Here is a 67,721-nt window from a genome sequence, read left to right on the forward strand (position 1 = left end):
CACTGGCCGGCCTGAAGGTGGACGATTTCTCTCATGGTGTCGGGAGGTTGGGTTGAACAGGTTGGTTGAGGCTTGAAGGTAAGACTGAAATGCTTGATGATTAACTGTCGTATTCCTCTCTTTTTATACGATTTTAGAGTCAAACTTCACATAGTAACAGTCAAGATCCGCTTCGAAATATAGTCCTAAATATGCCATTACGAATTGATTAACTCCAAGTGCTTTTCTGCGGAGCGATATTTCCATGGAGAAGATTATGGTCAAATGCGGACGAGTTATGACCTGCTATAACCATGTACCTTAAATGTGACGTATGTATAGATGGGAACAATACATCGCTGCGCCGTAAAACCCCACTCAAATTAATAATCTATAAGTTGGGAGATTACGCTAAGCTGTTTACCACACTCAGTGCGCTAAACGGCGCGAAACACCATTGTGACTCCCTGGACTTGAGTGTTTCTCACCGTGTTAATCTGTTTGTTTACTTTGTTAATAACAAAGTTTAGTTCGTCTATTGCAATCACGCTTTAATCTGTTGTGGATCGACGTGTCAAAGTATAGGAGTAGAAATCTCATGTGCGGGCCTGTATTTTCATGGGAACCCTCAATCAATGTCAAAAACAGCAAAGTTGATTACCTGTTTATACCACTTCTGCACGACTATGGCTCCAAAAACACATTGACCATGGCACGAAAGGATTTGATGCACAAATATTTCTGCTGACAGTGTCACACCAATCTTTCAAAATATCTACGCGTATTTTACAAGTTCACTGTGAAATTTTTCAGAAATCTATTTTAATTTGCTACCACACCATTCTATGACCTCTTTTAATGTTATATGCCCTAATCACCGTTAAGAAACGAAGGATCATATCAACATTAAAAATATATATTTTGAATTTTGTATACTGTGTAAATATGATATTATTTATGTAACCATGCACATAAAGTGTAGGTGCTCAGGGCAGAAAAATAAAGCCAACACGAGAGTTGTTATACACACACAAAAAAAAAAATTAAAAAACGTGGAAATTAACCGGTGAGTACTTATTATTACAGGTTGTTTGAAAACTGATTTACATCCATTCCACAATGATTCATAAGTGCAATATTCTTGAGTGCGGTGTAATTCCCCTATTAAATAGATCAATAAATCAGTAAATTGATTTATTTATTTCACGGGTGTTTTACGCCGTACTCAAGAATATTTCACTTATACGACGGCGGCCAGAAATATAGTGGGAGAAAACATAACTCAGTAAATAAATTAACTAATAGACGGATTTTTTCTGCACACCAGATAATTCCAAATTAATACGCTTTTTATCTAATCGCGCATAAATTAGTAATTTCAATAGATATTACACATGTATTTATATGAGAGAATTACTTTAGTATGGGTAATTTTTTTCAATAAAATTTGCAACAATGGCTTTGCAGTTCTCAGTTATGTGAAATTTTTACTGTTCTTTGTTGTTTTTTATTTCTCAGTTATGTGACTTATCTTCGGGTTTTATTTTCTCCCCTCTGGAATATAAAGCTAACATTTACACGCAGCTTCCGTTATTTTTCCAGTGTTAATGGACATCCTTGATTTTGTCTGTCTATCATCCGGGAAATATTTCATTCATTAAAATAAGGGATATACAGTGTACTTTATGTCGGAGGAAAGATGTTCAGCGGAGCGTAAAAACGCACATGTATTTAATCATTTTTTATCAACTAAAAACACATTGATTACCAGAGTGGATCACTTAATACTGTCTTTACAATGAAGTAACACTGTTCAATTCAGTTAATAAAAAAATTTGTAGATAACGGAAATTTGTTCAAGTAAAAACCATCGCCACAGGATATCGCTCCTTGACCGTGAGGCAATGTGTTCGAATCCAGCAGTCGCTCGGTTGTTAAATGACTAGTGTCCAAATTTAGCTAATGGTTCTAATTTAAAACATTATAATCGGTATATTACCGGGAGGGTTTCTAAGGAACGTAATAATGAGTTTAAATATACCTAAACAATAAATTTACCGCCCAGCCGATCTGCAGCTGGCCACAGCTGAGGTCATATATGACCAACCCAAGTGCAGCTGGCCTAAATAACCTGGGAATTCCATCAAAACGATATCCTTTTCGACATAGAAGCAAACATATTGCTGTTTCAATATTGAACCTATACTGGACGACATTCCGATTTATGACACTGACATCTCTGACCAGACTTTAGATTCTGAGATTTCAGACGTTGAATTTGATCTTTGTCAACTTGAAGGCATTTCCTTGTACACTGGCAATACAGACTGGTCAGCTATAGTTATATTGTATATTTCATGTGTTCATCTTAGAATGTAGTATTTATTGACTGTTCTTTCCCTCTGATCGCTTCACAGTAAATATCATTCTATTCCCCGAGGAATACTAAATTCATACCAAAATGCGAAGACAATGTTGTTATTGGCATTCCTAATAACCCATGCGGTCGCTGTGAGTTCGAGTCCAGCTCATGTTGGCTTCCTCTCCGGCCCTAAGTGGGAAGGTCTGACAGCACCCTCCGCATGGTCGTGGGTTTCCTACCGGGCTCTGCCCGGTTTCATCCCACCATAATACTGGCAGCCGTCGTATAAGTAAAATATTCTTGAGAACGGCGTGAAACACCAATCAAATAAATAGCCTATGCCTATATAGTCGTGTTCAATAAAAAAAGTGGACGTCGTCGTCAGAGGACATATATTTGCTATCTATCAGTTTTAAGTTCAGTGAAGCTTGAGGTTTCAGTCGACTGCGGCGCCCATAGTCTTTTGATTTCAGCCAGCTCTTGTAACGTTCCAGTGCATAATGGATAAATCAGATACGGGTGTTTTTTTTAGTGAGAACCTTCAGTAAGGTGTTGATCTTAGAGCATGTTTTTTTCACCCATTAAAAGGGCGCTTACAAATGTAGAGGCTTTTATGGTAAGTTCACTTTAGGATTAATGCGGAGAATAAGATGCAGATGCCGGCACAGTATTTATGTATATGTTATATATGTCGAATTAGATAAAATCTGATAAATGCTTACATCCAGGCTTATTCTTAATATTTTTATTTTTAAACGTATCAAATGAGTATTCCCGGAAGACGATTGTAGTCTAGTCGGTGACCAATGAGGTTGCGTGTTTAAATCCTGACGTAAAAAAACAGATTGCAATCAAATCCTGCTGGTTTCTGTTGCATAACATGTCTTGAGGTTCACATGACATCTCATGGCTCTGTTCAGCACAGTTTCCTCCATCAGTGAAACTGATCGCCATGGCTAATGGCGAATATAGTTCATTACCGATATATCATAGAAAATACAACAGCAAATTGTTTGCTTCATACTTACGGGGCAACGTAATGCGTAATGCATGTAGCACAATAAATAGAAATAACAAGTTAAGAGAAATCGTCAGTATATGACTAAAGTAATGCTGACATTGTGGTGTTACCCGAAGCAAGCAAACTAACAACATACATGTTTTATATAAGAGCTAGTCAATCACTCCTCCATCTGTTTTATACCAAACGTTGTTAATTTCATCAGGATCAAAACCGGATCAGAAAACAATTTAACGGAGTGGATTTCGCGAGATATGATTTCAGTTAGGATGTTTAGCTAATTATGTTTGGTTTCATCAATTTGCTATGATAGGAACGTTATTAACTCAGTTATGTTCTAACAGCAGCTGATCTGCCTGTGATGAATGAAGTCACAGGTTAGAATCCAGATGTAGCTTTTTGTCAGGAGGTTTATTATTTTCCTAACAAGTAACGTGCAACAACGAACATAAATCAATTAATCTTTGAAAAAAATATTAATTAGAGGCCGAGCGCTCAAAAGTTTTCTACAAGCTGACTCCGGCTTATACTCTAATACGAATCTTATTCCAGTTCATTATTCCATGTGCAGATTTAATCTGAAATCGGGCTTAATAGCTAATACACTTTTTAACAACTAGGCCCAGAACACTCGCAGATAGCTCGCTGATTATAAAACGTCATTTTAATTGAAATTTGCAAGCTGTGGGACCTAGCCAATGTCAGCAGATAAAGTTTTGGGTTATTCTATTGAGTAAAAAGTTATTCATTTTTTAAAAGAAGCCATCTACTTATTTCTGGGTTATTTACATTTTTTAACGCTACCATTACATGAAGCGTTTCCTTATTTCGTTAAATAAACTTCGGCGGATGGAATGATCAAACCGAGTCGGTGTCTCTTTGTTCATTGGAAATTCAGGTTGGTCCAAAACGTGACAAAGGTCAGTGCATTGACCGTTCCTTTTTCCTGTTTGGAGGACAACTTGGATAGATTAGGTATTCAAGTTATGAAGAACCGATTGATCGAATAATCAGCCCAATGACAATTTCCTTATTTGTCACAGGAAATTAGAGACAGCATGTCCTTGTGAAGAAACGAAATAATTGCTACCAAGCGTCATTCAGGACATCCGATGTAGAGGGTGGCAAGCAGTAAGAGACTCCATTAGTCTCGTGATTCAAGACTTTTTTCTTGAAGTAAATAGTTTCCTTAAAATCACCTCGTGACGGGGTATGAGATAGTATATAAGCAAGTGATGTTGTCTGGGAACTGTCAAAAGTACAGAAGTGTCAAGAGCTGAACATCATGAAGTCTCTCATTCCTACTGCAGTCGTCCTCTCCTTGATATGTGTGGTTACCGTTTTTGGTAAGTTTTCATAAAAAATATGGCTTATTTGTTCGTTTGTTTGTTTGATTGTCTCCTTGTAGCAGACCGCGTCCAGTCTTAGCATACATATACACCTGGCTTCAACCATGCAAAAAACACAAACCAAGACTTACATACTTGTGACACCGGAGGGAAGCCCTTGACCTCACGTTCAGCGTTAAGTGGCAAAAGTCTTAATTGTCAGTCTTAATTAACACTGATGCAATCAGGCGTGTGCGTTGCTATTATTTATGCATTTACACGAACAGTCAATGACGTTGTTTTCAAATTCATGATTATACCAACACAGCATTTTCAGTAATTCTAGACCAATACCGATATCTAACAAATTGCTGTCATGTCTTATGGTGCTGTGTAATAGCTGAAACACAAAGCATGTTACTGTCAATGATAATTACGTACCAGAGGAAAGGATTTGTTGTCAAACCGATTAAATGAAAGATAGGCCGAATTCTAAAAGAGATGATAATTGGCTCACACTTCACATTTCGGTGTGGTATTGCTTGTCTCATTTTTGTGAAAGGCACTGCAACTAAGGCACCAATGGGCCTCCGATTTGAATTTACTGTTTTGTTGATTTTTTTTGGTATGTTTCACTTATATTAAAGAAGGCGATGAGGTTTACAGGTATGGAAGACTGGAGTACCCGATATAAAACACCGCCCAATTAAAAACCTGATTTGGAGCCAAGGCTCCAGAGCTGTATTGAAAACCTTTAGCACAAATGAAGATTATGTGTGCAGAAGTTTACGTCGGCATAACTTCACATCCAAACAAAGTGCGAATCAAAGAACGGTGAAAACCGAGTTATTTTATTAAACCTTTCAATCCAAAGCCCAGCGGGATACTTAATTCTGTTTTGAAACCTTCTGGTGTAAGTCCTTGATAAGTCAGGGAAAGACAACCAATTATGGTTGTGTCGAACGTTTTTACGCATAAAACAAAGATGATGTTGATCGGCCATGATCAGCCTGCCTATGATCTTGACTTTATCATTAGCTGTGTGAGGTGCTCATTTTTACAAAACAAAAATGTCTTTATGATATGAATGATAGGTCACTGATTTCATTTTAGGTCGCGGCTATGTGGACTACAGAGGGCATCGAGTCTCTGACTCTCAAGTCAGACAGAAGCTACAGCAAATAGCCAATTTGTACGGGAAGCGCGTCTGGTTGACGAGTGGCGACCGCAGAGGAACAGGAAGATCTCACGTGAGTTTATATAGGAGTTATTTCCCTTGGCAAATGTTGCGACTGTGGGCAAATCAAGGGTACTTGAGCGACATTTCTAACTATTTATGTATTAAATTTAACTTAAAATTTGTAATAAATATTTTCCCTGACTCTTCGCACAGAGCCATACCATAATACCACCTGAGACTTGCACTTTACAACGTATCAAAAATCATCCATAAGTAATGTTATCCATAAGTAATGCCTCTGTCAATCTGTATCAAAAATCAACCTGACACGACCACTATTTTTTAGCTATTTGTTGTTATAATTGGAGTAATATCATTTTGTCACCTTATCAACCTCCTCGGGAGGTGGGTAGTATCACTGGGCAAAGCGTTTTTAGTTCATCCGCCAGCGGTCCACGTTAAGCTGAGACATTTTTTTGTTTCTCAGCATTACAAGGGAAGGGCTGCTGATTTCTGGATAGACGGGGAAACATCCGGTGTAAACATCCTCAACCGAATCCGACGGAGCGGGATCATGCCGAGGAACTATCAAGTCATCTATCACGGGAGAAACACGTGCACACAAGGCTTTCACATGCATATTGGTCGCTATAACTACAGCCGTGCCACCTGTTGGGTGTTCGAAGGTACCAACAGCAGGAATAGATGTGTCTACAATTGTATGTGAGCGATAAAGCACTCAGTAAAATCAAATTACATCAAGATTTCTTTTGAAATGTATACCATGTCGTGAAACAGGCTTAACTGAAATTATTTCTGAAGTGTTTCCGGATATTAAAGCGGTGTATATTCCCCTGATTAAATATACATTCTCTTAATTTGAAAATCAGTATTCTGTACGTCTAATTTCTATTATTTTGTTCTCGTGTCACATAAACATTAAACAGTTCACAGGTTTGACTGACTGGAGTCATATACTTATGCTTAGATTTTGGAGTAATACACTTTTGCTCCGATTTTGGGGTCATATACTTACGCACAGATTTTGGGGTCATACACTTACGCACAGATTTTGCTTTACTTTATACTGCAAACTATACAGTAAAGAAAACTATAAACACTACACATAAAATCATATCATATATATACATATACATTATACGTATATATGTATTACCATGTATTTGTTTTCTTGATTGAAGTTTAACTCCCTACTCTGCAATAATTTTTCACTTAGACGACGGCCCGGTATACATGCAGCAGGGTGTCTTACGAACTGCATTCACTCGTTGGTAATGTGTGATCGTAGCTTCTAGCTCTCTGCGTTTCACTTTGTGAGTTCAATTCATACTATGTAAATGTGGTATATGACAAATTTACTCCAAAAACTGCATGGATAATTAGTGGTGCCTTAAAATGTTGTACTGGTTTTCACAGAAACTTTGTGATTGATGTGGTCTCCAGCATATTGTTCCCGGATTGTCACATATAAATTATCGTACCTTCCAGATAACGTCACCTCATTGAATTCATCTGCAGTTACAACAGTTTTAATATATCACCCGAATGTACCCCATTCTGCTTGGGTCGTCTACATGCAGGTTGGTGAAATGTATACAAGAATATGTCATGACTATAATGTTCTGAAGAAGATTCAAACTACACACAAAAATCAATGTGTCAGTTTTAACAGAGAATCTGTTCTCTGAGTGATGCTAGAATGCATTCTGTTATTACAACATAATGTTCTGTCGTATTCAACATAATAACTGTGTTGGTGTAATGGAATCTTTAGGTTGAAATAATAGAATATGTGTGTTGTATTTAACAGAACAATCTGTTAAATCAGACAACAGTTTGAGTATTTGCTCCATAACACGATAAAGTATGCGTTCTGCCCGTCACACCCATAATATTCGACTGATCTCTTTTGTGGGAGAGCTGTGTGGCCTTGCTGGTTCCGATGGTTAAAGCGCTGGGTGGACGCAACGATCAGTCTCATAAATTCCACCAGTCGAATACCATTAATATTGGAATGGGTTCGGAGATTAGAAATTAAAGTGATGTTACAGCAAAATTCACCACAAAATAGTCCTAATGGGATTTTGTTCTGTGAAATATTTAAGCATAGTAAGCATCATTTACTCGGAGAAATGACAGGATAATCAAACACTGACAAAGAGTCACCTGACTTGTTTTCAAACTAAGTACATGCCTATGAGTGCAGGTGACCCTGTTCCAGTTGGCTAAACTAGAACACGGAAATACTGCCCGTGCGAACTCTCAAGGAAATTACCTGGACTTATGCGAAATGAAAACACAAAGGCTCATTAAGAGATAATGTTACGACCCAAACTGCCTGTATTATAAAGAGATGGCTTGTTCGAAATACACGACAGTTTAGCCGCACAAAAAAGTAACCAAAACCAGCAGATTTTATTTTACAACAATTTATTAGCTTAACAAGAACAGATAATAAGACTTATACAAATACTAAAGTACTTAAATTTAACAAGAAAGGATAGCAGTATCTATACAAATACAAAAGTACTTACGGTGTCAAGTCCAAACGGACCACACATGCATAAATGCTCAGAGGCAAATTCACAAGAGGGAAAATCCACAGTATAACTGAGTGTATGACGAAATATACACAAAATTCCACAGACAGGGTCCGTGTACTAATAGGCACAGTGTATACAAGAGCACAAATTAAACATACAAGTTCAGACTGAACAAGTGCTCGGTGGAGATAGGATATAACAAAGCCAGAGGCTATAGAGACACCAAAATTCAGCACAAATGGCCTACTAAAGTAATACACAGCAAAAGCATCCAAGCTCTAAATAATTCTCCGTTCTCCGTTCTCTGTTCTCCCCGCTTGACCTGCTTTCATAGGTCTTATATAGCCTGGTGGAATTGTCTACAATAAGAAAATTCCTGAACACTTGATGTAAACAAACAGGCACCGAACTGCGTGCATTCTGGAACACTCTAAGGCAGAGGCAGACAGCAGGCGCCGAACTCAGCGTATGTAAACAATGGCAAGCTAAATTTAGAAACTGACGGCAGTCGTGCACATAACACATCCACCCTTCAAGAAAAAAAAAAGTTTTCCTAACTTTTTTTTTACTTACAATATATGTTAAACAATATATGTTAAACAATAATATATACAACATTGTAAAACCACATGTAATTAAACATTTATACACAACTTATACACGAGACAAGCAATCTGCAATAACATTATCTTTTCCCTTTACATGTTTGATTTCAAGATTGTATTCCTGCAACAATAAACTCCACCGTAACAATCTCTGATTCTTTCCATTAACTCTCTGTAGAAACACAAGTGGATTGTGATCAGTATTTACAATCACAGGTTGTCTCGAAGCTGTTACATAAACTTCAAAATGTTGCAGAGCTAAAATAACAGACATTCTTTTTCAACAGTTGAATAATTCCTCTGAAACTTGTTAAGTTTACGGGAAGAGAAACAAACTGGATGATCAACACCAAGATTGTCCTCCTGAAGCAAAACAGCACCTACAGCAACATCGTGAAAATTGATACCAGTTCTTGATGGTACATCCGGAAATAAATGTGAAAACTCAAAAACAAGTTCAGACAGTTGCTGTTGCAGAATGGGTTCCAGATGTTGCAGTTTAGAATCAAGTTGTTTTAAGACATTTGAATTCTGAAGCTTTGAAGAATTGAGCTTAGAATCAACCAACTGTTCGCCAATATCATCTGTATTACAGCAACTCTGGTCAATGTCAGCAATGAAAGTTAATTTACAAACACAGAAGTGCTAATGGGAGAAGGGTTCAACTAATGGGCGCTGTTGTTTGCGTTTAAATCTAATTTGTTCACCTCCACAACAGAAGATCCTCTGGAGCGTAACTGACATACCCATCAACATTATTAACCTACATAGGCAGGCCAGGTCTACCACGATTGTTTGATCATGGCTCACAGGTTACCCATACCACCACCCTACCCCACCACCCTCACCCTAGACATACTATTTAGAATCGTGTGAATAAATTAAACGCACTCCACCTATTTTCAAAGGTCGCATATTTATTTGTGAATTAAAGCTGAGATGTACTTCAACGACAAAAAGGGTAAATGCACAATAACTGGGACATCCTCTGTGTAGGATTTCGTGTGGTCTTCCGCAACGGCCTGACGTGAAGCGCAAAGGCCCATGTAAAAGTATAGGCCCATGTTCAGAGATATGATGTCAAAAAAGACCTGGTCTCACTTGCACGTAGCCCTCTCAACCTTATGAGCTCGAAACTACCATGGCAACCAGTACTGTAGGCATTATGTCGCCGGCTTCGTACAAGTTGGCCCTGGAACGGTAAGGTGGGGAACGGGACATGCCGGCTTTCTTTTTTTTAACTGATTTATCCACTTTTGCAGTCAGAATTTTTCTTTCTTTTTTTTTACGCACCTCCAAAGAAACTTTCCCAGAAAAAGATCTCGGACCTCTAGATAATCGTCCAAATGGATTACAACTTGATTCTGGGTTTCGTCTAAATCGCGATACCTGCGGCCAAATGATTGGCTGGTTATCTCGGGGATCACAATATTATGTCAGGACCTTAGAAAATCAGCCAATGATAATGTCACATACATGAATCTTTCAACAAAAGCGCGAGGCAAAACGTAATCCGATTGGTTCGGTGGACAAAGTTGTTTTCGGCGAGTTTTTGTTTTTGTTATGTCGTATGAATGAAAATTATTAGATCGTGACTAACGATAAAGAGATCACAGAAAAAAATACTGTCTGTTGGGGAGGCTGCCAATATATAAATAAAGCTTGAGACCTCATTGCGAAAAAACGTCCAGCCATAGCCGCACGTGAAGATGACAACTGTGCTCCGCGTAATCTTGCTGGTCACTTTAATGTGTGTGGCCAAGATTTTGGGTGAGTTGATGTTATTTAATGTAGTTGAATGTCTAGTGTTATCTGTGAGGCAAGTATCTGGGGTGAGCTAAGGTCAGCAGGGGATAAGTTAATTTATTTTTTTATACTTGTGTATATTGCTCGTTTGTGGTATCTTATGATTTTGTTGCTTGAGAATAACAACGGTTTGGGCTTAGTTATAGTTGTTTATGCTACTTTTGTGTAGCAATCGCTTGGAGTAAGTTATTGTTTCCCTGTTATTTTGACGTTAAACAATGTTTTGTAGACTGCGACTAGGTTTGAGGTAAGCTGAGTTTGCCATGTTACCTGCCTGGCAAGTGTTTGGGGTATGTTAAGTTTGCTGATGTTACCTGCATGGCGAGTGTTTGGAGTAAGCTGAATTGGCTATGTTACCTGCGTGGCGAGTGTTTGGAGAAAGCTGTTTGCTTATGTTATCTGCGTGGCGAGTGTTTGAGGTAAGCTGAGTTTGCCATGTTACCTGCGTGTTGAGTGCTTGGGCAAACTGAGTTTACTGATGTTATCTGCACGGCTAGTGTTTGAATAAGCTGAATTTGCTATGTTACCTGCATGGTGAGTGTTTGGGGTAAGCTGAGTTTGCTGATGTTATCTGCATGACGAATGTTTGGGGTAAGCTGAGTTTGCTGATGTTACCTGTGTGGCGAATGTTTGGGGTAAGCTGAGTTTGCTGATGTTACTTGTGTGGCGAGTGTTTGGGGTAAGCTGAGTTTGCTGATGTTATCTGCATGGCGAGTGTTTGGGGTAAACTGAGTTTGCTGATGTTATCTGCGTGACGAGTGTTTGGGGTAAGCTGAGTTTGCTGATGTTATCTGCGTGACGTGTGTTTGGGGTAAGCTGAGTTTGCTGATGTTACCTGTGTGGCGAGTGTTTCGGGTAAGCTGAGTTTGCTGATGTTATCTGCATGGCTAGTGTTTGGGGTGAGCTGAGTTTGCTGATGTTATCTGCATGACGAGTGTTTGGGGTAAGCTGAGTTTGGTGATGTTACCTGTGTGGCGAGTGTTTGGGGTAAGCTGAGTTTGCTGATGTTACCTGCGTGACGGGTGTTTGGGGTAAGCTGAGTTTGCTGATGTTATCTGCATGACGGGTGTTTGAGGTAAGCTGAATTTGCTTATGTTACCAGCATGGTGAGTGCTTGAGTAAGCTGAGTTTGCTATGTTACCTGTATGGCGAGTGTTTGGGGTAAACTGAGCTTTATGTTGCCTGTTTTATCATAAGGCTCAAGTTTTAGGTTAATTGTAAATCAATTTATTTACGCTGCTGTTCCTTTCTGATGTGTTGGCAGATTTAGAAGTCATATGGTTAAACATAATGATTTCTATCTACGTTTAAAACACTGTTAAAATCTTTTTACAGGTGATCAAAAATGCACAGCCAAAAGAGGGAAATGTCAGGAAGACAGTATAAACTGCCCAGGAGGATATCAATCCAACTTGTGCGATGGCGCAGCGGACAGGCGATGCTGTCTTCCTAAAGCTGGTGAGTAGGGGTTTCCCGCATAAACCAAAGATTAAACATTCTAGTCATTTAAACAATTAAACCTGTTCATAAAAAATGTCTTATAAACATTGTCATGCAGTCTATAGTTAGAAATTCTTTGCATATCAATTATTTAATCCCCGCGGAGCTGGTCGTTATCTCTTGGAGATATGCTAATGTATAATGCGTAAATGAGTTGATTTTTTGTATATATCTATGAAGAATGGCCTTCGTTCTGAAACAAAATCAAGTTTTCTTACCTTCATTTTTAAATTCAAATTACAACTGATTCGATACTTATTTAATCTTCATCGAATTAAATAAAGATAATAGACAGATTTAGATATACAATTTACCTGAAAAATGCCCATATACCCATGTTGGCTGTAGGTCCCTAATCTTCAGTGAATGTCCATAAATCACAGGTGATGGTGACAAGAAATGTACAAATAAGGGAGGAAAATGTCAGAAAGACAGCCTAAACTGTGCGGGAGGGTATCAGTCCAACCTGTGCTCCGGTGCTGCCAACATACGATGTTGTCTTCCTAAGGCTGGTCGGTATTTTCCTTTATATATAGTGCTTTTGTCATTTTTTTAAAATCCATTTGGTTAATTTATTTGGAGTTCCCAATGAGATATTTACCAAATTTAACAAATGAAAATAAATTTGGAATTCCAGACTATGTTCCTGATTCAGATAAAAGACTACAATACATCGAAATCGTTTGCGATGGAGATGTTATTTTCATTTTACATTTAGGGTAAAATGTTTCAAAAATTAACTGTAACAAAATTTGTGAGTGCTTACTAGAATTGACCAGTCCTTTATGTACAAAAACAAATATATAGATTATACCGAGTAGGAAACCCAGTGGCTTTGGAAAGACGGGATACACACAAAGGTCCAAAATGCAGATAAAAACGTACCGGTTTTTTGATGTAGTGTGCAATACAGTGCTTATGTATACTTCCTAACTGTTTAATAAGTCCACACACTCCACAAAGCGTGACCTGTGAAAGAAAAAACAAATGGGTACATAGCTTTGGGCCACTGTGTGAAAAGCGTAAAGGAGATCCGCATGAGTAAGATTACCTTATATTTAATTCATTAATGTCCAAGCCGTATGCTTTAAAAACACTATGGAATGGTATTTCACAACGGGAAATGGCAGATAAGAAATGTAAAGTTAAGGGAGGAAAAGACTATATATATATATATATATATATATATATATATATATATATATATATATATATATATATATATATATAGCGCTTTTGTGGGTAACATGAAAGACCAAAATGCATTTAATCATTTTTTTCCTGTTTCCGTTTTATATTTTGGGGAAAATGTCTGAACAATTACTTGCTATAAAATATGTGGGAAGTTATTAGAACTACACTGTCGAATATGTAAAAGATCGACTACATACTTGACTGAGATACCCATATACAGTGCTATAGTTATTTTAGACTGACACTTTCTGTGTACAGAACACATGTCAAACTGGCCACTCCAAGTCTTGAACTAAAGACTTCAAAGTCAGTCTCCTTAAAACCAGCAGTACATTTCAACCATCTAGATCATACGGCGTTTGCCTGATTTAGAGGTCGTTGGTTGGAAACCATGAGTGGTCTCTGCTAAATTTAAGAGTTACAATTTTTAATGGTAAATCCCGAATATCGATAGTACTGTCACTAAACGTGCATGTACATTCCAAATAACATCCATCAATATGGTAGATACATTTGACATATGGAACCCGGCTAATGCAGATTATTTTCCAGCCGTTAAAACCTTGCGTTTTTCTTCGTAAACACTGTATGGTGATGTTACAGGAGATGCAGATAAAAAATGTAAAGATAAGGGCGGAAAATGTCAGAAAGATATCTTAAACTGTGCGGGAAAGTATCAGTCCAACTTGTGTTCCGGTGCTTCCGACAGACGATGTTGTCTTCCTAAAGCCGGTGGGTATATCTCCATTACATATATACAGTGCGTTGTTAATTTTTGTAATTTATTTAACTGGAAATATTTAACATACTGCAATTTGCCGTACAAGGTTGTAAATAAAACACTTGTCTTTAGATCATTATAGAAATAATAGCTTCATTCAGTGTGCATGCGCTATAATAACTGCAGTATTTGAAAAGTGTCCATCGTTTTTGGACGAGGCCAACGAACAGCCACCATGCTTTTACATCTTTTATCATACAGACACTGTTTTGCTTTTTTACATATTTTTTTTTAATTTAATTTTTTTTTCCATTTTCTAAACCCATGTGAAAAACCCAGGGTAACAGTTCTATAATTTTTGGAAGCAATTCGGAAGAAATTTAAAAATGACCTAGTGAAAATATACATAAGCCTACCTGTACTATTCTATTTGTATATGTAGGGCCTCACATAAAAACAATGCACACTTCCTTTTTTACTCCAATTATTACAGCGTGTACGCAGTGAAGCCGTTATTCCTTTTTTTAAGATCTGTAAGTCTCAATGGCTGATGTCATATTTTCTACACAGGAAAACTTAATCTGCTGATTTCAACAGAAAGTCTGCTGTCTGAGTGATGCTAGAATGTATTATGTTATTATCAGATAATATTCTGTCATACTGAACCTAATATTTTGTCAGTCTAGTAAAATAATGTTAGTCTAGTGTTTATAATCTTTATGTTGAATTAACTGAATATGTGTTTTATATTATATTATTATATATAACAGAACAATGTGAGACAAAAGCAAAATACATTCTATCATCACTCAGGCAACAGAATTTCTGTTGAAATCAGCAGATTAATTTTTTGAGTGTACATTTTGTAGAAAATAATAAACCTAATGTCTCACTTATTGTTGTTGCACGCCTCAAAAACTAATCTCGCGTTATGCCATCACTGCTATCGTGCCCGGTCTTACAGACGTTGCATAGAGTTTATAACATTGTTTAATGTTATTTCGTTACAGGAGATGGAGATGAAAAATGTAAAGATAAGGGTGGAAAATGTCAGATAGATAGCTTAAACTGTGCGGGAAAGTATCAGTCCAACTTGTGCTCTGGTAATGCCAAGAGACGATGTTGTCTTCCTAAAACCGGTCAGTAAAATTTGCTTTCAGTTGTTTTTTGTTAAATTAATGAAAATTCAGATGTTTAACTTGTCAGTTTTCCCTTTAAGGCTTTACATTAAAATCATCAACTTATTTTAGTTTAATAGCCGCATATGGGCAGAAATATCAAAATATTAATTCACATGGAAGGCCACCGTACTTTCAAATTGTTCCCTTGGTCCGTGTGACAATCGTTAATTTCTTTTTTTTTTTAATTTTTTTCATTTTGCAGGGGTTTTTTTTAGTCCATATATTCAAACCTTGCGTATGTTTCATAAACACTATATGCAGTATAATTAAGACGTACAGTACAGAGAGAAGAATCATAGCAGCGACCAACTTGTGATAACTGCGAAATACGAAATGATTAAGTAACCGATGAAATACAGCCCCCAGTTTCATTTAATTTACCTCCATTGGGGTTTTATTTTAACTGTGCACTTAAATGCTTAAACTGTAGCAAATTACACCCCCCTCCTCCGTTCTGGTTTTACAGAACGAATGTTTCAAAGATGAAATTGATTCCTTCACTGCATAAATTTCCCATGCCGTCCTTTAAATCTTACGTTTGTTTCGTAACCATTATTAAATGCTATTTCATTACAGGAGACAGAGATAAAAGATGCATAGACAAAGGAGGAAAATGTCAGAAAGACAGCATTAAATGTCCAGGAGGATATCAGTCCAATCTATGTTCTGGTGCTTCCAACAGACGATGTTGTCTTCCCAAAGGCGGTGAGAATATATGCTACACTTTATGGCATAAAGGACTTGCCATCACAACAACCAAAAACGTCGTGCTATGTCACTGGTTCGAATCCAGGTTTGACAATTAGCGTAAAATTTAGGTAACTTTCAGGTTGAATTTACCAAAACATTTATACGCCGTCTAACAGATGAAGTAAGTGTATTAAATTAACAATCACGTTGACGAAATAGTAAGTAACCATCTGATGTTAAATACCCCCAATATCTTCGGTCACTTGAGGTCTGTGGTTAATAGAAATTTTCCTTATATGCCCAAGCAGATGAAATACCTTAGATAACACCTAGATTGCAAAATTTATTGATCTGAGCTTATTACATTATTTGTTTCGCAGAAAGAATAAACATGGAGAAAAAATAGATGGTACGAAGAGTATTATTTCCAGCTACTGTGTATGGCCCAGAATTACGAAGCTGTATTAGACTAAAGCCAGGCTTAGTTTTATCGTCAAAATGCTATGTTTACTTGAGGAATTTTCAATTTGTTCAGGCTTTCATTACAAAATTTTTAATTAGCCTTCACGTTTAAAACTGTAAGCTCTGAAATAATACTGCAAGCTGGATGCAAACTCGAAAAATCCAAATAACACAACTGAACACTAAGTCAGACGTAAGGCAGTTTCATGATTATGGGACATGGCGCTGAAGGGAAGAAAAAATTCACTGCATTTATGTTTTAGATGACAAGAAGTGTAAAGAGCTGGAGGGAGTATGTCAGAAGGACAACATTAAATGTGCGGGTGCATATCGCTCCACGTTGTGCTCTGGTGATGCGGACAGACGTTGTTGTCTTCCTAGTGCTGGTACGTAGCACAGTGTAAAGATATTCTATAAGTGCCGAACTAATAGATTTGCATAATTGACTGGGTATGGAAATGTATTGTAAAAAGTACAATGGTTTTCAAACATAAAAAAGGGTTCTTTTCTGTAAGTATTTAGGCCATGTTTTCACGTATGATTTCTTAGTTTAGTTGTACCGTGTAAATAATAAAGTCTAAGAAACGCTTTCAAATCTCGTTGTTTGCCTGGTAATGTAAGCCTGGGCCAACCTTGTTGAGGAGATCTAACTTTTCCCATGTCCTTTAATGACTTTAAATGGAAACGAAGCATGGAATGAAATTGTGCTTATAGGTGCATCAATGAAAATTGGATCTATAACAATATCAAAAGCACCGCATTCAAATGTTGACATCCAATTAAGGTGCATTCATAGCTTCCAGACCCAATACGACAGATTTAAGGCATTTGCTCACATACATATTAATCCTACCTTGCATTTCAAGTATCTAAAAGCGTTTAATTATTTTATTCGCAGTCAAGAAAGTTTTCCTAATTACAGATTATCCGGTTTTCTCTCACTTGACCTCCAGATTACGTGATTTTATAATTCAGTTGCGATTTGTTGTGAGATGACGATAATATCCCCATACTCAACAAAAACAAAGAATGCCTGCAGATGGTGATTAGATGCCTGGGAGGATGAAGACGACGTTTTCGTATATAGCATGAATGCATGGATGACAATGGTTTCACACTACCTGTGCAATATTACAGTCATATCATAGTGATACTTACCATGCAGTGATTACCTTAGGCATCTGGTTCCACGAAACCATTTCTGACATAAGCGGAAATTTGAAATACGATCTTAAAGCTTGTTTTTGGGCTTTGAAAATTGAAAGTTTGACCGTCTCTCCCACTGTTACCCCTCCACTCATCAATGACATTTTTAGACCAAGCGTGTCTAAATTTCTACTCCCAGTATCATAAAGAATATCGTAAAGAGTTTTCCAATTTTGGACTAAAGTCAGAAATAGCTTTGAGGAATCGGCCCCGGAGGATATATCAATATTAATAAACCGGGGTTTCTAAAGCAGCATTATTGGTTTATTTTCAGACCTAAAATGTATTAACCAGGGAGGTAAATGCCAGCTTACTAGCAAAAGCTGTACGGGGTCGTACAGATCCAATCTCTGCGGGGGAAAATCCAACCGGAAATGCTGTCTAGAGGTAAAAAAAGGTAACAATTTCATTTTTGTCTCGATTACTGAATTGTACATGGGATTAATCGTGGGTTTGAGCAGGTCATAAATCATGATCGTCTTATGTCCATTACTGGACTGTAAATGGGATTAATCGCGGATTTGAGGAAGTCGCAGCCCTTCTTGTTACCATCACTGGTGTACCATTAACGATACACGTGATTCATCATGAATATATCGAGGTAACAAAATCCCAGCATCCTCTTTATTATAATAAAGCAAGGGTTTTTTTTTGAACTGGTGAAATCGGTCCAGCTAGCAACATTACCATTTAAGATTTAAGATTTAATCAACTACTCAAACTTAAACGTGGGTTTAAATTTCATCACACTTTTGAACCATCGGACCTTTTTATAATGAACACGTTTGAGTATGTGTTCTTAACGTATGATTTTGTGATTAAGGATCCGGAACAGTGGCTTACCGTGGATTCACGGTTTCTGACAGAATCGTACGAAATAAGCTTAAGGAGATAGCCGATCTGTTCGGGCGTCGACTGTGGCTAACCAGTGGGGATCGCGATGGAACTGGTCGCTCTCATGTGAGTCTGCGTGTAGTTATCTCCCTTGGCATGATGACCGTCAACTGATCTAAACAACCTTTTTACACACATTCTTTAATTTGTCTACCTCTGAACAGGATTCACACGCGTCAAATGGCTCAACAAAGCCTAAGTTTCCCCTCCACAACCAAAATCTATAACCAGATGTTGGGCCTTGCTGGTTTTTAGAGCATAAGCCGTGGTCGATCAACGCAAAGAAAACGTTTATTTGTTTCGCACTAATAAAAAGAATGTGGCAAAATGGGCAAATGGGGAAAAAATCCAATGAGCATGGTGCCATAATTTTACTCCTACTGTGATGAAAAGAACAGTTGAATACTTTTGAAGAATTTACTTCTGGAAGATCCGGTAGAGACTTGTGATACTTTTGCCGCTTGAGGCCTCTAAACAGCATGGGACTACATAAACCTTTATCCTTTGGATGTTTTCATCATTCCTTTAAAACATCGCCCAGAAGCTCTTGTGGCTGGACCCAAACCAGTCAGTTTCGTCCTTGCCTGCTGATCACAATATCACCGTTTTGGTTGTGAAGGAGAGAAATTTGACATTTGCAAAGGCTGAGTGTTGAGTGACGCGATTTCGCCTACTGAGAGTACTGTACCATTCGCATCGTTATCCAAATCGACATCTTCTCTTTCGAAATCAAAATTGCCAGAATCACATTCATCATAGTATTCTGTCGTCTAATCTTCTTCGCTCGTTTTGGGGCCTCCGTGGCTCAGTCGGTTAGCGCGCTAGTGCAGCGTAATGACCCAGGAGTCTCTCACCTATGCGGTCGCTGTGAGTTCAACTCCAGCTCATGCTGGCTTCCTCTCCGGCCGTACGTGGGAAGGTCTTCCAGCAACACGCAGATGGTCGTGGTTTACCCCCGGGCTCTGCCCGGTTTCCTCCTGCCATAATGCTGGCCGCCATCGTATAAGTGAAATATTCTTGAGTACGGCGTAAAACACCAATCAAATAAATAAATAAATAAATAAATAAATCTTCGCTTGTTTCATTTGATTAGCAACTCATCATGACCTTTCATGATTGAAATAAATCAGCTGGTTAGTGACTATGATGACGTAGTATCGCTGCCAAGCACAGAAATATATGACAGCTCCGACGTTTAATAACTGTGCGATAGTCAATGACTGATAATATTAACAGAAAATGACATTGATTTTTTTTCGACGTTGGAAGGCTCTGTATTAAAGGTTTTAAAGATTTTATTTTATTGTCCACAAAAAAAACGCAAAGAGAGACAACTCCAGGTTGGCCTGACCTGGTTAGCAGCAGTTTTCCTTAGTTCCACATGTACGTCTCAAAAATGCTCTTTATGGTTATAAATTCATTATATGACGACCTTCCTGGGGTATTGATCTCCAAATATCTACCCGTGTATCCCCGGAAGATCGTCATATAACTAATATTATATGGCATGACATAGTTGATTTGCTGTTATATGTTATCAGCTTTATTTACCACCTGTATTTGTATATAATCTCAAATATATTCCTTTGGGAACTGGTGAAAATGAATCTTTGGAAGGACGTTCATGGTTTACAAGTGCATAGTATATGCATGGATATCGCACTTGACCTTTTTACAGCTGTCTGGTTAATTTCCAGCACAATGTGGGCCGGGCGGCTGACTTTTGGGTGGACGGAGGGCTGACGGGAGGTCAAATGTTCAACCGGATCCGGAACAGTGGGATACTGGATCAAGATTTCCAAGTGATTTGGCACGGAAGAGGCACGTGCACGGGAGGAGAACACATCCATATTGGTCGCTACGGAGATGGCCGAGAAACGTGCTGGGTTCACGAAGGGACACGCGCTAGCAACAAATGCGTTTATACCTGTATGTAGGAAGAAAAACGAATGTCTGATCACAAGCTGCGACACATGAGCATTTTTTAAAAAACATGCTCCTAGCAAAATAAAAATATGTACATCAATTCAAATAACTGAACAACAACACCGTAGCTCCAAGTGGTCTGTAGCTATTATAATCTATAGCACGGAGTATGTTGTGAATGACCTGTGAAAACAGTAACCTGTATTAAGTAAATAGATTACATTCTAAAATTCACCCATCGTGTCACACATGCAAATTTGACAATGTATATTGCTCATGAAGTTTGGTTTCGTTATTTTTGTCAGTCTTTATCTGATATGATTGATTTACTCGGTTGTTTTTTAACGCAGAGGTAAAAAAAAAAAACAATTTTGCTTTAGGGACAGCGGTAAGATTCATGGATGGATGAAAGCGGAACGCACAGAGTAAAACCAATCACCTTTGGCATGAAACCGATGAATTTTTCCTTCATTATAGCAAAACCGTTCTGAGCAGATCCAAAAACTGTGTTGTATACAGTGTGGCAGATGCTGGGCAGGTTGATATTGGCATGCATATATGCCTTGCTGGCGAAGTGCTGCCCCCATTGAAGTAACATGTCTAAGACACAAGACATGACACCCCACCCAAGCACATTATACTGACACTGGGCCAACCAACCATGTTTCCTTGCTGTACCTCTCAGTGCTGAGCGCCAAGCGAAAGGCCCGGGTGGAGTCCTTGGTGTGACTCGACCCAGGCCTAATGTCATGAGATTTGTACCCGATGATCACCCCCACCGATCCCACTCAACCAATCTTCTAACTGCGTGTGTCCGAACGATAGTTAGACAAGCACCTTAACCGCGTGATACGAATAATTGCACCGTGTGAGCCTATTCTGGAGAAATCATACGCGATTTTTCTACAATGTTTGTTACCTCTCCGATTTCCTTTTTTATCGCGAACGTATGGGTTCACGTAAGACGCTTGACACAGTTATTAATGAGTACAACCCCATTGCTTGCAACAGGGTATGTTCCCCCATTAAAGATTGTAAGGGAAAAAATTCGTTTGAGTTTAAGATTAAAAACATAACTCTAATGACGCAGTCAGTCTAACTTCTTTGGGACCAATGTCGTAATTTGAAAGCTACTTAAAAGCTCAGCTTTTGGTAGTTTGGTCCATTTGGCTCACCTCTCGATACTGACGAGAGGCCTTTCATGTCGCTTGCTAAAATCCACCTCCCACTGTTGCTTTAAGGAAGAAACTAGGTGATGGTTTCCACTGAGGTGATTCCTTCACGAATATGACTGAGTGCTAGCGTGAAACATTCTTCACAACACCAATGCAAGAATGAAAACAATGCAAGTACAAAAAAATGGAGCAGTGTTTCAGATTTTGTACATGTTAAAAGCAATATAATTGGACAGGCTAAAATGGGCGCCATAAACCCAGATAAACCGTGGTTATTTTATTAATGGAGCTTTACAAACTAAATATGTAAGTACTCAAATACAAGCATTTGACGAATAGAATTAAGACGTACAGCACAGCATAATGTCATAAGCAGAGTAAAGTAAAAATAACACAATGCAATGGTGTTAATTGCAATTTGTGGGACGTCACTGGTACAGAATTAATCACAATACTGTGTTACCGTCACATTCTTATCGTACAATAACATTAAAACAAGATTGATCAACTTCTAAACGGTATTCACTTATTTTTAACAGGTGTAAGGTGTCGGTTGTCATAACGGAGATTTTCAAAAGTATAATTCTACGTGTTTTTCACTGTAGTCTACGCACGCGATATCTATGTCTGTGTGCTCGGGGTTTTATGTCGTACTTTATGACAAGGCGGAAGCATTAGCTGTGTGTACATCTACTTATCTTCTTCTGGCAGGGCGAGTCCATGCCGCCAAACGTATTGCCGTCACTGAAGTATCATGCAGAAGATACCCGACGTGACACCCAGTTACATTATACTGACACCGGGTCAACCAGCTCTGTTTCCTTGCTCTAACATTTAGTGCTGAGTTTCATGCACCATTTTTTAAGAATCTTTGGTTTCATCCCGGGTCTCCCGACTTCAAGGCGGACGCTCTAACCATTAGGACAAATGACATGTGTAACACAGTTACACAGTTAAAGGTTGAGGTGATAGGTTTTTTTTTAACTTTCTGTGCATGTGTAGTTAGACTGCGATATATACGTCTCCATGTGTATACACGCTCTGTTTGAACACACTTGATCCTTGATAAGGCATTGACACCTAACAAAACCAGGCTAACAGTGACACGTTAAGGTCCCCTCCCCTAACCGAGAGCCCGTGTTGTTTATCGGTTGCTCGTCGTCTAAAAGATAACTCACATGGATTTGACAGACAAGTGCTGCAGGACACCGATACACAGGCATCTTGTGATCTTGTTTCGGACAAGAGTCAACAAAGCGAGGCTGAAAAGTACGAACTGTTTTACACAGCTGGCCTAAAGTCAGACGAGCTATTCAAGAACAAGAGGAGACGAAACAACTAGAATGGCGGTCTGCAAGGCAAAGCAGCAGATCCTTGTTTGTCTTCTGTTGTGCTTTGTTCTACCAGCAACCACTGTGAATGGCGTTAAGCAGATCTCCAAATGGGCTAGGGATACCTCAAAACACCACACGTTTTTGACCGAGAAGTCCAGATTGTTGGCTGGAGAAACCTTACAGGATAAAACAACACTGATACCAGAGGCAGCTTCTCATAAACATGAAGTATCCTACCCTCGGGCAGCTCCACCGACACCTGGAACTACCGCCGCTGCTTTCCCTTTAGATCCAGACTTTATAGCAAGCATGATTCGGCTAAACATGGACAAATTGGCGCTATTCATGCCACTCGTTAATACACTTAAAAGCTACTTTGACTTGAACTGGTTCTCAAACAGTGCCTTTCTAACGGTCATAAACCAGTCTTTGAAAGTGTTGCTGCAGGAGTTTCCCAAAGTCCTGGAGAGTAAAGTTGTCCATGGTACAATTGATGCCGTTATTGCTGAAATGGGTCGTGTGAATTTCACGGGGGTTAACATGAGCGATGCTGGAGACATTGTCAAATCAGCGATATCTCGATTATCCTACTCAAACATACTGGCTAAGTATTACGAGCTGATGAAGAATAATTCAGCCATTCCGGACAGCCCTTCATTGAAGTCCAAACTGGAATCCATGCTGTTAAATTTCACGATGGTCACTTTGCCAGCATTCATACGGAATCCTTTAGTACAGGACATTTCCAATCTCGTAGAAACAGAGTTCATGGCAGTGAATCTAACCGGAGTGGACACAAGTAATGCTGGTAATGTTCTTCGAGCTGTCGCTTCCCAAGTCAACTGGCCTCGGCTGCTGAACGGCGTGGACATTAAACTCCGGCCACAGTATCCAGTTGTCTCAGATCTTCTGGGACTTGTAGGGAAACAGCTGCTTTCTGTAAATCTCTCTGGCGTTAATACAAGCAACATAATACGGGTTTTTCAGGCGTTCGCCATGCAAATAGACTGGCTTACAATTTTTGAAGGGTTTTATTCAAAATTTAGGACTTACAATCCTTTGATATGGGATATCGAAGAACTGATATGGCGGGAACTGTTGACTGTGAATCTTACAGGGATAAACCATCTTCATCCTGCACAAGTCGTGCAGGCAATCAGCGCTCGTACGAACTGGATAGGCATGCTGCAGGGCATTTACGCAAAGTTGCATGAATTCAATGTTCTTCCCGAAAAACCAACGCTTCCGTCTCTCATCTCAACATCCTTGTTAAACATAACATTCGGCGCCATTCCTCGCTTTCTGGCAAACCCTCTCACTTGGCAGATCGGTGGCATCATCCTGGAGGAGGTTCAATCCTTGGATTATTCGAAGATCGACCCTAGCGATACTGGACAATCCGTTAAGGCTATACTCTCCCAGATCAACGTGGGTCAAATATATTCCAAAATCAACGCCCTGTCCGGAATGCAAGGCGCCAGTGAAGCCCTTCCTGTGGTCAGCCCCCAGTGTAGAGCCGACACCGCCTTTCTCCTCACAAACCTGGTATCCCTGAAACCTTGGGCGTTAGCCAGTGAGTACAGATAATATGCAATATATTTTATTTACATCTAATATTGTTTGGCTTGCTGGAATAAGCTGTTTTTCCGAAGGTCCACACCCAAAGAGGTCGCCTGCGGCTTCGTGTCGTCATGTATGGAGTGTTTAACTATATGAAACGCCAGTTACCTGGTGAGGAGAGTTGATTTAGTGAGAGATCTTCTAGGTTTCTTCTCATATGAACCCTGACAAAAATCCTGGCTATTGCCACACATATGAGTTCACTCATTGTCCTTCACTGTTCATGAAGGCTTGACCATGTCGTGAACATTGAGAGGTATATCCTTGAGAAGTAGGACTGGTTGGCCCGGTGTCAATATAATGTGTCTAGGTGGGGTGTCATGCCTGGTGTCTACGGCATGATGCAAGTCCTGTCACAAGAAGACACAGTGTATAGAAAGGTACCGAGTGACTTCTCATTATATGACTGAAAATTGTCAAGTACTACCCTTCAACCTCATACATACATACATACATACATATATACATGTACATACAAACATACATACACACACACACACACACACACACACACACACACACACACACACACACACACACACACATATATATATATATATATATATATATATATATATATATATACCCTGTCCTGAAAACCTACCCCATCTCTTTAAGCAGAATTAACATTGGAGACTTCCCAGTGTGATGATGACTTCAGTACATATCTTTATTGTCAGAGAATATGTAAATTGAAGACATTCACTTGTGTGAAACCGTATATAAAGTCATCGGTGCATGAGTTTTATGTTACAAGGTTATCAGACAACATGCATCCGTATAAAATACATGTATGGGCTTGTTTGTCAGGCAAATGAACATCATGCTACAGAGATAACGAAGCACCAGTATCTAAATAATAACTGACCAGATAATGCTCAACTACGGTGGCTTTAGAGGTTCATGATGTTAGATATCTGCAAATTTGTTACAGGCCAAGTCTTGGTTTGTACTAAACATAGACAAACAATAAAGGGCTCAAAATAATCGTTATTAAACATCGAATATATACAACCTATACAAAACCACCAATAATTAGGTTTAATCTAAACATGTTCAAAGACAATGGCACGAATTAAAACATGCATATCGCTTTTTATATTGCTAAACAGCTGAAGAAATGTAATCGACAAAAATTACATTCATTGTTATTGTCAGAAATTTCCAAAAATGTGAATAGAGTGCCTCATATTGATGTACAAGGCTTGTTTTGCGTCATAGCCTGCGTCATTAAGTTTAAAATTTGAAAACTTCTGCATGCTCTAGTCATGCTATTTGTCGTAAAAGATAATGCCATATAATAACAAAATGATTTAATTAGTGTGTAGTCTTGATATGATCTGTATAATCTACGTGTTCTGGAGATTATTTTGATGGGTTTGTCCTTGTGCTGTGTAAAATACGGACTAAGATGATCAAATAAAGACATGCACAGTTTCTGACAGATGCCACATCAGGATACCCTGAATATTAGCAAGTAGCTTCATTTGGATTTTCGCAGATTCTTTTAAACATGTTGAAATATTTTCTCAGAGGTTGAAAATATTATCTTATATATATACTACTGTCTTCGTAAAATAGTTATTTTCCAATCACAATTTCCTAACAAATTTCAATGACATATCTGCGAAATATAATAGGCCAGGGATAACTGTAGTCCTCCCAAAAAAGGCTTTGGTCATTTCACAACATAGAAAAAGTACAAAATTGCAGCGATTTTTGCGACTTACTGCTTCCCTGTGCTTTCATAAAACATTTTCGCTTATATAAATGACATTTGATAACATCTGGATGGGCTTAAGGTGTCTCAAATGTTGGGCCGTGTTTACGTGTATGTACATCAACCTGATATTCTCAAAATGTGTGGTTGCGGATGTCCTCCGGGCTCCGGCCGGTTTCCTCACACCATAAAGACGACTGTCGTCTAAGTGAAATATTCTTGAGTACTGCGTAAAACACCAATGTGATTTTTAGCTGGTACTTTATGCTTTCTACGACATTTTAACTCTTACCAGCTAATGAGAAATGAACGATATTCATGAAATGATATTCATTTTATAGTTAATGCGGCATTTCGTATACATGGATGTGAATACTTGGTGAATATTTGTGTGTCTGATGTTAGGCATTCTACTCTGATTAATTATAGGGCTTTTAAAAAACTATATGTTTGATGCATAACAAGGGATAAAACAGAACTTGCTGTTCTCACTTCCCCTCCAGGTCCCTTCCGACCCCTAACATGTCACTGGCATATATCTTTACCGACGAATCAGCAGTTAACATCAGCCCAGCCAGTGCCCCCTCCCTTTACACCACTATCAGCTCCCTTCCCAACCCAGCCCAGCTATCATGTGACGTATACCTGACCTCAAACACGGCCCGTGGGATCCTCTACAAAGTTAATCATATCCAGTTAGTGTAAGTGTAGACGATTTAGAATTGCCTAATGACACCTCGACTACTTTATGAGTCCATTATGTAAATAGGTGTAAACCGATGTTGGGTTAGAAATGTCGTAAGTTATACAGAAGGTTGACCGATAGCCCCGTTTTGTCAAGTGACTATATACTTAAGACCAATGACCGTCTGCATACCCGAGATGTCGGGGATATGCCCCAGATGTCGTACTGTTCTGTCCTCATTTTGAAAACCTGGCCACTATAGTACATGGTGCCCTGAAGTGAAACAGTACATATAGCTTGAGAAAAAAGTCACCCTCTTACAGTATCTCATCAAACATGATGTCAGTGTGAACATATCGCTGCTCTGCAAATCTCTACACAAAAATTACTTTAAAAGAGCCTCTCACCAATGCGAGTTCAAAGCCCAGATCACCCTAGCTTTCCTCTCCTGCCTTATCTGGGAATGTCTGTCAGCAACCCGCGGACGATCGTCGGTTTCCGTCGAGCTCTGTCCGGTTCCCCACCTCCACCACACTCATATAAATGAAACATTCTTGAGCACATCGTAAAACATCAGTCACATAAATAAATAAATATGCAAGTTTTGTTTTATATAAAAGCACGAATATACGTATTAAAATGCGTGTTATTTGTACTTGAAATGTGCCGAAAACTCCAGGAATATGTTGGAATAACATGTAAATCCAGAGATACGCAATAAAGGCCTTCAACAGTTCCCAAAGCCTAACGTCGTTGCAACGTAATACTTTGTCGTTCATTTATGGTACTGTACCTAATGGATTTGTCTTTCAATCCATCGTGTAAAGATTATCTGACAACTGATATAGATCTTTATGTGTATGTTCAGCCTTGATCATAATGACCTGGATTATCGAGATGTAGAGCAATCAAATAAACACCTCCCTGTACATCTACACATTTGTGCTGAAAAATTATCAATATCTCATTCTGATAAAGCTTTGTTCTGTGCCCTTGAAGAGTGAGGTCAAGGGCTCGAATCCAGCTCTGGGCGCTGGTTCGGCTGCGGATTTATATCACCAAGATTGTTACCTGGCGATGAGTCGTGGTGATTTACCCAGGATACTCCGATTTCCAGCAGCAGTAAGGGTACTGCTGTCAGACAACTGAAATATTTTTGAGTATACGACATCAATCAGGTAACCCAGACAATGGGTTTTACGTGCAACATTCTATAAATGATTTGTATCTACAACCTTTCACAGAAAGTTTAACATACAACCTTCCACAAAGTGTCTTGCCTACACCATTACCCCAAAAATTCTATTTGTAACCCACTAACAGTTAAACTTCATTTTTTCAGGGGTGGGTGCTGCACGCTTTGGAGTTTTACATCAAACTCTTAATCTTAGAATCTGTAGAGCTTGGACGTACCTGGTTTTACACGGGCAATATCGGACAGCAACAATCCGCAAATTCTTTTGCTGAAGTCCTTGCAGTGTATCTATAAATGCTATTTTATCTTGTATATCGGTAACAATTGAAGGAAAGCTTGCCCGGTATGTTTACGACACTATGAAAATACGAAAACTAAGACTAGTTCAATGCTGCAAAGTTTCTTTTCACATACTTATATGTTCCATCTAGTTTTTTTCTGTCTTTATTTTTTCCTGCTTTTTAATTTTTATGGTGTATTCTCTATACCATCTTCCAAACATACACGTTACAATATTACAGCGTAAAATGAATAAAGATTTGAGATTTTAAAAAAAAAAACAAAATCACACCATTTATTGTTGTGTTCCCAGTGGCCGACGCATTTGGGAAGCCTGGAGCCGGAATATTGAAGGGGAACCTATACGAAATTGGAAATTATGACCAGTGCTTAGCAACGACGGCTTTTGAGGAGCACAGCTGGGTGGCGGGGACGGGACCAATGACGTCCAAAGTGGAGAGATTCAAGGGAGAGTTCTGCCGAGTGACCTTCAACCTACCCAAATCTTTCGTCGATGGGCTCGGTGTGGTGAGAGCAAATATTTCTGTTAATCACTCCCATGACCATGTGATAAGAACAAATGTATTGTTAAGGCTAATAGTAATACCTGAAAATGACTGAATATTACCCATCGGTTTGATGTTAGTGTGTTTTGTATCGTTTTGTATTTTTATATTTTCAGCTAAAAACATATCACATGATAAAAGTGGGTAAAATAGGAACAGATCGTTTGAGTGTCTGTTATTTACTGAAAGGCAATAATTTGACCTATTGATGGTAAATACAGAAATTTCACATGAATATTTCAAATTGTTAGATGACATTGATCTAGTAGTCTGGATGATTCACATGTATTGCTAGCGATTTGTTGCCTGATGTTACTGGTTCGAACCTGAAGTGGTATCAAGCAATATTTAGGATTAGAATTTATCCTATATCTGGAAAGTGTAGTCCCTAAAGACTAAAATGCTATTATATATTCCTGAAATATTCCATGCAACCCAGAGTACAAAATGATGTGCTCAGTGCTGCAGTTTAATTTTCCCAGAAATACACTGACACAAGTCATACGGTTGCGGGATCTAATCCACCACCCTCTCATTCAGCAGCTCCCGTTAGTTGTCACGAGGTTTGTCATGAGGTGGGCTGCAGTTTTATTCCGGGCAGTTCGGTTTCCTTTTGTATCAATTGCCGTCATGCATGTGTATGTCAAAATTTATCGAGCACGCCGATCAATACTGATCGCAAATAAATAAATAAATAAATAAATAACAGCAACAGTGAAGGAATTGTTTGTGTTGTTTTCTACCAGGACACCAAGGGGATTCCCGTGAGGCTGTCGTGGGGAATCTGTGCCCCCAGCACGTGTAATGAGTCGGATGTCAAGGGGGTGTTGACTACAGGTAATTCTTACCAAATTAATTGAAGCCAGGTATTTTAATTCGACACGTACGTGAATGAAAGTTGAGTCGCCAAAATCTTGGCATTTGCAAAGATTTCTCAGACTTTATTCACGCTTATAGGCTTAGTGGGTGGTCCAAGGATCACTACACAAATTTGACAAACATCAGATTGGAGTTTTAAAATGGATGCGATGAAAACCAAGGTTTAGAAAAAATAACCTCCGATAAAGGACAGCATGGGCTTTAGTTGAAGAATATCCATATCGTCTGAATAGCTTTTTCAACGTGTTTCTTTTGTAATTTAATCCCCTCTACGCATTCAGTTGCACAAAAAAATTAAATAATCCAAAACTGCGAAGAGTTTGGGCAAACTATGTAAATTGTTTAAGTGTTGTAAGATTCTGCTTAAAGCAAGACAATTTAGGTGAAATTTTTGATGAAACGGAGTCAGAGTCTTCTCTAATGATGTAATGAACTGAACCCAAACCCAACCTCATCAGACAGTCCTGCTGATAATCCCCCTGTGCCTCATTAACAAGCTAACGTCCTATAGGTATGGCGCTGGTATCACCCACCTCTGGTTACGCAACATAGCTGATGTAACAGGCGAGCAGGGAAAGTGACAGTTCCATGCTGACCAATTATTGCACATCGTCCTTGGTTGTTGGCCTTAGTGTTTCCGTCGATAGATGCCAGTCATGTATATAAATCCATCCTTATAATAACGGAATACTGAATAAATACCTGTAATAACATGAGCGATGTTTGTAACCTGAAACAGTTGTTTGAGATGTATATGTGTTTATGTGACGAGCTTGAATTCTGTTCGTGTTCATGCCTACACGTTTTGGGGCATCCGTGGTCTTTTGGGATTTATGCTTAAAATCAGCTTATTTCGCATGACCCTTCCAAGCGCCATATCTGTGTACCTGTTTAAAGAAAATTTATGAAAGAGAGTTTTCCGTGATGGCCATGAAAAGCTGTATGGAATATGTGCAGGGCTGAATTACGAGTGCAAATTTGATTTTTAATTCTGGAGACAGTATATTTTTACGCCAAAGGTAACCATGGGCAGGGAAACTAAGACTGACTGCAATTTGCATGGGTAGACACAACCTGTCCACGTGTTATATACCATTTAAATTTAATTTACATTTTTGCTTTATCCCATTTTAAACTGTTTTGATAATGAAACTTACATGTTTATCGACCTCAGGGCTGCTGTCGCGGTTTAATCTGGATATACAGGAGGTGTATTGTGGAAGTAGTCCTCAGGTGAAAGACGATCCTTCCGCGTCAGCCGCCATGTAAGTATTAGTAAAAGACCGTTTCCCGTAATTTGCGCCTAGCTTTGAAAACGTTTAAGTTAAAAATTACATAAGAAGACCTCATATCTTTACCTTATTGCTTGGTTAAAATCATCTGTTAGGATAATCATGAAGTTAAGGCATCAGCACAGAAATTTAAAGGTTTAACAAACTTTCGACCCACTTATAGGGGTCTGTCAATCCTTTTAATGTTTGGGTGAAACTTTTTATATTTACCTGTTGATAACTCAACTTTATTATTATCACTGAGCCCACGCATGACTCTAAACCAGTATATAACTGTTAGGATGTCAGCCCCTTTATATATAACGCTATATAGTTTTCCTCCCTTAAGCAAATAGAACAAAGATATAGTGGTAACATTTGTGACCGTTTACAGTGGAAATGTCAACATTAATAAAGCATTCAGACATTAGGCAAAACTATATAATGCAAAAACTACTGAATACACTAAATGCATTATATGGATAATAATATCATATTTACATGCGTCTAGAATTCATTCTAAAATTAAACCCTTCTAAAATTATTTCGTATTTTTCTTCTTTTTTTTCTTGCGTTGATCAATTTTCCTTTGATGTTTTTGCTTGAAACAATAGAAAAAAAACGTAAACAATGTTTTTTTACATCCGATGCATATGGATTATGAGGGTAAGACAAATCCGGTAAATTAACTAATCGTCCTGTTTTGTTTTCTTCCCAGCGGCGTCCTCGCCTTTCTCATCTTTTTAATCATCGCCGGAACTGCTGTTGATGTCATTTATAACGGCAAGAACGACGCAAATAGCAGCGATGTATCTGAGAAGAAACAGACGAACGGTGTGGTTAACGGCGGATATGTTTCAGACGAACGTGACGTCACAAAGGTCTATGAGCTTTCCACATTTACCAATCAGCGTAGAGAAAATGGTGACATCAGTGACAAAAGTGCTGTTGAGAGTGGGCAACTCAGCACGAAGCACAAGTCTCCCAAATCTCGTAAGGAACAAGATCATTTAAACAAAGTCAACATATATAGCGAGGCATATATATATCTATACTTTTTTTGATACAAATGTTCGTTTTAATTCGCTGTACCCAGCCGTCAAAGGTTTGCAATAAGATCATGCAGGTGATGCAACAATTTTGTAATTCTAGTCTGGATTTATTTATGTATTTATATAATTATTCATCGTTCAAAGTTGTAGGGAAGAGTGTTTCACTTTATACGACAATAAAATCAAAGTTATAAAAAGGGAGTGGTCGGAATAAACCATTTCTTCGGCAGGTATCAGAATCCGTCCGACTCAAGAGATATGAATAAACACGCCCGACGTCAGTACACCGTAAAACTAAATGTATCTTTCAAATAATCTTTAAGTATATTGTGGAACCTTTCCACGTGAAGTATTTTGAACCAAAACAGTGTAGCTTAGTGTCCACTCTTGTCGTGTAGCACTGGACATTCCTGGGCAAACTGGTAACGTATTACTCATGTATTACTAGAGATTCGTGGCCAATCCAGCTTGGACCCGAGTTATCATTGCGCTGATTAGAAGAAGGTATTGCAGGTTCCAATGTTTTTGATAGACAGCCACAAAATAGCTTTTACGTTCTCAGCAAATCAATTTAAACCGTAAATCAGGCTCTTCATCCTTGTCAAGCGATACGCATAGCTGTATCCTCAGTTGTTCGCTTCCGTGGGGTTCTACCCGGGTTCCTCTCACCATAATGCCGGCCTCTGTCGTAGAAGTAAAATATTCATTAGTATGACGTAAAACACCAATCAAATAAACAAATTAATCAATCGATTGTTCTTTGTATTGTAGAAAGTATTGTGGTGAGAATCTTCACGTCCTTCTCCATTGTGTCTAATGTGCCCAAAGTTCTGGCGGCATCTCACTCTAAAGGCTCGATCACATGTATACACGGAATCCGCTACCTCAGCATGGCCTGGATTATGCTCTGCCATACATTCTACTTTGGAATCTTCTCCATATCTGACAACCAGACCGCAGGTATTTATTTATTTATTTATTTATTTATTTATTTATTTACTTACTTATTTATTTATTTAGTCATTTATTTATTTAGTCATTTATTTATTTAGTCATTTGGTTATTATTTGATTAGTGTTCACATAAAACTCAAGAATTCTCCACTTAGGTGAGCAGGTTTTTAAGGGATGAAAACATGTATATCAAGAATGAAACTGAAAACGCTGTTTCAAGCTTTATTCCTATTAACACTTAATAAGCATGTATTCTATTTGTCTAGAAAATGCACAACAAGATTCCAGCGAATAGCTAAAACATATTTTGTTTCAAAAAACTGTTGATTATAAAATCATCGTAGTGTTTATTAGTGTCTTGCCGTGGCAGTGATGTAAATCCTTGTATAGAAGTCTTAAATCCTCGTGTAAAACATTTTTAGATTTGCAACAAATCAGTATTTTCCCTGACATAGGGATCTGAGCCATGATGTATTTGTTCATACATCATGTACATTTGCTCACCTTTCAGAAAATATGTTAGATGCCACGAAATATCTGCAGCGTTTCACGTTTATGCCGATTATTTATGGGACATTTTCCGTGGACACGTTCTTCCTGTTAAGGTAAAGTAAAAAATTGTCTTGAGCACTAAGTTCATGAAACATCAAACATATGATAACGTTTTCTGTTACAATGTCACCAGATTCGCGTTAAACACGGGGTCATAGTTTTATTGGTAGGACGGAATAGACCAGCTAACAGCGAATAAATGTAAATGAAAGTCTCGTCATCGTGAAATACCGTATCTAAATACAACCCTGTGTTATGGTAATAATCCGGGAGCCAGCAGAGGTTTATCGGTCAGGTGGCGAACGAAAGGTTTGACACCCTGAACATACAGAATCCTGTGTGACGCCAAAATGGTGATTCTTAAGTGTGGCAGCCGTGCACAGCCCGCTAGGGTTGGGGTAGAAAGTACCCCAAAACTAATTTTATTGGTCACAATCACAAATGCAAATGAAATTCATTTTATATATTCCTTATGTCGACATGATCACTAATATCTAATTCTTTAAGCTCTCTGCCCGTGCACTTAGCCACTTAAGAACGGTCTAATTAACGTTAATTATGACTTGTATCGGTCATGTCGCGAAATTTGAAAATTTGTTTTACCAAAAGATGCCTTGAGATATGCTAATTATAAAATGTTAATTCTTAAGTTCCAACTCCATGCTAAAAAAATTTAAGAAGTGGTCAAAGGTCAATATTTGGGCTGAATTACCTTAAAACAAGGGTATCGGTCACGACTAGTACGAGGATGAAACTTATTTTATACATTCCTACAGACAACCTGATCGCTAAAAGCCAATTCTTAAGTTCCTAGGTCATGCACAAAGTCACTTAAGAACCGTACAATTAACGCTAATTATGACTTTTATCGGATTTGTCAATGTCAATTCGTAACTGTTCAGCGTGTGTACTAAACCACTAATTAACGTCTGTTATGATTTTCCCCATGTTATGTTGAGTGCGAGAATTAATTTTTGACGACAATTGCTAATGAAGTTTCAATATGCACATATACACTTAACAACGGATCAAAAGTTATCTGCCGACCAAGGCAGAAGGACTGCCGTTCTGTAGCTAATGGTCTAGATTTATAAATACATGCATTTAGGTGACTTGTATTTAATAATACAGCAGAATGTGTGTTCATTGTTCTGGAGGAGTGCCGACCATCACCAGGTGCATGGCAAATCGTAGGCTAAACATCGCCAGCTTAATGGAACACGAGTCAGGGCTTTAATATAATGAACAAAGCCGCTGAATAATCACATAATTAACGCTTTTGTGACAACTGTTGGTAATGTCGGTTACTCAAGATGCACCAGGATATGGTCATTATAAAATGGTAATTCTTAATGTCTTCAATCCTTTGTGCTGAATGGCTTGTAAGAATGGACCAGATTGAATGGACTGGCAGGAATCGTTTTCTGAAAAGGCATAATCACAATAACCCAATTAGATACAGGATTGAAAATCGTTTGTTTTTTTTTAACCAAATCTGAACAGAAAATGCGAGAAGATTGCCATTACTTTTAAATGTCAATTGCACTTGGAATGATTTTTGAATCTTTTCTGGAGAATGACAGCTTGACGTTACTCCTCGTGGGTATATTGTTCTACGGTCTACATTTGTCAGGAAGAGATGGAGTTCTCAACTCTAAGATGCAAAAACAAGCTACACAGTGACATGTCATACTGAAAATGTATTAACAACAATAGGAAACAATATGACAATTGGTTAATATGACTAAATTTTCTCCTTAAGATTCACTTCACTTAATTCAGAGCTAGCAACAGAAAATTATTAGAAAAATATTTATTATCTGAATGGGACTCAAACAAAAGATTAGGAAAGACGTCTCGGCCTAGGATTTCTTCGATTAACAAGTCGTCCAGGGGGCGTGTAATTTACTGCTATTTATGCATTTACATGATCAGCTAGAATAGATTACCTGACAAGATGCGGTATTTCACCAGTTACGCGTGACCATCTGGTAGCTAAACCCTTACCCTTATAAGGTGGAAACGAGGTATACTTGAGGTTCATCTGAGGTGTATCATTAGGGTGTAGCATATCTGATCTGAGGTGTGTTTCAGGTATTTTTGAGCTGTATCTGAGGTGCACTGAAAGTGTATCTGAGGTACTACAAATTATGCAAATTAGTACCTCAAGTACACCTACAGCACACCTCAGTGGAGGTGAACATTGTAAATAATGCGTTAAAATCTGATGCCTGAGGTGTACCCGAGGTACAACTGAGACATAGCTGAGGTGCATTCTTATAGACCAGGTGGTTGTACACTGGTTTCACTTTTATTTTGATATAAATTATTTCTATAAATTATACATAAATTTAAGAAAGTTTGTAAGTGAATGTTGTTCTTTGTTTACAGCATCTGTAAACCTCAACTGACTCACAACAACAACAGTTATATACTTTACATGAGGTTTTCTAGCTGCTTGATCAAAATTTGCGTTTCTATGCCTTTTAAAACGGTTCCTTGAATATTGTTCAGTTCAGTGCAGCCATCTTGGAATAATCAGGGGCAAATATATCCATGCTCTGATTGGTCAATATCTGTGCACTGAATAGCAAGTCATTATAGGGCGAGACAAAGGCTTATATTTATTTAGTAAAAAATTTTCTTTTGCACAAAAATACTTGCGAATTTGTACTCACCATTTTGTCTGAAGTAATATGTAAATCTGATCTCTTGTTAAAACTTGTAAAAAGTGGCTGAGGTGTACCTGAGGTACATGACCAGTAAGTTATAATCAAAAACTCTCAAAGTTTCTAAGGTGTACCTGGGATACATCATTTATTAGGGGTTTTATTTAATTTTCAAATTTTCTAAGATGTACCTGAGGCACATCTTCTAGGTGTTGATTTTTTGCCACATTTCTGATGTACATCTGAGATATAGGTACATGACTGGGACGTACTTGACGTGCAGTACAACTCAGACAATCTGAAGTCGAGACTTCCTCTGATGACTTCCCTTATCATCCTAATCACGTTGTATTCAATCTGGAACCACTGTGTCGGCAAGTGTTGTTGTTACTGTGCAGTTTGTATTTGCATGTTGAAGTTGGAACTTCTTCTGTTCTTGACAAATGTAGAAGGAAAAAAAAATAAACCCACGAGGACTAGCGTGGATCTATCATTCTCCCGAAAAGACACAGGCAAGGATGTCCAGAAGTAATTCGATGTGCATTTGACATTCAAAAATAATTGCCGACTTCTCATATCTTCTGATCAGATTTTATTGGTTTTTTTAAGCGACTTTCTATCATGTACCCGATTGGGTTATTGTGAAATGTTCAACCTATTCCGTTCCAAAAAATAATTTAATCCATTCCAGTAAAGCTGGTCCATTCTTAGTGCATTCAGAACAAATAATTGAATACCATTTCATAATAACCATATCCTGATGCATCTTGTTGCACAAGTTCACCTGCGTAACCGACATTGCAAATATGTGTCCTAAAATCGTTGATTAGGTGGTTCTCCAGCGGCTTGGCTCATTATATTAAAGCCTTCACTGGTATTCAAATCAAAGTCACGCTGTTCAGGCTGCGGCTTTATTACCTACGGTTTGCCAGGCACGTGGCGATGTTCGGCGCTGCTCCGGAGCACGAAGAGCACGAAATTGTATTATTAAATACAAGTCAGATCTGTTTGATCTGTTCTTAAATGTACATGTTGGATCTTCATTAGCATTTTAAAATCAGTATACCTCAAGCACGTTTCCGTCAAAAAATCATTCTCATACTAGATATAGGAAAAATCACCTTTGACGCTAATTAGTACATAAGATGACCACTTAAGAATTAGCGATCAGTAATCAGGCTGCCTTGACTCATATTCAGTTGTGACTGACACCCTTGTTTTAAGGTAATTTAACCCAAGTATTGATCCTTGACCCGTTCTTAAATGGTTTTTTAGCATGGAGTTGGAACTTAAGAATTACAATTTTTATAATTAGCATATCTCAAGGTATCTTTTGGTAAAAAAAAAATTCCTCGTAAGCGACATAACCAATAAAAGCCATAATGAGCGTTAATTAGGCTGTTCCAAGGTGCTTAGTGCATGACCTGGGGAATTAAGAATTGGATTATAGCGATCAGGTTGTCTTGAAGAATGTTTAAAATAAGTTTCATCCTTGTACTAAGTTGTAACCGATGCCCTTGTTTTAAGGCAATTTACCACAAATATTGACCTTTGACCAGTTCTTAAATGGTTTTTAGTATGGAGCTGGAACTAAGGAATTACCATTTTATAATTAGCACATCTAAAGGTATCTTTTGGTAAAAAAATTTCAGAAGTTATAGATAAAAGATAAAAGTTATAGTTAGTATTAATTAGACATTTCTTAAGTGGCTTATTGCATGAGCTGGGAACGTGAGAATTAGCTTTTAGTGATCAGGTTATCATAAGGAAGGTATAAAATAAGTACATTCGTGGCCGTTAAAAATTAATTTGGGGTACTTTCCACCACACCCCTAGAGGGCTGTGCACGGCTGCCGCACTAAAGAATCACCATTTTGATGTTTTCATACATAGTTCTGCATGTTCAATGTGTCAAACCTTTCGTACGCAACATGACCGATAAGCCTCTGCTAGCTCCTGGACTATCAGAAGCCGTGGTAATATTCTCAAAGCTGTCGCTAAGTGTTTAAATGCATGTCGCTTAATCTTGCATGATTACTTAATTGGATGTACTTGAACCTGTTGTGCCCTTTGCTTTACCTATTTTCTGTGGCACTCCTGTGACATCTTCTTGATCTCTGTTATTTAGCATGTATTGTTCCATTCATGTCCTTGTATTGTTTGTGGCACACATCAGTCACTTGAATGGAGACGTCAACAACTTCAATTAATCAACCCTACTCTCCTAAAAACTAACGGTTATTAATTCTTTGGCACTCTCCAAAAATGATTCGTCTCACATCGGTTACTCCTGGTTCGGGTCACGCCTAAGACCTTAAAAGAGGAAGTTGTAACTTCCTCGCTTGACGTTCAGTATTGAAGGAATAGCGCAACGACTAATTGACCTGTATCAGTATAATGGCTCAGGCGGGGCGCCTTACCAGCCTTCGGTAAGGCGTCTCAGTGAAGCAGCACTAGATAAAAGAGCTGTGGAAATCCGTCCTGTAACAAGAAGGTACATTACAAGAATTGCACAAGTATTGCACTGTAAGGACTCCGTCGTCGTCATATGACTGAAAAATGGATAAGTACGATGTTCAACCCAAAGCACTCACCCACTCACTGTTCTCATATCACTACCTTGCCCTCTGTTGTAAGTTTTAAGGTAAACTAAGAGTTTATTCTATAAATTTCTTTGGAGCGATGGCCCAGATAGGATGAGAGGCCAGCTGTAACAAGAGATGATTAATATCATCCCTTTTGTTCAGTTTTTACAATTAACGTGGATGAAACGGCCGTTATTCAAGAAAATAAATGGCAAACAATTTCGATTACAAATGTAAACTGGGATAAATTGAAGAGCATTGAAGATAGGTACGTCAAAAACATCCCGGAGACAATAAGAAACCCTATTTAGAAAGAAACGCTGGAAACTTCTGACGTTTTTTGTGGAAAGTCAAAGAAGAACACTTATGGTATAATCCAAAACCCCATCATTATACTTTCAGACTTGATATAAAAATGAAATATTGTATATTAGGGACATTAATATTAATGGTGATATTGCAGGTTTTGACGACGTGAAGGACAGGTTTGGTATAAATGTTACATATTTATATTACACTTAATTAGTTGGAAATATAAAATGATATAAAACCAAGTTTATAGAATAACAATATAAAATAATAAATAATTCCCCTCCCGACCGTGTACTACAACTTTCCATTGAAGCAGAAACGATGAACACTACTTTTTGCTGACATCTTGACAGAAATCGCCCGTGTTACACAAATACAAAGTAAATGGGAACAAATACTACAGTTATACATCTGTGTAATCAGATCATACCGTTTGAGACTTCCGTGCTTTGAAATATGTACTGCCAAAGTAAATACAACAAGAAAGAAAGAGAGCTTAAATTATTGGGGTGTTCCATGCAACGAAATAGGAAAGGTGAAAATATAATTGTTACATACAGATGTTTGTCTTCTGACTGGTGAAAAAGTAAAAATATTTTAAAATACTGCTGCCAAATTTCCTGGCAGCAACCGGTCCTAATGCAGGACGCCTTCTTGTTGTTATCGAGACTTCGTAAATAGAGACCTTATTAAGTACAAGGCAGTTTGGCTTCGGCAGATGTACAGTAATAATACATCTAACCTCAATTGACACATTTTATTTCGACTAAACGTCTACAAAGAAGCACGGACTCGGAAGCTATCAGTTTAGATTAGACCCCATGACAAATGAAATTATGATTAAGATATTGTAGCGGGATTTAAGGAAGCAGGAAGCAGGAAGCAGGAAGCAAGAAATAAATTTAACGTAGGGAAGTTTCATATATTCATGTTTTAATGAATTTTCACGAAAGTTTTGTTAAGATCGTTATCTGAGACCATACTAGTTAATTTATAAAGTCAATATTTGCCAGTAAAATGTTCATTTGTTCTCGTAAGGAGTTTTTAAACTTACGTTTATCTGTTTCATGGACGAGTAAAATGTTGTTGTTGTATCGGCGTTCCTACATATTTGAAATAATTATAAGTATTTTTCAGCAATGTAGTCATAATAATGTAGAAATTACGAAATCCTATGTTATTGTCTTATCTGGAAATTCTTTACCTTCTATTTTCGTTCTTGTTTCACACATGAAATATGACATGCATTGTCCTCAGTTCAACCTTGAAATCAGAAGTTTGTGTTGTCGCCATTTTTGTACATTTATGGTAACTAAGGTGTCTAAGAACCCACACTTATAGGCTTTTAGAAATTGGATCAGCATTTTCCACCACAGTTTGCAAAGGAATTTATCATTCAACACCCTTGTGTGGAAATTGGTTATTCTTTTTGAGTAATATGGATAAAAATATGGACTTTTCAGACACTAGCATTTAGATTTTGGCTTCAAAGTAAAGCCATTATTTTTGACTTCTTGGTTGCGATTGTGATGACGTTATCTTGTCATTTGTGTTTACAAACTGTCAAAAATTGCCCTTCTGACCAATCAGAGTCTCCTAATTTGGTTCATTACTCCGTCCACACTATGTGAAAATCTATAAATAAGCGTCTGTAGATGGCCTTGGAATCTAATAGGAGTAGACACCAAATTGCTGGTAAGAATTCTCAGTAAGTAAGTATTCTTGGGAAAATTCTTGTACGGTGAATTGGGAAACAGCCCCAGTGTCTGGAATAGTGATTTGTGATCCGGTTTGAGAACTCAGAGACAGTTGACGCTTGGTGGGAACCAGACCCAGGAAGCCGGGAATACAGTGTCAAAAAAAATCTGAGAATCTTTGCCAGCCCCAAAATTCTGAGACTCTCCAGTCTCACGAAACCTGAGAGTCCAGCTCCAGTCTCGTGCAAGTGGAACGTAACTGAGATATCATAAGTGGACCACAGAGACTGTATGCCAGAATAAATCACCTGAACTTTGGTACCATAATGTGAGACAAGAGTCTTATGAGACTTTTCCCAGTCCCAAAATTCTGGGACTTTCCAGTCTCACGAAACCTGAGAGTCCAGCTCCAGTCTCGTGCAAGTGGAACGTAACTGAGATATCATAAGTGGACCACAGAGACTGTATGCCAGAATAAATCACCTGAACTTTGGTACCATAATGTGAGACAAGAGTCTTATGAGACTTTTCCCAGTCCCAAAATTCTGGGACTTTCCAGTCTCACGAAACCTGAGAATCCAGCTCCAGTCTCGTGCAAGTAGAAACTATCTGAGATATCAAAAGTGGACCAAAAGAGACTACATACCAGAATATATCAACTGAACTTTGGTAGCATAATTTGAGACAAGAGTCTCGTGAGACTTTCTATGCCATGCATTGTGTTTAACTGGGACTCTGTCCCATATGACACTCAACTCTTTGGTACTTGTGTCAACTGCTGGCCCCTCCTCGTCATAATAAATATTCTGGGGAGGGAATCCTGATTGGTTTATTCATTTAACCAGCTTCGCTCTGCACGTTAAATATCGAACAGGATTAAAGTGAGTGAATAGTGTCGCACTCATAGGTACCCGTTTACTTGAGGAGAAGACATGATAAGAAACGAAAGCACATAAGACAAATACAATACTTGAACCGCTTCAGTATGAAACATAATATGTGACATTTATCAGAAAATGTGCAAATCTGGATTCATTCTGTCTTTGTGCCGATTTACACTGCACAGCAACTAATCTATTAAAATGACCCTCAAAGCACATGAGATATAGAGAGACACATTATCAAGATTATAAACTGATATTAAATCTTTTCCTATTCTATGTAAATGTCTTGTAAGACAATGGCATTGGCTGGAACATACAGAACTTTTTAAATTGATCAACAATAGATATAGAGAGACACATTATCAAGATTATAAACTGATATTAAATCTTTTCCTATTCTTTCTAAATGTCTTGTAAGACATTGGCTGGAACATACAGAACTTTTTAAATTGATCAACATCAGTGTCAAGTCAATAATTACTTTTTATGTCCATAACATGTTCTTAGCTCAGTGACATTTAAAACAAAACAATGGAGTGCCCTAGATGGACACAAGACATGATAATTTATTCATGTCAGAAATAGAAAGATACCTACACGCTTGACCAAGTCATTGTCTTAGTTTAAGCTTAGGTTAAGCTTAAATATACTCATAGATAAATATGGTCTACGTTTACTGTTTTATAAAGAATACTTTGAGCCTTCAATATGTTATTCTAGAATACAAATTTGTACATGCAGATATGTCACAATAAGAAACGTTTCAAATACCTTGATTCTACATACAAAGTTACAAAACATTATGTCTGTTCTGTACAAAAGGAGAAGCAATAATGCATGTTGTTGTGTGTTTGGGAACGCTAGTGCAATTCAAACACCTAGCCACCATATGTTGTTGTTGGAAGACCCCAATAAATTAAGCCCTCTTTCCTTCTTTTTATATTTACTTTTTACTACATATGCCAGCACAGAATGCAGTCTCAACGGTATGATCTATTTATATAGGGGTAGAACTCTCTTATTCATTCGTACATACCTGCCTTATTCACTTACCACGACCCCTGTTCAGAGTACCTGGACTATACACACAAGAAAAAAATACCCGTGGGCAACATTAGCGCCAGTATGTAAGTGTTTGTTTGACACTTTGTATTACATCCCCGAGGCCTGGTCCTTTTGTATTGTTTTAATGTTATGTTAAATGTGAAGACAAAACAGCATTTTGAGCAATTCTAGACCAGTGAAGCCTAATGAATTGCAAATAACATCACCGTTTTGTGTACTTAACTCTGTTCAAGCCATGCTGCTAGGGGTGTGTGATCTGCTACCGTGTACGGATTTAAGTGAACAGTTAGAATAAAACCTTAACTGAGGTACAGTGACAAGAAACTGTATTTCACAAGTTACCTGTGTCCATTTTCCATATATCACACTGTCGTCGCTGCTCTGGTTTTGCTCTCTATGCTGTATGTCTTTAATTATATTGTACTGTAACCCGTGCAAGGCTGTGTCCTTCACTCGCTAGACATCGGCTTGCGTTAGTGATTTTAGTTCCAAATTATGTTGGTCTCGTATCTATGGAAACTGCTGTATTGTGCGCGTTTAAACGCCTAAGTGGATGAAACCCCACCCAGCAGTAAAATGTTTCTCTCAAATAAAATGCGAAGTTATTAACAGGTTATATCGGTGCATTGCCAGGTTATGTAAATGTAATGATTTTCTGGTAAGTGCATTTTTTTCTATTTTCCTTATTTCTGGTTGCAGTGGATTCCTAGTCGCATATTTGTTTTTCAAGGACTTGGATAAGCGCAAAAGCAGGCTGAACTGTGCCAAGATGGTTGTCTTCTACGTCCACAGGTTTTGGAGGTTAGTAGCTCTTTGACTATACATGAAGTTGTATAGCCATATGGGTCCCTCCAATCGCAGCCTCCAATTTAGCTGTGGTTGGTACGGCCACAGCTTTAAGTCAGTGAATTAATCAGGCTTCTGATAGACGGCGGTGATTTCCTCCACACACTAAGGTTTCTTTTACTTGTGAACCTGGCCAGCCACCAAGTAAGTCAAAAACATTTTTTACCAGCAGTAATAACATGAAGAACTTAAGAAAGACAGGCAGAGATATAACCACTCCTGCATACAGTTCAACAATATGGGAAAACCAATGTCCATCGATTCAAACTTTTGTTGAGCGTAAGGTATAATCACGAACCAATATCCATTGAATCAAACTCTCTTCTTACTTAAGGTAATGCTATGTAGTCAAGTACCAATGTGCATGGATTCAAACTTACCACGGACCTATGCTGATATTCATGAACGCGTGTCCATCGAGCCAAACTCACATCGGACGTACTTCCTTCCAGAATAATGCTGGCCGCAGACGTATAAGTGAAACATTTTTAAGTACGGCGTAAATCACGTAGGGCTAGAAGAGGGAGGGGCTGAGAGTATGTGCCTTCCTTTTTAATTATTGACCCGCAGATTTATTTGTTGTGTTCCACATGATCCTGAAAAAAATCATTTAACTCATGCAAAGTTTAAAAAGTTTTATCTTTGTTTTGCAGGTTGACACCGATCTACATGATCATACTAATGGCTTTCTCCTGTCTTTACCCTTACCTCGCCTCTGGCCCGCTGTTTCCACGGTTGATCCAAGATGCTGAGAACTGTAAAACCAACTGGTGGACAAACCTTCTCTACGTCAATAATCTTGTTAACGATAAGCAGATGGTAGGCGCAATGATGAACCAGCAGAATATTCCAAATAAATGCTGATAGTATTGCACACACATGCTGGTAACTTGTACACAACAGTGGTCGTTAACAGGAAAGCTTGAATTAGCCATACTTTCCGCTTTTCAGAACCTATTAAGATTGAAACACGATCTTAAATTATATTATCGGAGAAACACGAACATGAATTAAATAAGCTTTCTTTTCACAGTGTATGGGATGGTCTTGGTACTTGGCGAACGACATGCAATTCTACATAATCTCCCCAGTATTCATCCTGGCTCTGTACTTGTGAGTAAACTATTTCACCAATCAAATTTTTCGTAACTTTCTCGTAAATGATCTTACCTTATAGTGCTAGGGCAGTTAAACAAATACAGTACGAAAAATTTTATTGAAAAGCTTTTATGAAAGAGGCCTTTGTCCTGAGACTGATGAATCCGCTAGTAACGGCTGTCGTAAAATTGTAGGTTTGTGGTCTGTCCTTTAAAGGAGACATGAAAAGGTGTCGAGGGTATGGTTTTAAGGAAAATGAAGAAAGATATGCAAAACATGAGAAAATAAACTTCATTTTGAGAATACTTTGTATTTCTTAATAACCCTTCTGTTGTATGCATATTTTGCGTGAATGGTCAGAAATATTCGGAAATGATGTCATTGATGAACATAGTCGGTGCGTGGGACCATCTTAGCGCCCCCAATTCAGCGTATCCCAAAAACGACCAGTCGGGCCTTAGGAAAGCGCCATTTTTACGCCTGAAGAAGAAAGCTGATCTAAGTTCCTCTTGTTTGTTAGACCACATCATATAGTCCGTATTAAGAAATAAATCCTAAGCGTTCAATGTATCGACCCAGTATCAGAGAACAATTACGAGGTGTAATTTGATGCCGGACGCTTTGTCTGATCCACGGTTCATTATGTTTCAGCTTTCCTGTTATTGGCATCATCCTCTGTTTACTTTTGGTCGCAGCCAGTATTACATCCACCGCTATTATCGAGGACAAGGGCGCAGGAAATATGCTTTCAACGTGAGTGTAATAACTGAAATTATACGACACCAGACTAATATTTTGGCTATCCGTGTTCAATAGCCAGGACTAATTTAATTCGCAGTTCTTCCCCTGTGGTTTGTTAAGTTTTGCTACACTTCAGGAAATATCTGGAGTATAACCATTGCCCAGGAAGTGAACGACATCATAAAATGAATTACTGGTTGTTCAGTTTCTTGGATTCATTTCCTTCCCACCTTTAATAAAACACTCCGAAACTGTGTGCTCTGTTGTTCTTTCCGGCAGTGTGTCAGATGCCTGCCTGCTCATAAATTAGCCGGGCAATAGACAAGCACTGCAACGGTACAACAGAAAACGTGTTTTATGCAATCTTTCAGAAAACCGTCAAATCCACCTTTGTTGTTGCTAGCCGTTAAAATTAATGAACGAATGATTTGCCCGGTTTTCTCCCACCATCATATTGATCGGCATAGCATAAGTGAAATATTCTTGAGTATGGCGTAAACTGCAATCATCTAAATAAATAAATGATTAATTTAACATGATAAGGGAAATATTTCAGCCATATCATAGCGTAAGGTTTGTAATGAAGTAAGGCATATTCGATAGACAGCTGAAAAGTATGCCTAAAATACTTTCATATGTATGTATATATATATATATATATATATATATATATATATATATATATATATATATATATATATATATATATACATATATATATATATATATATATTCACATTACTCACGAGTTCAAGAACACTTTAAAGGCTTCCGTGACCAAGGGGCTATCACGCCAATGACCCAAAGGCCTCTCACCAATGCGGTCGCGAGTTAGGGCCCTGCTCATGCTGGCTCCTCCCCGGTATAAGTGGGAAGGTCTGCCAGCAGTCTCTCACCTTAATGCTGGCCGTCGTCGTATAAGTGAAATATTCTTGAATACGGCGTAAAAGACGAACTAAATAAATAAGAAAACTTAAGTTATGCTCTAAAAATATGTAGGTGAAAAAGTTGAGGTGACGTCAGAATACCTTGTCACTGTACAATTCGAACCTTTGACTGCACTTAGTTCGATAAAAAAACATTTACGAAAATATGTATGTTTTACAAACAGTTTTTGCATGGCCTTTCACCTGATGCTCACTTCATGTCTTACCAAAAACGTATGGTTAAACAGCCTAGAATTATTCCTTGTGACTGTTGATTAAGAGATATTTTTGAAATATGACAAACACAAGGACCGGAGGTCCAAAATTTACTCAACTAGACGTTGGAAAATCGTCCTCTTGTCGCTCAGACCAGTTATCAACCTGCTCACAGTGACAGATCTTTCCCGATATGTGATTGAAGATGTTATATAACACTTGTAGTCAATGAAATGGGCCAGCTGAAGAGTATTCCTTGGGTGTCCTTTTTTTAATTCGTGGTTCAATGTCTAGGTGCTTGTCCCAGTGTAATTTTACGACATACAGAGAGAGCGAACATGTGGCACGTCGTATCTGACTGACGTCGCACTCAACAATATTTCAGTCATATGACGACGAGGAGTCATTAGGAGTGTGTACATATAGTGTGTCTCACGACGCCAAAGTGCTACTGCCACTGAAGTATCATGCCGAAGACACCAGACATGACACTCCATCCAACACATTATACTAACATCAGTCACCAACCAGTCATGTTTCCTTGCTCTAACTTCTCACTGCTGAGCGCCAAGCGAGGCAGCAGCTAGTGCCATTTTTAAAGTCTTTGGTATGACCTGACAGCGGTTTGATCTCGAGGTCTCCCGACTTACTGCCGGATGCTCTAACAATAATGCCACCGAAGCGGTCACGATGTTGTAGTAGTTTTGTCCATAACTCGCGTTCAGCTCCAAACTATCCATTAGCCATTAATACATGTAGGAATCAACATGTAGAAACATGTAGAAAACAGATCAAGTTATATATTTGTTATGGTCCACATCGCTTGATTGCAATGAAATATTTTGGTAATGTATACCTGGAAAAAATGTAGCAAATATTTCATTTTTCCCGTTTTATGCAAGTATAATTTTGTCAACTAACACGATACTTAGGGTTGGTTTACAACACTCTTAAGTAGTACATACGCACATCATTTTGGTTCACGTGATCATGTTTCTATGATGATGAGAAATCCACCTGGAAATGGCCTTGATTTTGCACAATCTGGTTTTGAACTTAATTTTGTCTTGCAATTAAACAAAAATTATGAATCACAACAATTTTTATTTTAGATAAATAAAACCATCGAACCACTGTACCACCGGGGACGACTTCCCATCGAGTTCTTTCTTGACGAGAGCAAGAATGCTGAAGCTTACAATTTACATTGTAGAAAAATACAACCATACTCTCCACCCTGGAGGTTTAAAGTCATAGTCGTTAATTTGTTCATTTATTCACTCATTGTGTTTGCAGAAAAGACTGTAGAGTCATTTAATATTTTGACGTATGTGGGAAGGCCTGCCAGCAATCTGCGGATGATCATGAGTTTCCCACGGGTTCTGAATGCGGTATGCGGCATATAAGTGAATATTTTTGAATGCGGGGTAAAACACCAATCCAAAAAATAAATCAGTATATAATATTTTAACATTGGGTACGCTAACAGTTTATTAAATCGCACAACCTGGTGACATCAGTCATCGCCATCACCTTTATCTCTACTATCAGATCTCCATTCATATGGCCGGATCAGTTATTCATGTTAGGTTTGTATATGTTAACAGATCCCAGATTCCGAAACCTGGGGAGATCAGCTATTACTATGATATATATGTCAAACCTTGGTGCCGGGTGGGCGCCTATGCCATTGGGTTACTCTTGGCCAAGCTGGTCCACCACAGAGGCAAGAAGCCATTCAATAAGGTAAGATGGTAAAAAGTCACGAGAGGCAAGAAACTATTCAATATGGTAAGATGGTAGATAGTGGCAACACGCACTGACAAGAGGCAAGGAAGCACGCAACAGGGCAATATAGTAGACGGTGAAATATAGATAAGAATACAATAAAGACGCATAGCATATATTATGGTGATTACTGGCAAATCCTCATCTCACATAAGAAGGCTTCCAATGGGGAAAGACGGTACCTACTGATAAAAGACAAGGAGTAATTCAGTAGGGTAAGATGGTATATACTGACGAGAGACAAGGAGGAATTCAATAGGTTAAGATGGTATAAACTGACAAGAGACAAGGAGGAATTCAATAGGGTAAGATGGTATATACTGACAAGAGACAAGGAATTATTCAATAGGGTAAGATGGTACATACTGACAAGAGAAAGCTAACGTTATCAGTGTAACCGCTGAAAGTTTCCTGACTCAGTACAACCAATCTACACGCATAAGTTATTATATATAACATTAGGATTTCATGTTGGACTCACGAGAGGTCAGGTAAAGGGGTGTAAATACAAAACTGCCTGCAGTAAGACCGCCCCTCTTTGTCCGGTACCAAACAAACCAGCAATACTATGCATTACAACATCGCGGTGGGAGAATAACCGGGCCCGAATGAAACTCCATAACAACGGGCAGTCTGTTGAGAAACCTTCCCTTGTTCCGGACTTGGTGGTTACCTTGATGAAAGGACTGTTGTGCTGCCTGAGCGAGTTAAATACTGGGTCACGGAGGCCGATTTTGTTCTTCAAGAGATATTTCATGACATATGAGAAAAGCAAAAATGACGTGTTAATGTTAAGATAAAATGCACTTTCCCTTGTTCTTTTAATAGTAACAACATACATGTCATTTTCCTTAACGCGCCATGTAGATTGTCACAATTATCACGTTACAAATCTAGCAAATCCAAACAATTCATGTATCTGACAAATTACCCTGGCAAAGTAATGTACTCTATCTGCACTAACAAAAGATCCAGTTTTCAGTTGAGGACTACTGTTATAGATAAGAGCAGGCCTATTGACAGCGACCACATCGGTGATAGGCTTCTGGGACATGCTGCTGTGCCATTACGCTAACCACATGCATCTGACAAATGACTGTTACGGAGTACTGTGCCTGTATCCGTGTTGATCAAAGTACCGTTATTTGATTTCAGTTAACGAATGTTATCATACGTCATTACCCTGTCATATTCTGGGAAGCAATCTCTTTGTTATTCCGCCCCAAAGCCTCCAGTAATGCTTGCTGCTGTCTGCTTCTCCCTGTAACTGCAGCTCATTGCGCTGTGCGGATGGCTGGATGCTCTTCTTGTCGGCCTCTTCCTGGTTTACATCAGCTACACGGAATTGAAGGAAGGCGCCGAGCCCTGGTCACAGAGTATCCGGACAGCCTATGAAAGCATCTGCCGACCATTATTCTCGGCAGCCGTTGCCTGGGTTATCTTCGCTTGCCATTCGGGCATGGGAGGTATGCACACGGGTGTTGCTTTTGGAAAATAGCCGTTATTTTACTCCAGTAAAAATCCTTTATATTGCATTGATGACAAGATTTAATCATAATTGGTAAATTACTTCAAAATGTTCAATGCTACAGTATCAACACCAGAACTGATCCCAAGTTCTTGTAAAAAGTCTTTGAATTATGAGTATGAGTTAAGATTCTTGTTAACTCATTACGTGTGGAAACTATATATGACATATTCACACTCGAGTGGCGATTTTTTTCCAAGTAAATCCGTCAGTCAAAAGCGACATGCGTCAGTTTATCTGAAACGGACAAATCGAAGGGCGCAACACATGCTGATTAAACACAAAAAAAGTAAGTGCTAGCTACTCAATTGGTCTTACGACCTGACAGAGAACATTACACAATGTAACCATGAGCAAAAAATACATGGTCTGAGGTCAGTATTGATCAAGAGTCTGATCTGAAACGCAATATAACGCACAAATAATACATTGTCTGCGGCAAGTATTGATCATCTCAAGACGATGGCCAAAGGTAAAATAAAAACGCTTCTTTTTTCAGATATTTATGTGGATATGAAATATCTCTTCTGTCCCGTTACTAGCTGCTGCTATCACACCACCGGAAGTTCACTTCTGTGACAGCTTACCTTGTGTTGTTCTGATTGCAGGTGTGATAAACAGCATCTTGTCCTTCAAAGGCTTCATCCCGCTAGGTCGCTTGACGTACGCAGCGTATTTGATCCACCCTATCCTCATGGTGGTTTTCATGTACACTAGGCGAGCCCTCATACACCTAGACGATTATAGCATGGTGGGTATATAATGTAATCGTTAGTATTTAGTCTCATTTACATAGTATACATTTACACGGGCACTATGTCTTCAATTTATTTATTTATTTATTTGATTGGTGTTTTACGCCGTACTCAAGAATATTTCACTTATACGCCGGCGGCCAGCATTATGGTGGGTGGAAACCGGGCAGAGCCCGGGGGAAACCCACGACCATCCGCAGGTTGCCTATGTCTTCAATGCTAATGATTGGTATATATCGTGGCCGAGGGGGATTGCACGACAGCATGGCGACCCAGGAGCCTCCCACCAATGCAGCCGCTGCGAGATAAAGTCCAGCTCCTGCTGGCTTCGTATCCGGTCGTACGTGGGAAGGTCTTCCAGCAACCTGCGGAAGGTCGTGGCTTTTCCAGGGCTCTGCCTGGTTTCCTCCTACCATAATGCCGGCTGTCGTCGTATAAGTGAAATATTCTTGAGTACGGCTTAAAGCATCAGTCATCTAAATAAATAAATATTGGTATACGCCAATCAAATACCAAATGGACGAAATGTCGTGTAATGTTCAAGCCCACTCATCTGAAATAATTTAATGAACGGTACTTAACTGGTGAATTTTAGAAACCAAACATCATGTGTTCTGACACAAAAGAAGTGGTAGCGTATAAGTAATTGAATTCAGTATGGCACCTGACTTGCAGTAAATCATGCTAGACAGACAAGCGAAATGACTCTGAACGGAAACACTATGCAGTAAGCAAGCAGCCATTACGTGCGTTTTTGTTAAGATTTATTTCGATCGTCATGCTTCTTGCCACATTTGCTTGCCTTTAAATGTCAAATCGGCATCGTTAAATATCAACTTTAATAACGTATGAACAGTCACCGTCATTGACGTAATTTATCATTTTAGCAATTTAGCAAATTTAGGACACGTTTTATGCAAACAGAAATGTTGTGTTATTTAAGTTATGAATGGCAAAGCATTATTCCATGGTATCACTTTCAGTGTAATTTATTTCCACAGCAAGAAATGAAAATACGGGTACAAAAAATCTTGCCGCCAAGAATCATTATCATTAAAGGTACTGGCTTAGCTCAAATCACAATGCAGTCAAATTCACGAAATGTTTTCAACCAGATCGAATTTTTCCCTCATTAGTAATACATTACCTCATTAACCCATAGTTCAAGGTGGACATCCGGATGGAATATCGTTACATTGCGGTACCAAACAACTTTCCCATTTTATGTCGCTGAATATAAAAATAAAAATAATTTCGTCATTTCAGCTCTAACAAAGTTAACAACAGGCTGACTGGTCAAGGAATTATACAGCGGAACGTGGTCATTAGCCATGTGAGACTTAACACCACATTGAATTTGGCATTAAATATTGATTCATGATTATAACATGTTCGGCAACATGACCCGTGTTTATTATGTAGTGTATATAGCTTATAATGACTTGTTAGAAATAGTCTCTTTAGTCATGCTGAAATGGATCATTTAACATTCAAATCATGTAACATAAAATATTACTTTAATGTTATATGCGTTTGTTGATGTTCTTTTCAGGTGTATTTGTACCTGGGACACGAGTGTTTGGCGTTTGCTGCTGCTTTCATTTTGTCCGTGGCCTTCGAGTCGCCTTTCCTCAACCTAGAAAAAATTGTACTGAAAGCCATTGGAAAGTGAAACCACTATTCCAGGATTTACAACTGAAATCCAGAATTATAGGACGTTTTAATACTTAACATGGAAAAACGTGGCTTTATTTATTCCGAGATAGAAGAACGGATCTTCACATTTGGTATGTACAAGCCCCAGCGATTACAGCGACTATTACCTAGAGTGAGATAATCAACGTTCTGCAGGCGCTTTGACGTCGTTAGTATTATATTTGATCTATACATGTATATGTACTATGGAACAAACGCACCATAACCCTACGCAACATGGATGCTTCTCCAAAATTCTGTGTGCAAAACAATACTGTTAAATGATTACGTATACGAATTCAAAGAAGTGTGTTATAGTTTGTAACATATTGCCATTGGCAATAATTTCACACAATAAACGGCACTTAGACAGACATTTCATTAACTCCAGCTCTTTAGATGATTACTTTGGTTTTGGGCGTCACAGAATAAATATCCTTTCCGATCGGTCTTGATCAACATTTTACTCGAGGACATATTTTGGCTTTCAGTGCACATCAATTAATACTAATCAGAACGCCATTTGTCTGTTGGGACAAATATCAACGTTGTTATCGTTTATCGTGAATCTGTACATTCTATACCATCCGGTTATATGCATTCAAAATTGCAAATCAAGAGAATCAGTATATAAGATGGGACAAAAAAAAACTGTAAGTATACAACGAAAATATTAACTGTGACCATGGTTCTCCGCCTCGACGCATGTACTGACAAAGAGAAGCAGGCAACATAATAATGACATCGGAGAAAAACCTCTATTATTTATCAGTAAATGATTTATAAGTGTAGACCTTTTGTGTATGTTTAATGGAGTGAATAACATTTTGAGTTTGTAATGGGACTAAATGAAACCCACGGTATTATGACAAGCGAACCACTGTGGCCAACTGCTACAGAGTCTACACAGCTTTGTCTTCTATATGTATATTGTAGCATTTCTGGAGGTTTGTGTGAATAGTTCAAGTCTCTATTGAATAATACATGTACTTATTTATGTTAAGTTCACAAATCAATAATCTCGACAAATAAGTTGTTTTCGTCTTTGTTGTACTGTAAGAATTGCACATGAAGTGGAACGTCGTGCAAAGAGGATAATTGACGAGCCATAACTGTGGTACATTATACAGTGACTTTTTTATCTGAAAACATAACTCTTCAAAGGAGTCAGTCTTTTTTTCTGTGTTGATATTGACGCCTTTATAAATTATTAACACTTCAGGATCTCTTACACAATCAGTATTGCTAGACGTGTGGCATGGGTATTTCAGAAGCATCCCACCCTTACATTGTGTCAAGCGTTTTCCTGAGAGTACAGTATGGTTTGGTTGAGAAGTTGTGTATTTGCTAGTTAACAGAATCAGAGACCTTCTCTAAACACTTGTCTGAACGTTTGCGCGCACTTCTTGCTTAGTGCTCTCGGATAATCCGTGCTCACTGATTCCAGTTGTATATCCACAGTCAAGGGACCATGATCTGTGAATCTTTTGTGTTTGCAACGATTTTAGCCGTGTCAAAATAAACAGATAAGAAAAGCACGAAGAAGCATTGTCGGAATTGCTATGTTCTCCATATAAAACTAAAATGAATACTAGGAAAGCTTTACCAATGGGTCGGTTAAAGCTAGAAAAGAAATCGAATAAACCGCATTCTATCATGGATTAATATACAAGCAAACATCATCAGCTTCCAGCGGAAAGCCAAAGGGTTGGCAAACATTATTCCTGTGAGTGAATGTGCTCAGGTGTGAAACATCACAGTCAGTACTATTTCAATATACTGTATATGTAACCCTGAAACAGCATACAGTACCAAATTTACGTTTTTCCGTAAGTTATTTGTACTACATTACTTTGTGTTTATGATACAGCAGTTAGCTCTATGTCGCTTCCACATGTTGCGATTGGTGCTATCGTCACTTCGAATTCAATTACTCGAACGAAAAGAGAACAATCCCTATTTCATAGATGTTGCAAAATTAGACAAATCGCACCTAGTGAATGCGGCTTATAAAATCGCCTTTGTCTTATTTGTTCGATTACTTAAATGCGATAAATTTGATAAAACAAATCGAACCGCGTAAATGAAATAAAACCAGAGCAATGTACTTGTTTATTTATTTTATTGGTTTTTTACGCCGTTAGGATACTTTAAATTGGTTAACAATCACTAGGTTTGACTATTTTGGGATTAAGGCTCCAGAAACGGAATAAAATTGATGTCTTTGTGTCAATACCTCGGTAAAAAAATAATCGTCCCGTTGGCTTTACCGCTTTGGAGGCCTAATGGTTCGAGCGTCTGTCTCGAGGCCCGGGATCAAGTCTGGTCAAGGCCAAACCAAGCGCTTTAAGAGTGGTACTCGTTGCTGCACGTTTAGCGCAAGACAATAATGGGTTGGTCGGGTATCAGAATAATCTAATGCCTGGTGTCTTTAGTATGACACTTCTGTGGAGGCAGCACTTTGGCGGCATCGACTCGACCTCCCACAGAAAGACTCATTATGTGTACACACAACTAATAACTCCCTCTCGTCCTATGATTAAAAAATTGTTCAATACGTCGTAAACTCAAAGCATACATGCAGATTTCTGTGGACTTGTTATGCAACACTTAATTTAGGAATTCCTCACTTATCGACAAATGAATTGGTGGATTCCCCCGCCAAAACAAAGTATGTATACGTATGTATGCTTGGCGCTTTACGTCGTACTTAATTGGTTCCAAATTGTCTGACGGCTGGTATATGAATGTGTCTACACGAATAGGTTAACAATTTTTCAGTAATATGACGACGGGGAGTCCTCAAGTGTGTAATCATATACTGTGTCTTCCTGTGGAAAAACGAGGAGTCCATGCCACCAGAGTGCTGCGCCACTGAAGTAAATCGCCGAAGACACCAAACACCTAATGTGACTGTATTCGTGTCGACCAGCGCACCGTTATCTGATTTAAGTTGAGGGTTACTATTGTACTCTGACATAGTCTTCGAAGCAATCTTATTGTTATTTCGCCCCAGTGGCCTTCTATAATGTTTGCTGCGGATTGCTGCCCCAGCCTCCATCTCCCCTCCCCCCCCCCCCCCCACACACACACTTCAGTTGCAGCTCATTGCGCTGTGTGGATGGTTGGATGCTGTCTTCTTCTCGTCCTCTTCCTGATGTATATCATCCACACGGAATTGAACGAAGGCGCCGAGCCCTTGTCACAGAGTATCCGGACAGCTTATCTTCGCTTGTCATTCGGGCATGGGAGGTATGCACACGGGTGTGGCTGTTGGAAAATAGCCGTTACTTTACTCCAGTAAAAATCCTTTATATTGCATTGGATTACATGGGTTTGCATTACCTAACATGTGCTGAATAGCATATTATGTTCGTAAGTATACTCATCTGAAGCAGAGCAATATAGGTAAGAGTGCAGTACGCCTTAAAATTCATGTTTTCTGAAAATTTAGTCATAATCGTCAAATTGCTCAAAAATGCTCCAGGCTATAGTATTCAACGAAAATCAACCCCAAAGCATTGACTATGGGTTGAGATTCATACGAACTCATTACTCGGTTCTCAATTTACTTTTAACTATCGCGAAGATGTTTGAAGCTATTTTCGTGTTGAGACTGTATAGGTGGCATATACACGCTCGACTGACGATTGATCGATTTTATAACTAAATCTTTAAAGTCAAAAGCGACAATCGTTGGTTTCTCTGAATTGGACAAATCGAAGGACGCAAGGCAAGTTGATTAAACACAAAAGAGCAAGTGCTAACTACCCAACTGATCTTACGATCTCACGGAGAACATTACACAGTATAACCTTGAGCAAAGAATACATTATTTGCTGTAAGTATTGATCAAAGAACAGATCTGAAGACGCAATATTACCTCGTACAAAGAATACATTGCCTGCTGCAAGTATTGAACATCTCAAGACGGTAGTCAAAGGTGAAATTAAAACTTTTTTTTAGACATTTGTTTGTACATAAAATATCTCTTGTGTCTCGTTACTGGCTGTTGTTGTAATTCCACCGGAAGTTCACTTCTGTGACAGCCTACCCTGTGTTGCTCTGATTACAGGTGTGATAAACAGCATCTTGTCCTTCAAAGGCTTCATCCCGCTAGGTTGCTTGACGTTGGCGATGTATTTCACCTTATCCCAGTGGTGACATTTATGTACCCTAGGCGTGCACTCATACATCTAGACAATTACAGCATAATGGGTATATTTAGCACTCGGTAGTATTTAGCCTCGTAAATTTTACCCGGATGCAATGTCAAATACGAAATGAACGAAAGGATGTACAGTGTTCAAGGCCACCAATTTGAAATAAATTATTGATCGATGGTAAAGAATAACGGGATAATTTTAGAAACAAAGCATACAGTGTTCTGACATACTACACAGAACAAGCATTAGCACATAAGTGAATTCAGTATGGCGCTTGACTTGCAGTAAATCATGTTAGACATACAAGCGAAATGACGCATACACTTTCTAAACGGGAACACCATACAGAAAGCAAGCTGCCATTTTGTGCGAGGTTTTCACTGTTTAGATTTTTTTCGATGGGTCATACTTTTTGTCAACTCGGCATCGTTAAATATCGACTTAAATAACGTATGCAGAGTTACTGTAGTTGATATTTTCCTCGTATATAGCACACCTTTTATGCACACAGAAATGTTGTGTTATTTAAGTTATAAATAACAAAATAGTATTGAATAGTATCACTTTCAACCTAATTTTTGCCCAAATATAGAACTGAAAATACGGGTACAAAGTCTTCCGGTCGAGAATCACTCTCACTGTAGGTATTGGCTTAGCTCAAATCACCAGTCAGGTTTATTAAAATTTTTCCTCATTAGTAATGGGGGCCTCCGTGGCTCAGTTGGTTATCGCGCTAGCGCAGCGTAAGGAAAGAGGAGTCTCTCACAAATGCGGTCGCTCTGAGTTCAAGTCCAGTTCATGCTGGCTTCCTCTCTGGCTTAACGTGGGAAGGTCTTCCGGCAACCTGCGGATGGTCGTGGGTTTTTCCCCCGGGCTCTGCCCGGTTTCCACCCGCCGTCGTATAATTGAAATATACTTGGGTATGGCGTGAAACACCAATCAAATAAATAAATAAATCATTAATAACGCATTAGCTTTCTAATCACAGTCCGAGTTTTGAAATCAAGGACGATATCGGTGTCACATTATTGCAGTAACAAGTTTTCTCAGTCTTGTTTCGCTTGACGTTAAAGCAAAAATGCATTAATTTACTCAAAGGGATTAGTTATCGTCATTTAAACACTGGCAAAGTTAACAGTAGGATGATTGGTACTATGGTCGAGGAATGAAAGTCATTGGAAAGCGATATCACTGCCGTAGGATTAGGAACTGCAATCCGGTATTATAGGACCTTTTAAAACTTAACATGCAAAACTGTGGCTTTATTTATTCCGAGATAGAAGAACGGATCTGCGCATTTGGTATGTACAAGCACCAGCGATTACAGCGACTATTACCTAGAGTGAGATAATCAACCATCTGCTGGGTGTCCTTTGTATATATGTTTGATCTATACGTGTATATGTAGTATGACTCAAACGAACCATAACCCTACGCATCATGGATGGTTCTCTCGAAACAGATATCGTTAAGACAAAAATCTGTGTCCATCACAATATGGTAGAATGGTTCGTTTACGAATATTAAAGAAATGTGTTATAGTTTGCAACATATTTTTTCAATGGCGATTATTTCACACAAAGTTGGTTAGCGCGCTAACGCCGCGTAATGACCCAGGAGTCTGTCACCAATGCGGTCGCTGTGAGTTCAAGTTCAGCTCATGCTGGCTTCCTCTCCGGCTGTACGTGGGAAGGTTTACCACTAACCTGCGGATGGTCGTGGGTTTCCCCCGGACTCTGCCCGGTTTCCACCCACTATAATGCTGGCCGTCGTCGTATAAGTGAAATATTCTTGAGTACGGCGTAAAACACCAGTCAAATAAATAAATAAAATTTCACACAAAAAAATTTGGACAGATATTTTGTTAAATCCAACTTTTTAGATGATTACTTTGTCTTTATGCGTCACAGAATAAACTTTTTTTCTATTGGACTCGATCGACCAGACTTCACTCGAGAATATACTTTTGCTTTCATTCCACATTAATACTAATAAACATGTTACTAGTATTTGCCCCTATGGAGAAATACATCAACGTTCTTTCACGCGAATCTGTCCTTGCGAATCCAGATTTCTACCTTCAAAATCGCAAATCAAGACAATCATTATTTAAGATGGGGCCAAAAATTCCCTCCAAGTATACAACGAAAACATTGTTGAGTACAGCGTAAAACAACAATCAAATAAATGATACAACGAAAACACGAAAGGCCTTACTGTGACCATGGCTCTTCACCTTGACACTGCACCAACAAAGATAAGCAAGTAACATTATTATCAATGATATCGGAGAAAAATGATTCTCATTAAATGATCTACAAGTAGAAACCTATTGTGTATGTTCAATGGAGTGAATAACATTTTGAATTTCGACTGAGGCTTAATGAAACCCACGACGACAGTATTATGTCAGGTACACCCTGCAGCCAACTGGCACAGAACGCTCGCAGCTTTGTCTTCAGTATGTATATTGTAGCATTTTCCTAGGTTTGTGTGAATAGTTTAAGTGTCTGTTAAATGATACATGTAATGATTTATGTTGAATTCACGAACCATTAATTTCGACAAATAAAGTGTTTTTGTCTATGCTGTGCTGTAACAATTGCACATTAAGAGCAAAGTGGTGTAAAGATAGTACGGGTAATTGAAGAACCATAACTGTGATACAGTGATGCCAGTGTGGTGATAGATTTTAATCTCAAAATATAACTCTTCACCACAGCCTATGTTTTGTCATTATTGATTTTGACTCCTTTGTTAACATATTAAAGGAAAAGATCCCTAAAATGGAAGTGGGTATCACTAAATGGACCACTTAAAACTATGTGCAAATATACTTTTTTTTACATTTTTGTGAAACGATTTCAAGGCGCACTAACATTTGAATTCTAAGGTGGGCTTGATAAGCCATACTATCAAAGGTCAGAACGTAACAAGAAGCTTAACCCGCTTTAATCACCACACTGAATGTTGGAATAACTCTTTTACCTATGAGTAAAACCTTACTGAAATAATGTTCCCAAAAATTCCTTCCTTCTGGGGAATATCGGGAAAAAAGTTGGTGTGACGCCAGAGTTCCTAGATACCCTCAGTATGGCTCATAAAGCCCATCATAGTATTCAAATATTTCAATGCCTTTTAACTCCTAGAAAATCTAAAAAAATAAATGAAAGCATTTTTGTGCACAGTTTTCAGCTGTCTATGTTGAGTCTTACTGCATGTTTTAGTTGTCTTTTGCTTTAAAACTTTAGGATGTCTATACAACCATAGGTCTGAATTCATATCATCGTAGCTATTGCATCGCAAATAACACAAATGTAACCAATTCACCCACTCCAACAGCATCAGAACTTTGCTAGCCGCCATTTTTAAATCACGTGACTCTGCTGTTTGGGGTGGAATCGGCTGCTCTTCCCAAAATTAAGATCATCGTTTTTTCACGATATAATTGGTTATAGATCATTTCTGTTCATTATTAACGCACAAATTAAAGTTAAGACTCCCAAACAATGTGGCAATCCCCTTTTAGATGGTGTACATCTTATTGGTTTCAGTCAAATCATTCCACGAGTTTATCTTTTTTCGGACGATACCGAGTGCGGCTGAATCAAATTGAAAATGGTGGTTAGCGAAGATTGGCTTGCCGATGATATTACAGATACATTTGTGTTAATTGTAACGTTATGGTTTTTACTATTCACGGATAAATAGGTGATATCAAGTAAGAGTTACTGAAGGATTAAAGGAAACATGTTTTTGCAACATATAGCTTTCACATGTTAAGGACCTCACCCCGGAAGGACCGAGTTCCAGGTTAGTAAATGAAAGAGTACAGATCTGTATTTCTGAAAGGTAAGCTGGGAAGAATGAAACAAATGAGAAAAATTATTCCTTTGAGTGACTGAGTCCAGTTGTGAAACATTCCAGTCAATATTAATTAATTATACTGTCTATATGTACAGTAGGCCTGACACTGCATGATGTACCCAGAATACGTTACTGCTTTAATAAGTTCTACATTACTTTTGTGTTTGTGTTTTCTATTGTGAAACCACAGAGGGCGCAATGGTTAGCTCTGTGTCATTTCTACATGTTGGGATTATCGCCACGTCGAATACTCGAACGAATATAGAAAAAACGTTATTTCATATAAGTTGTAAAATTAGACAAATCGCCTCTAGTGAACGCGGCTTACGAAATCGCGTTGGCCCTATTTCGTCCCATTATTCGAGTTCGATAAATCAATACGACAAATCGAATCGTTTGAACAAAATAAAAACAGAGCAATGTATTTATTAAATTTTTTATTTGATTGATGTTTTACGCCGTTAGAACACTGTAAATTAGCCCATCATGCGTTTGTCTTTAAAATTGCTATGTGTTGGAAATGAACATATCGGCATGGGTTTGGGGATTTCTAGCCTGAGGCTTTAGAAACGGTATAAACAGAATAAAATTTATCAGTGCCCTGATAAAAATAAACATCGTCCTGGGAACTTTACCACTCCAGACACCTAATGGTTAAAGCGTCCGCCTCGAAGTTAAGAGACCCGAAATCAAACTCAGTATATATACTGTGTCTTTCTGTACAACTCCTGCCTCCAAAGTGCCACCTGAAGTACCGCGCCGAAAACAGCAGACATGACGCTCCAACCAGTCACATTACGCTAAAAACTAAAAACAGAAGTAATAATGAAGTGGAAATGGATTAGAGTTTTCTTTTATGGCAAGACCAACGCTATTATTTTTCTACAGAGAAACAGGAAAACATACCTTCAATATTTTTAAGCAAATCGCCTTAGTATTCAACACGTTTTAGCTAACTGATCTAATTGGACGAATATTGCCTTTTTATCTCAATGTATCGTTTTCGTTTCTTTGACGTGCTAATTATTTCTTGAGCTCTACAAAATCAGTCAGCTTTACCGATATCACTGAAGAAAATCATCAGACAAACCACCAGTGTTCCAAGAAAACAAAACACATCCTTTGGTGTAGATGTTGGGTAGCGTGATTTTATTAGAGAGATTGACTGTGCCAAATTCTGACAACTGGTTCAAGAAGAGTCCATAGTGTGTGTTATAGAAATAATTCAATAAATCTAGTATTTAGGTACTGTACACACCGTCTTAATTTAAAACGAAATACCATGAGAAAATATTGAATAGAAAAGAACTATTGAAACATAACCGCTGTGTTTATATGGAAACAAACATGCCAGTTGTATACGACTCAATTTGTTGCTGCACACAGATGGGAAGATGCCCACGTTCCATTGTGCGCGAATTGTTCTATCCTTGAAACCCACAAAAGCTGAGAGTGTCTTATTTGTGGGACAAATGGCGCCTTGTAATGTACCTTTTGTTTGTGTTTGGGAAGATGCCTGTCGCGCGATCGTTCTATTGTAGCACAGTGATCTATACAACGTTTGATAACGTTACTTAACAGCCAAGTGCACTCAATGATTCTTGTACCATTGTTGGTTGTGAGAGCAGCCATGCAGCGCCCTTACAGTATCGGCTCCTCTCGGTCAGTATCTTTGATATTCTTCATCTCTTAACGCATGGAGAAGCAATTAGTTGCCACAGGCAAAAACAATGTAACACTTCCCGACATTTTCACTCATCTTATTTTACTTTTTCTCTGCCTTTCACTTTGTTTAATAACTGGTTACACAATTTACATAAGAGATTTTTTTGGGAAATGAGCATGACAGGTGATACATACTTTGGTATGTGGACAAAAACAGTTGTGACAAATTATAGCTTCGAGTTTGGCAAACATGAAATATCCAGTAGGAAACTTGTTAATGAATCAAAGTGATGATGACATCATTGCCTTCTCAAACTTACAAAAAATTACAATTTCCGATGTGTAATGTCTGAAAGGTGCATTATTCAGATATGTAGCATTACACAGAGTTAATAAATAGACTACAGCCATCTTGTCTATTACACTGGTATTTTACACTTTCATAAGTCTATATTTCACTGACTTGACGGCATACCGGGCATAGTCTGGGGCACCCCACAAATCCTCGCCAGGTGCCTGACAAACCCTCTGCCCTAAAACCGCAGCCGAAAGACGAGAGCTGTATCGTGCCCAGGGGCGTTTTTTTAACTAGCTGCGTGTCGTTACAACTTCTCCTTTCTTTTCCAGGAAGGGGAACATTCATCTCTCCTCTGAGGTATCTTCTCACAAAATGATATGTCTTGTTCTCCCAATCACTGTTATTATCGCTCTCCCCAAGCCTATAACGTGTTCTCAAGTTTTATGTGAGTATCACTACCCAAAGATATTTTTCTTGTTCCCGTGTTTTAGGTAAGTAAGGGTAACCAAATATATGCGTCATGTCCGACATTCATATACCATTCGTAGTCCGTAATGGGCGTTCCAAGTCGAAACACTAGCTCCCAAAGACAAAGGTATGTAAGAAATCATACAAATAAGAAATAAAACCGGTAACACACAACAGAGAAGCGGTCATCAGTTCTCAATGATGCCGGGCAGACAGTGGATATTTCAGGCATGAATTCCATATCAAAGTTCAAATTCGTAGTCCATAAATGAGTTCAAGGTCAAATAACAATTGAACAAGTATCTCAGTCGCGCTTTGATTGCAACTGTTCATAAAGGCATCATGCAGATGTAATGAGCATGGCTACTTTTACAGCCCCTAGCCCCAGGTTAAACGATATTAGATACAGTTCGAAAATGACGAGCGTTACAGACCTTAACCGATCAGACTGTGATTCAAAAGTAACGGGCGATTACGTCTCATACTACAAGAGGCGCCATCTACACATAACATGTTGGTCTGTATAAAAGCTGTCTATAAACCAGCGCCATCTATGTTGTTAAATACCATGTACGTGATAGATATGTACATAGGGATACCAGCGCCGTCTATATGGTTGATCACAATGCAGATCGCCAGAGATTCTGATCGCTATGTCCTTACCTGCCAACGAGAGTGTTATACTCATTGTAAACTTTGAGAAACTTAGAATGGAGTATCCTTGACAAACTAGTTTTTGAACCAGCAACTTGTGACGCAGATTAAAGTCATCACAATTAACGCAAGATCTGACAAATGCTACAAGGCGAGATATGTTTACGCCATATGCAGGACCCTTTGGTATATTGCTATCCAAATAAGGATAATTTACAATATCAAAATTGAAATTATCCCTTCTGTCGTGAAGGTGGCGTGAAACGAGACCTTGTTCGTCTTTGTACAGATATAGATCCAAACAAGATGTACCAACAAGACTATCTGTTGTCTCCTTTAAAACCAATGAAGGCGGATAGATTTCCCTCACCGCTTCAGGAATGTGGGGCTTATTTAACGCCAGTAGATCATCAATATACCGCTTGGTAAATGAGAAGGATCGAGCTTTAAAGATATCCCTTTTAAGTAATTTCTGCATATAGTCGTATTCATATGAAAACAGGTATAGTTCTGCCAAAAGAGGCGCACAATTGGTACCCATTGGAATACCTATGCACTGTTTGGTAAACCGTATCCCCGAATTTCACATAGATGTTATAAATCAGAAACTCATAATTCATAATAAGATCCTTGTGAGGAATGGTAGTGTAAAGAGTAGAGAAATCCAATGTGGATACGTCTTTGTACGGTACATACATATGAGTATTCTGTAAGACGTTTGGAGTTGTTAAGAATCCACATGCAGCTGACACCTGAATTTCTTGTGATGGTACAACAATACTTATTCCAAAATGGCTTTACTTCTTGTAACGCTCTCGTAAGTAAGGTTGACAAGAGTTTGGTGGTACAACCAAAAAGCAATTCTCCAATGCCCATGCCGTGTTCTCAAGTTTTATGTGAGTATCGGTACCCAAAGATATTTTTCTTGTTACCATGTTTTTGGTGAGTAAGGGTACTCAAAGTCAATTCTCCAATGCCTATGCCGTGTTCTCAAGTTTTACGTGAGTAAGGCTACTCAAAGGCATATGCCTCGTTCTTTTGTTTTGTGTGAGTATCGCTACCCAAAGCCTATGTCTTGTTCCCACATTTTGTATGACCATCGCTCCAACACGCCGTTCTTTACATATATGTAATTGTCCTTGAGCGCTTTCTGGAGCAGGCTCCACATATGTCATCTGAAGGAGGGAATTTCAAAGCATAAATTCTACTGTTAGTATCAAACTATAATAATCCAGCCACAAATGGGTTATGGGTTTTCCGTAATTATCCCTTCCACCTGAACATTATACGTCATTCCTCCATTCCCAACTATAATTTGTGCGAATCTTTCAGACGCCATCTTTTTCAGACAAAAAATGTACGAATCAATGAGCGACACGAGCTCCAAAATACTGTCTCAAAAAATAACAAGTGGAGAAACTCAGGCTTACAGAGTGCTCTGTACAAAAAGTGGAGTAGAAATGTCGAATGGCGTGAAAGCCAAACCCAATTAAATCCTTCTCAGTGGATGATAGTAAATATGACTGCTGTCAAGCGGATTTGAGTATACTACTGCGAGCTTCACAACGCCGTCGCTCATTTTTATGGACTAAAGTGAATAACATTCTGGATGGTTTGATCTTAAACATGTTTTCAACACCGATACACATTTCCAGAATGTATACCCTATGTACTGTGACACTAAACTCATAAACAAGCCTCGAGAACGCTCCACTGAATTACAGCGCAGGCTATAACGTACACGGAGTTAAAAATATAGGTCAGACACCCACCAGGGAAGCTCAAGAACAAACAAACAAAAAAAAAAATACATTAGTTAAAGACGGGTTTCGCAACATTAGACAAATGCAATGGGGTCATCCTTGGAGATGACGCCATTTTGTTTGGACTGGCCTCCCTGAATGGAAAACAACACGATCAAGGCAGTCCTTTTTATCCGGCCATTCACACAGGATACCTTGGATTAGCTTCACAAGAGTAGTGTCAGTGTTAGTCGCTTGCTGAATCTGTTTCAGTGTCTTCTCACTGACGGAAAGGTTCTGGTGCATGTTGATTTCTTCACTCTCTTTCTCACCTGATGAGAGTGTCCAAAAGAAAAACGCCTTCTTTCCCCTTAGTCTGTGCATTGTGAGGAAAGAACGCTCTGCTGAGGGTGTCTGCAACTTACATCTCCACACCTTTTTGTACACCCCTGCAAAGTCACATTTTTGTAGTGTGAGTAGCATGCGTCTTTTCGGAGCGCTCGGTAGACTTCTAGCATATGATTTCCAAAGGCTTGTGATCCCCTTCTACACGGAAACTTCGGCCCTAGATTTCGTTTTCAGATCTCCCACTCCAAACACAACAGCAAGTAACTCCTTCTCATTTTTGAGCATACTTGACTTCGGTTCGTTCCGGAGATCTCCAAGTATATGCTATCGGGTATCCTTCTTGTAGAATACATGCATCTAATCCATATTCTAATGCGTCACACGGTTTCTTGCGGAGCATCGAAGTGCCGTAGGACGGGAGAGGCAGAAAGGATACCATTGATCTTTCGAAAGCAAGTCCTTGATCCTCCCAGTGAAATGCATTTTCACATTTGGATAGATCTCGCAGAACAGCACTGATCCCTGAAAGTTAGGGCGCAAACTTCTGAACGTAATCATGCCAAGTAGCCTGTGTGTTCCTACCTTGTCTGTAGGAGTTCGTATGTCTGTTATAGCACTGACATTGTCTGGATCTACTCGCAGTCCATCAGACGTAATCATGTGACTCATGTACTTGATCTGTTTCGTCTTGAACTGAATCTTGGATTTGTGGAGTTTAATGTTTTTCTCTCGGCATCTATTCAACAGTGCAAGGAGTTTCACGATCTTGAATGGCCTCTTCATCAGTATGTCTGACTGATCGCGGAGAGGTTTTGTGCTTTCAAGATGCTTCAGAGCTTTATCTATACGGCGTTGGAATTCCTTAGGTGCTGGGTCACAAAGGGCATGCGTTTCCATTCGTAGCCACCCTATGGTGTCCCAAACGTAGTCAAGAAGCTGCTGTTCTCAGTTAGCTTTACGTTCGCATCTACTGTGCAGAACTCTCTGGCTTTGGTCAGACCTGGTAGTAGACTGTCCATTGTAACTATTGGATACTGGTTCCAATACTTAAGAGCTTTATTCAGGGGTTTAGGGGTCGAAATTTACCAGATGGATTGGTTACAACCGCCATAGATGAAATCCAGTCAGTAGGAGTATCTACTTTAGAAAACAATGTCAAGTTCAATGAGCCTCTCCAATTCAGTTTTCATTTTAACCTTAATGGCAAAAGGTATCTTCCGTGTTGAGCGTTTAAGTGGCTGAACCTTCAGGGTTTACCTTCACGTCAAGCTTAACGCACAGCTCACTTTCTCCCTCAATCACATCGCTAAATTCAGTCTCGATTCTGTCCCATGTCAAAACTGGTTTCGAGGTTATTTCCTTGAGATCAGATACCCGTTTTGCGTTTACATCAGAAACAGGTAAAATTTGCTAGAATGTTCTCAGTGTTCACAGTCACTAGTCCCATTTGCTGAATCGCACTCGATCCGAGAATCGGCTTGACGTCTCTATCAACCACAAGAAACTCAACATTACACTTCCTCTGTGTCTTGGGGTTTCGTAGACTAACACGTCTTTTCCCAGCTCGCTTGGTTGTTGCTTTGTTGTACATCAACAACGTTGTAGTTATTGTCTCAAAGTGTCGAAGACTTTAGTCACGGAACACATTAATATATTTGTTTTATTCATTGGATTGGTGTTTTACGTCGTACTCAAGAATATTTCACTTGTATGATGTCGGCCTGCATTATGGTGGAAGGAAACCACACTATACAGAGACCTATCGGCAGAATATTTACAGTCGAGCCACCATCCAGGTGAAACTCAAT

General features: G+C 38.7%; 2 protein-coding genes across 2 annotated transcripts in view; one reads left to right on the top strand and one right to left on the bottom strand.

Annotated features, from left to right (window-relative positions):
• The window catches only part of LOC135465566 (tubulin beta chain), a 2,301-nt gene extending 2,266 nt beyond the window's left edge, over positions 1-35 (bottom strand). Inside the window, exon 1 of the mRNA XM_064742816.1 lies at positions 1-35. This exon is cut by the window's left edge and continues 22 nt beyond it. Coding sequence (XP_064598886.1) covers positions 1-35 — 35 coding nt within the window.
• Positions 36-23,003: 22,968 nt separating this feature from the next.
• LOC135465828 (O-acyltransferase like protein-like) lies at positions 23,004-54,800 on the top strand. Its single transcript, XM_064743183.1, has 15 exons — positions 23,004-24,701; positions 28,941-29,155; positions 29,940-30,030; positions 31,247-31,337; positions 32,062-32,336; positions 33,167-33,355; positions 33,860-33,953; positions 43,812-43,913; positions 44,612-44,777; positions 44,992-45,071; positions 45,708-45,809; positions 48,547-48,685; positions 50,001-50,193; positions 50,864-51,006; positions 52,563-54,800. The coding sequence occupies exons 1-15, from the start codon at positions 23,138-23,140 to the stop codon at positions 52,680-52,682; spliced, it is 3,564 nt and encodes a 1,187-aa protein (XP_064599253.1). The 5' UTR covers positions 23,004-23,137; the 3' UTR covers positions 52,683-54,800.
• Positions 54,801-67,721: the final 12,921 nt, after the last annotated feature.

The sequence above is a fragment of the Liolophura sinensis genome, chromosome 5 (genome assembly GCF_032854445.1).
Source record: "Liolophura sinensis isolate JHLJ2023 chromosome 5, CUHK_Ljap_v2, whole genome shotgun sequence".
Taxonomy (NCBI): Eukaryota; Metazoa; Mollusca; class Polyplacophora; order Chitonida; family Chitonidae; genus Liolophura; species Liolophura sinensis.

Bases quoted from the DNA above. Each gene is read 5' to 3' on its own strand.
- LOC135465828 (XM_064743183.1), top strand. From the start codon at position 23,138: ATGGCGGTCTGCAAGGCAAAGCAGCAGATCCTTGTTTGTCTTCTGTTG. The intron at 44,778-44,991 runs GTAGGCGCAATG...TTCTTTTCACAG, and splicing joins TTGTTAACGATAAGCAGATG to TGTATGGGATGGTCTTGGTA. The intron at 45,810-48,546 runs GTGAGTGTAATA...ATATGTTAACAG, and splicing joins GCAGGAAATATGCTTTCAAC to ATCCCAGATTCCGAAACCTG.